Source organism: Fundulus heteroclitus, chromosome 17 (genome assembly GCF_011125445.2).
Source record: "Fundulus heteroclitus isolate FHET01 chromosome 17, MU-UCD_Fhet_4.1, whole genome shotgun sequence".
NCBI classification, from domain to species: domain Eukaryota; kingdom Metazoa; phylum Chordata; class Actinopteri; order Cyprinodontiformes; family Fundulidae; genus Fundulus; species Fundulus heteroclitus.
This window is the reverse complement of record NC_046377.1, coordinates 25,793,773-25,863,647: the sequence shown is the minus strand read 5'-3', so window position 1 is coordinate 25,863,647 and position 69,875 is coordinate 25,793,773. Positions and strand designations below refer to the sequence as shown.

General features: G+C 45.2%; 4 protein-coding genes across 14 annotated transcripts in view; 3 read left to right on the top strand and 1 right to left on the bottom strand.

The window, feature by feature from the left end:
• Positions 1–13,650: 13,650 nt before the first annotated feature.
• Positions 13,651–36,074, top strand: drd4-rs (dopamine receptor D4 related sequence). 3 transcript variants are annotated; one of them, XM_036149336.1, is made up of 7 exons: positions 13,651–14,067; positions 19,536–19,632; positions 27,939–28,038; positions 28,119–28,398; positions 28,481–28,593; positions 31,955–32,637; positions 35,436–36,074. In XM_036149336.1, exons 4-7 carry the CDS (start codon positions 28,159–28,161, stop codon positions 35,636–35,638), a joined length of 1,239 nt encoding a protein of 412 aa, XP_036005229.1. In that variant the 5' UTR covers positions 13,651–14,067; positions 19,536–19,632; positions 27,939–28,038; positions 28,119–28,158; the 3' UTR covers positions 35,639–36,074. The 3 variants fall into 3 exon arrangements, with proteins under 3 accessions (XP_036005229.1, XP_036005228.1, XP_012732207.3); XM_036149335.1 differs by having other exon boundaries at positions 19,528–19,632; XM_012876753.3 differs by lacking the exon at positions 19,536–19,632.
• Positions 36,075–44,737: 8,663 nt separating this feature from the next.
• LOC105936069 (cadherin-related family member 5) lies at positions 44,738–57,795 on the top strand. 5 transcript variants are annotated; one of them, XM_036149238.1, is made up of 15 exons: positions 44,738–45,119; positions 50,017–50,097; positions 52,092–52,171; positions 52,261–52,469; positions 52,537–52,593; positions 52,667–52,759; positions 52,842–52,928; positions 53,020–53,136; positions 53,254–53,418; positions 54,147–54,237; positions 54,315–54,694; positions 54,771–54,893; positions 56,054–56,132; positions 56,213–56,403; positions 57,281–57,795. In XM_036149238.1, the coding sequence occupies exons 3-15, from the start codon at positions 52,105–52,107 to the stop codon at positions 57,668–57,670; spliced, it is 2,049 nt and encodes a 682-aa protein (XP_036005131.1). In that variant the 5' UTR covers positions 44,738–45,119; positions 50,017–50,097; positions 52,092–52,104; the 3' UTR covers positions 57,671–57,795. The 5 variants fall into 5 exon arrangements, with proteins under 5 accessions (XP_036005131.1, XP_036005133.1, XP_036005130.1 ...); XM_036149240.1 differs by lacking the exon at positions 50,017–50,097 and having other exon boundaries at positions 44,739–45,119; positions 54,315–54,415; positions 54,494–54,694; XM_036149239.1 differs by lacking the exon at positions 50,017–50,097 and having other exon boundaries at positions 44,740–45,119; positions 54,315–54,421; positions 54,494–54,694.
• Positions 57,796–59,910: 2,115 nt separating this feature from the next.
• On the top strand, positions 59,911–66,300 carry irf5 (interferon regulatory factor 5). 4 transcript variants are annotated; one of them, XM_036148805.1, is made up of 10 exons: positions 59,912–60,399; positions 60,493–60,495; positions 60,583–60,775; positions 61,460–61,646; positions 61,725–61,750; positions 61,824–61,851; positions 61,923–62,216; positions 64,300–64,689; positions 64,759–64,877; positions 64,950–65,201. In XM_036148805.1, exons 3-10 carry the CDS (start codon positions 60,602–60,604, stop codon positions 65,199–65,201), a joined length of 1,470 nt encoding a protein of 489 aa, XP_036004698.1. In that variant the 5' UTR covers positions 59,912–60,399; positions 60,493–60,495; positions 60,583–60,601. The 4 variants fall into 4 exon arrangements, with proteins under 4 accessions (XP_021179353.1, XP_036004698.1, XP_036004697.1 ...); XM_036148804.1 differs by having other exon boundaries at positions 59,914–60,399; positions 60,490–60,495; XM_021323678.2 differs by lacking the exon at positions 60,493–60,495 and having other exon boundaries at positions 59,911–60,399; positions 60,587–60,775.
• Positions 66,301–66,443: 143 nt separating this feature from the next.
• tnpo3 (transportin 3) overlaps positions 66,444–69,875 on the bottom strand; it is a 12,526-nt gene continuing 9,094 nt past the window's right edge. For both annotated transcript variants that reach the window (XM_036148802.1, XM_036148803.1), the window contains exons 15-23: positions 69,775–69,835; positions 69,562–69,702; positions 69,373–69,489; positions 69,192–69,286; positions 68,930–69,086; positions 68,688–68,855; positions 68,503–68,615; positions 68,006–68,089; positions 66,444–66,990 (exon numbers count right to left, since the gene is read on the bottom strand). In XM_036148802.1, the coding sequence (XP_036004695.1) occupies positions 68,029–68,089; positions 68,503–68,615; positions 68,688–68,855; positions 68,930–69,086; positions 69,192–69,286; positions 69,373–69,489; positions 69,562–69,702; positions 69,775–69,835 (913 nt within the window). In that variant the 3' untranslated portion in view covers positions 66,444–66,990; positions 68,006–68,028. The remainder of the gene's footprint in view (positions 66,991–68,005; positions 68,090–68,502; positions 68,616–68,687; positions 68,856–68,929; positions 69,087–69,191; positions 69,287–69,372; positions 69,490–69,561; positions 69,703–69,774; positions 69,836–69,875) is intronic.

Below are 69,875 nucleotides of genomic sequence, written 5' to 3'. Positions count from 1 at the left end.
CAGTCCAGGCTCACACAGGGAATCAGAAGCAGGAAGAGGCAACCGAGGAAGAATCCAAAAGTCTTTATCCAGAATCTGTTCCAAGGTCTTGATCCAGAATGAACACAGAAAGGCAGAGGTACCAGAGAGGCTGAGTCAGTAACTGGTACAGGTCTATGTCCAGAATCTAAAGAAGAATCACAGCAAGGCTATGAACGTTACAGAAACAATTACATGTGGTCTATTAAATATAAGGTCTAACCCTCCAAAGACTTTGTTAGTTAATGAATTGATTTCTGATAATCAGATTGATTTATTTTGTCTCACAGAAACCTGGCTACAAGAGGACTACGTTAGTATAAATGAGTCAACTCCCTCCAATTATTTAAATTTCCACATTCCCAGATCTGTGGGAAGAGGAGGAGGAGTGGCAAATATCTTTCAGTCTGATTTATTAATTAGTCCCAGGCCAATTAATAACTACAGTTCTTTTGAACATTTAACCCTCAGTTTCCCTCATCCAAACTGCAAAGCAATAAAACCTCTTCTGTTTGTTGTTTTGTATCGTCCACCAGGCCCTTACTCTCAGTTTTTGGATCAGTTGTCAGACTTCTTATCTGATTTGGTGTTAAATACTGACAAGGTTATTATAGTGGGTGATTTTAATATCCATGTTGACACTGAATGTGATAACCTTAGTGTAGCCTTTAAAACTATCCTAGATTCAATTGGTTTTGCTCAAAATGTGCATAAACCGACGCACTCTCGGCTCCATACTTTAGACCTTGTTCTGACATATGGCATTGATTGTGAAGAATTAACAGTATTTCCTCACAACCCTGTCCTGTCTGATCATTTTTTAATAACATTTAAATTTAATCTAACTGAGTTCTCCACCCCCAAAAGAGTGTTTCATTATAGTAGATCTTTATCGGGTAATGCTGTATCAAACTTTAAAGAGTCCTCAGTAACACAGAAATGCCCAGCAGATGGCAGCAAAGCTGTTTCTTCCTTGTTTGTTACAGGGAAGAAACAGCTTTAACTTTTCACTTGAGCACTTTAACTTGCATATTTAGCACTTTAGATAGCACGCAGCGCTTTAAAGAAAAATATTTGAACATTTCAGAAATAGTTGCACATAACTGATTTTATTAATATATTGATTATAATCTTTCCTTTTTCCTGGTTTTGGAACTAGTGGCTCTGCAGCCCTTTAATAGTGGTTGGGCCCTAGAGAAGAAGGGTGACAGAAATGACCAACAAAGTCAATATTTGTGCAATATTGCCATTTAGTCCTTAGTGTTTTATTGCATCTTAAAGTGTTTTAGTGAATTATGTTTTGTGTTTGTACTTACCTTGTCCTTGTGTCCAGATCTGTCCCCTAAAAGAGGCCCGGGCAGAAACGAGTCCCTAAAGAAGGTTCCGGGCTGGACCAAGACAGGGAAATGCATAGGGGAGCCAAGTTGAGCTGTTAGTGTTTTATGGCGTTTCTATTTATCTTTGGTGTTTGGTTTAGGATTGTATGTATATAGCTTGGGTTTTTATATGGTTTATGGTTGTGGTTATGGTTTATGGAGGGTTTTAGATAGTTCTATGTACTTATCTTTTACCCAACCTTCATTGTATGTGCACTTTTTGTGCGTGCAGTTTGTAAATAAGCATTATAAAAATAATAATAATAATAAAAAATTGTGGAGCACATCATTTCCTGCCTCTGCATCTCTCTTTTCACACCTGAGGTATTCAAAGCTGCGTTCCTTGAAGCACAATGTTAGGAAATTGGAGAGAAAATGGCGCTCTACACACCAAGAGGAATCCTACCTAATCTGGAGGGACAGTCTATTGTTGTATAACAAGACCCTTCGCAGAGTTAGAGCAGCATATTTTTCATCATTAATTGAGGAGAACAAAAATAATTCCTAGATTTCTCTTCAGTACAGTTGCCAAACTTACTCAGAGCCACAGCTCTGTTGATCCATCCATTCCCTTAGCTCTTAGCAGTAATGATTTTACGGTATTCTTCATAAATAAAATTGATTCCATTAAAAATAAAATAATTGTCATCCTCCCAAACATGATTACCTCGTCCTCAGTAAGTGAGGCAGCGTTGGAGGAATCTTTAGAACCTGTGCAGTGTCTGAACTGTTTAGAAGCAGTAGAGCTTTCTGAGCTATCTAAAATTTTAGCTTCATCTAAACCTTCTACCTGCATGTTAGACCCAATCCCAACCAAGTTGTTTAAGGAGGTATTCCCTTTGATCAGTGGTCCTATTTTAGACATGATTAATCTATCCTTAGTAAATGGATATGTACCACAGGTTTCTAAAGTAGCTGTTATTAAACCTTTACTTAAGAAACCATCTCTTGATCAAGATGAGTTAGTAAACTACAGACCTCTATCTAATCTTCTTTTCTTATCTAAAATTCTTGAGAAAGTAGTTGCTAATTCCCCTATGTTGTTGCACTTCCTTCGACAGTTTCAAGGGCAGCGCCTCGTGAACTCCGTGTAGGCGGGGTTCGGAGCTGTTTGGAGGAATGTGGCCTTGACGGTTGCGCTATTTAGCAGCGGCTGACTGGCTGCGTTCCTTGGCTACGCAAGGCCTCAGTCAATTGTTCCCCCCAAAATGTTTGTTTGTTTAAGTGTATGTGATGGACGGTTGTACTGGAACTGATTTTTCGATTGCAATGCAAATTGTAATTGACAATAAAATTTGATTGATTGATTGATAATCAACTCTGTGAACATTTACAAAGTAATGACCAACTTGAGGAGTTTCAGTCAGGCTTCAGAGCTCATCATAGCACTGAAACAGCTCTGGTGAAGGTCACTAATGATATTCTCATGGCCTCAGATAATGGACTTGTGTCTATACTTGTCCTGTTAGATATCAGTGCTGCATTTGACACAGTTGATCACAATATTCTCCTACAAAGACTTGAGCATACTGTAGGGATTAAGGGGAAAGCATTAGGCTGGTTTAAATCTTATCTGTCGGACAGATTCCAGTTTGTTCATGTTAATAATAAATCTTCCTCAAACTCTAGGGTCACTTGTGGAGTACCACAGGGTTCAGTCCTTGGACCAATTCTATATACTATATATATGCTTCCGATTGGCAAAATTATCAGACAGCATGGGATTAATTTCCACTGTTATGCTGATGACACTCAGCTATATTTATCCATAAATCCTGATGAATCCAATCAGTTACTTCCACTGCAGTCATGTCTTGATGACATCAAAAGCTGGATGACTTTAAATTTCCTGCATTTAAATTCTGACAAGACAGAAGTTGTAATCTTTAGACCAGAGTCCTCAAAAAATAAGCTTCTTAATCAATCACTTAATCTGGATGGCATTAACTTGGCCTCTGGTAATAAAGTTAAAAATCTTGGTGTTATTTTTGACCAAGACATGTCATTTAAATCCCATATTAAACAGGTTTCCAGAGTTTCCTTTTTTCACCTCAGGAATATCGCCAAAATTAGAAACATTCTGTCCAGGAGTGATGCTGAAAAACTGGTCCATGCATTTGTTACTTCAAGGCTGGACTATTGTAATTCTTTACTATCAGGAAGTCCACAAAATGCAGTTCAAAGCCTTCAGCTGATTCAAAATGCTGCAGCAAGAGTTCTGATGAAAATCAACCAGAGGGATCATATTTCTCCAATTTTAGCTTCCCTTCATTGGCTTCCTGTTAAATCAAGAATAGAATTTAAAATTCTTCTTCTAACGTATAAAGCCCTTAATAATCAAGCTCCATCATATATCAGAGCTCTGATTACCCCGTATGTTCCTAACAGAGCACTTCGCTCTCAGACTGCAGGTCTGCTGGTGGTTCCTAGAGTCTCTAAAAGTAGAATGGGAGGCAGATCCTTTAGCTATCAGGCTCTTCTCCTGTGGAACCAACTCCCAGTTTTGGTCCGTGAGGCAGACACCCCGTCTACTTTTAAGACTAATCTTAAAACTTTCCTTTGTGACAAAGCTTCTAGTCAGAGTGGCTCATGTTACCCTGAGCTACCTCTATAGTTATGCTGCTATAGGCTTAGACTGCTGGAGGACATCAGGGTCTATTTCTCTCTCTCTGCTGAGTTCTCCTACTGCTCTCTAATCTGCATTACTTGTTGTTATTTCAGCTTTTAACTTTTGTTCTCTGTCATTTTTCTCTTCATAGAAGGTACACTATATAGCTATATAGCTATATGAATCAAATTACATTGAAGTAAAGGAATACATGAATTGCTCTATAACTTTCATATGGGCCTTAGCCCCACTGGAATCTGCCCAGGGCTCCCTGAGGGATGGGTTCAATGCAGTAGACAGGTCAGTAGAGGAGACAGGTCGAGATCAGGACGGATGGAAATCCGTCCTGATCTCGACCTGTCTCGTTCCTGTTATTTCTCCTGCCTTTCTCTTCTCTGTCAGATTCTCTGTCTGACTTCTGTGTTCTGAACATCGACCTCCTGTCTGCCTCTGCCCTTGCCTGGATTCTCCTGCTTCTTGTCAATGGTCCAACTCTGGACCTCAGGCCTGTCTCCTGGTTCTGCTCCTTTTTAGAAACCTCTGCTTGGAGTGTGCCTCTCTCTACTGATTCTCTCACCTGAATCCCCCCCCCCCCCTTGCTTCACCCTTCTGGAAACCTCTGCCTAGGACAGATCAGTCAGTCAGTGATCCGAATCACTCAGACGGAGCCGTGGGGATCAATCATCAGAGTCAGTGCCACCTCCAAGCATCTGAAAAGGCTGGTGGCTTTTATTCAGTGAACAATTACTTCCACTGAGTTGTTCCTGGTCAGTAACCCCGCTCTTCACCTCACGGTGGGTCCAGCACGCGTTCCAGTCAGTTTGTGTTCCAGCAACACCAGTTTTTTGTTAATATACCTTTTAAAATGTTCATTCAGTGTTGGCTGAATTATCAGGTTCCCAGATTCTGTTGGTGCATTACAGTCCACCCTGCCAGGCTGTGAACCCGGAGGAAACACTGACTGGAAGCTTTAAACAAGCTCACAGTCCCAGCTTCTAACCCTTCAGCTGGACTTAAACTGTTTGGTTCCATCCTCTTGGCTTTAACTGTGTAAACCTGCACAATGAACCCTTTCAGAAAGGTATCAGTTCTGCGGATGAGATGAATAAATCTGCCCTACATTAGAAAACAAATTAAATGTGTGAGCAGGTCCTGGTGTATCTCATTAGTCCTTCGCTTACATCCTCAGCATCATTCTACAAAGTGTTATTTAAATGAACCCCACAGGTTTCTACAAAATTAATAGTTTAATAAAACTGTTACAGCATCCTTAACAGATTTTAAATACAGTTAGATTGAGATGTTTTTCTTCTCCAGATGCAGTTTTATCATGAATAATGTATGAAACATACATCTAGCAGGAGGAGCAAGAGCATGAATGAGGATAAAAGAGCATTTCTACTGCTTCCTCTCACAAATGCTAATAACACACGACTCATTAACATGAGCAGCGTCCTCATCGTCTCTCAGGCCCATTATGAGACCCTTAACAATAACGTCTTCTTTCACAGCAGCCTGAGCGGCGGTCACTTCACCCTTCAGCCGCAGCTCATTTCAGATGGAAAGGTTACGCCAGCATCTTCCTCAAAACATCTACAGGCTCGTAGGGGAACATAAGACATCACGAGCAGAACCTTTGCATCTTTCAGAGCTGCAAAGGTTCTGCTTAGTTCCAGCCCAGGAGAACAACCTGGACAGAGTCCGTTGTGTCTTATAGATGCTTTGATGCTTCAGCCTCAGTGAATGCTCCATTTGAAAAAATGTGGACTAAACATACCTGAAGAACTTTGTCAAACATTTAAAGGAATCAGAATGACTGTGTATGTCTTTCAGGAGGAGGTGTTCCCAGTCCAGAGCGACCCCCCCCCCCAATAGGGGGTTTTCAGCTGACGTCACGCTCACGTGACTACTCAGCGCGTCCGCCATATTGGGTGGCAGTCGTTTCGCACCGTTGACCAGCGTTGTATGACGCCTTAGGCAGTATTGGAAGTGAACAATGGGGAAAACGTGTTTAATGGTTGGTTGCACGGCCCGTGGAGGTGGAGATCAACACTCTTTCTATCGCCTACCAGCCGTAATAGTGAATCAGTGTGAAAAAACAAAACAGCTGTCTGAACAACGCCGTCACCTATGGCTGACACGGATATCCAGGTCCGATTTGGACGGTGTTAAGCTGGAATACGCCAGAGTCTGCGGTGCTCACTTTGTCACAGGTAAGTAACTGTTAAGTATTTAAAACATATAAGAAGAATATATTAATAATAGGGCTTGGGCGTTATGACTTATTACTTTCCGCGGCTGTCATGTTGACTGCCTCCGCCGCCTCTACTGCCTATGACTACCGCGTACTGTACTCCCTCTCTCAGCCGTGTTTTAATTTGATTTATTTCACCTTAACTTGATTTCAACCATGGTAAACCGTTGCTGTATTGTGGGCTGTAACAGCGCAACACATGATCGCCATGGGAAAAACATAGAAACAGATTAATTTTCCACCGCTTTCCTGCCTGGAGGCGCAACCACGGAGAACAACTGTTAGCGATAACAAAGAGTCGTCGGCTCGCTTGGATCGCGGCTGTAAGTCGACCGAACATAACTTTCCACAGTATCCCGATGTCAATGAGAGTGTGTTCTAAACGTTTGAAACACATAGCAGCAAGTTAAAAGTACATTACATGCGCGAGTGGTTGTTAGCACTGACGGTTAGCAGCTACTAAACTAGCATGTGCCAGAGCCCGTCTGAGCACAGCTTACCTTTGAACGAGTTACTGTGTTCCCACTGTTTGCTGGCTTTATGATCTGCAGCTCCTACCGGCGCCAATACGGTAAATACAACTTAATTTTGCGCTGGTCATTGTTCTGCCTAAATAATTAAAGCCGCGAGCGGCGTCGATCGGCCCTGCAGCCAAGCGCCTTCGCGCACCGCCCGCCGCCGGCCGCCAGCCACCGCAGAAGCATGCGACACATTTGCGTCGGATTGTTTACATTTTTACCATCTTATTAAAACTCACCCGTCCACGTATGATGGCGATTTCCTTGATGTACATAACCAGATGTGAACTGGTTGTGAGCCTCTAGACCCTTGTAAGCTCTCATTTCCTCAAGAGTGTGCAGAGGGTTTTCACTGAACACCAGGTAATGCACTATGTCGCCGTTCTCTACATTTGGCCAATCATCTGGATTACGGCTAAACAAGGCACCGTGGAGGGCATACGGGTCCATATGGTCGATCACGGAACATTTCCTCAGATATACGTCCTTATCTGGTCGCTCTAGCGTGCTGGCGTACTTATCCATTCGCGATACGATAATACGTGTACGACAACTAGAGATAAGGAAGTGTGCCACCCAATATGGCGGACCGGAAGTTGGCCAGTGACGTCAGTGAAAACCCCCTATTCCCCCAATGGGAGATTTCCTGGACGACCTCAGCTGACTCTTTTCAAAGAAGAGCAGGTCTACTCCAAAGTTCCTCCTAAACAATGACAGTTCTCTCAATATCAACATTATTTAAGTTTATGTTTTTATAACTAAAGGCTTTCCTCAGATGGACATTTTCTGTTTTTGATGTCGAAAGCCTGAGTTAAAGAGAAGTGACCTTGATGCTTAATACTTTTAAACCAAGTTTTCATGTAGGTTTTGTCAAGCTTGTTCTCGATCAACTCTTTTTTAAACTCTAGCAGCGTGGACGGAAAATGTGGGCGGTAGGCATTAATCACAACATCACCAGTCAATAAATGCTTGACTCTGTCAGAAGCAACATGGGAATGGCCATGTGGCACAGACTACATGGTATTACTAGACCTTGGTGCAGAATGGACATTCTCAGAATACAAGTTTATCATAATGTTTTGATCTAGATCGGTGGTCTCAAATTAAAATCCTACATTTAGATGTGCCCTTGCACTACACTCCAAAATCAAATGTCTAAACTGCCTCACTAGCATACAGTCAAGCTCTGCAGAGTGTATGACGAGAGTCATGGTCATTAGGGCGCTGCCTTTGGCTGCGATGAGGAGTAAAAATGAGTCGCTCTACAGGAGCACTTGATGATAATGTAGTGTTGTTCTTTATGAAGACAGCTTTCACTTTTCATCTTCAGTGAAACCAAGATCGGAATCTTGAAGGTAGCTACAAACACAAAAAGAATAATTATTAATGAGCAGAATTCTGTTACTAAGTTTATGACATTCTGTTGGATGCTATTATTTGATGCAATCATAAAACACAAAATAGTCATAACACTAATTGCAATTGTAATGACAGAGTTCATTGTAAAATAATGTGAGCTTAAAAGATGAACCTATGCACCTCTTCTGCTACAGGTGAACTAGTTGTCACTGCTGTCTCAAAGGTGAAGAAGTTGTCCTCATCTTCTAGAAGATCTGCTCCATTTCAGGCATATGCAATTGTGCTGTGACCAGCAGTTGGACTTCCTGAGATGATTAGACCAGCTTCTTGGATCAACTTTCTTTTCATTTCTTCTCTCTCCATATCCACAAACCACCAGAGACAGACCTTTGGAATAGTGGATGCTACCATTGTTGCTTCATGACAGACCAGCACCTCCCCAAATCAGGTGTCAATAGCTTTGATTACAGTGGCGGGTATGTGAGAAGTAAACTGAGGCTGTGTCAGATAGTTTGGCTTTCAGGCTTATGATGGGTGGCACAGTGTAACCAAACAAGCAGTTATTTTCTCCTTGGAGAAGATTTATGGAGTAGGCAAGTGTTTGTAGAACAGCTGTGTACTCTTTAGGAAATAGAATGTCATATGGGTGGAGTTTAGACACACTAAGGCGATCGCAGATGTCGCCCAGCTGATCATCAGTGAGGCTCATCAGTTTCTCAATGGCACTCTGAGCTTCACCTTGTCACTGATGGCACTAGACATTTCATCTGAGCAATTTCTTCAACTGCATCAGCAGCACCTGATCAGCAGTGGGCTTGTTCCATATGGCTGCATAGGGCTGGACGATAATTCAATAACAATATATATCGATCGATAGATGTATATCAATGATAGAAAAAAAGGTCAATGAAAAGTTCAACAGAATAACAGTTTTCCTTCCTTTTGCATTCTGGTCATGTAGGATAATATTACATCATTACATCCTCCCGACCAATCACAACGCAGACCCATGAACCAAGCTCCGCCCCCTTGAAAGAGTTCAGAGAGCATGTGTTCTTTTTTCTTTTTTTAAAAACTTGCAGTTTTGGTAAAAAGTTGGTTAAATACAGGATTGAGTTTGATTCAATGTTTGTTTCTTTATCTAAAAATAGGTTGCTAAGCAGCAGCATAAAATGGTTAGGGCTGCATTTAAAATATATGTGTTAAATTTGTTGCGTCAGAGTCTGGTCCGCATTGCCGGCAGTAAGTCAGACTCGTTTCCGGTGAGAGTTGGACTCCGCCAAGGTTGCCCTTTGTCACCGATTCTGTTCATAACTTTTATGGACAGAATTTCTAGGCGCAGCCAAGGTGCTGAGGGGATCCGCTTTGGTGGCCTTAGGATTGCGTCTCTGCTATTCGCGGATGACGTGGTCCTATTGGCTTCATCAGGGCGTGATCTAAGGCTCTCACTGGAGCGGTTCACAGCCGAGTGCGAAGCGGCCGGGATGAGAAACAGTGCCTCCAAATCTAAGACCATGGTCTTGAACCGGAAAAGGGTAGAGTGCCTTCTCCGGGTTGGGGAGGATGTGCTGCCCCTAGTGGAGGAGTTCAAGTATCTTGGGGTCTTGTTCATGAATGAGGGGAGGATGGAGCGGGAGATCGACAGGCGGATTGGTGCAGCATCTGCTGTGAAGCGGGCGCTGTACCGATCCGTTGTGGTGAAGAGAGAGCTGAGCCAAAAGGTGAAGCTCTCGATTTACCGGTCGATCTACGTTCCTACCCTCATCTATGGTCACGAGCTTTGGGTCGTGACCGAAAGAACGAGATCCCGGATACAAGCGGCTGAAATGAGTTTTCTCCGTAGTGTGTCTGGGCTCTCCCTTAGAGATAGGGTGAGGAGCTCAGTCATCCGGGGAGGACTCAGAGTAGAGCCGCTGCTCCTCCACGTCCAAATGAGCCAGTTGAGGTGGCTCGGGCATCTGGTCAGGATGCCTCCTGGACGCCTCCCTGGTGAGGTGTTCCGGGCACGTCCCACCGGGAGGAGACCCAGAGGAAGACCCAGGACACGCTGGAGGGACTATGTCTCCCTGCTGCTGGGAACGCCTTGGGATTCCTCCTGAGGAGCTGGCCCAAGTGGCCGGAGAGAGGGACGTCTGGGCCTCCCTACTGAAGCTGCTGCCCCCGCCACCCGACCCCGGATAAGCGGAAGAAGACGGACAGACGGACGGACGGACGGAATTTGTTGATAATCATCGATATCCAGTGTGCGATTTGAAAAAAAAAAAAAAAAACAGAGGGGGGGATCATTTCAAAAGTTTTATTAATGAATAAAAAGTTTGAATAATAATGGTTAGCTAGCAGGTGCTCTTTCAGGTAAATAGCTAGGTCCAGTAGGTTAGACTATTGTTTTTATACTTGCGCCATCTACTGTCTGGACTCGGGAGTGGGTATTAGTTTACTTTAACCGCTTCGAGCAGAAAACGTATTAATACTCTTTAAAAACAGACAACAAAAAATTAAATTAACAAATGTGAAGGACACAAGACATGTATTTATATTAGGGCTGTCAAACGATTAAAAATTTGAATCGATCACATAATGTCGATAGTTAACTCGAGATTAATTGCAAATTAATCGCATGTTTTATCCTTTTATTTCTGCAAGTGTAATAGCCTTTTAATATGCAATTTCGCAATAAATGACACTAATAAAATACATGCTTGTACAAAAAATATTTTTATTTTTTTATTTTTCAAGCACTTTTGAGAATTGGAATGAAAACATGCATCCTAGTGCCAAATGTTAAACTCTGAACTATAATGGCTAAATGACTAATCATGACGCCCTGATGTTTACACAGTGTGTAAATAAATTTGTAAATAAATACTTATTTTCATGGCAATATATATTTTTTTGCCTCCTAAACAAAGATAGACATGATATTAGGCATATACATATAAATGAATAAAAATTTTACATTTCAATAAAGTCACAAGTTTTATTGTTCGTTTTTTCACTCTCTCTCACACACACATCTAATTCTGAGCTTTCACACCAACAACAATAACATCTTTGAATATTTTTGCTTGCTGTTTATATCCATATTCATAGAGTTTAAGCCTGGAAAAAGGTTTTAAATCTCCAGGTCATTCCAGTCTTACACTTTGCTTGCAACTGGGCAGGAGCTTAATACCCTGAATGAGACTGTTTAGCAACTGTTTAGTAACTCCAGGTCCTTCGTTTGGCAACGTGATTCAGCCTTAGTTTGTCAAATACAGAAAAAACAAATTAATAAGCATTAAAGTACGGTTTATGGGTTTGGTTTCTGCAATTTTATCAACGTGTAAAAGCTCATCTTCAGAACCAATGTCTGATAAAATGGTGATCTGCACCAAATAATCTACTTTCAGCAGTTATCACCGGTTATTGCACCGTAAACTGCAGAAAATACGTGCAGAGTTGCTCTGTCTGCCTTTACTACCGTCGGCTCTTATGGCGGAGGGATATTTCAGCTGGATACAAAGTGTCTAGTGCAGGCAGGTCTCATAATAACCGCAGTATCGTCGCTTATTTTAGAGCCCAAATAAGCGATTTCACTTTCAGAAACGTGCCCAAAAAAACCGCAACCCGTGACTCATGAAATTTAGAAGCGCTTTTAGAAAAAAGAAGCCCAAAGTCGCATGAAATAAAGAGTCTGTGCAACGGTTAGCGCAGGTCTGTTTCGCTACAGTTCTCTAGCGCGTTTGAAACTACGGAAAGCGCCGAGGGTAAAAGAAACACAGTGCGGAGAGCGTGGCGGGGAAAAATATCAGGGAACGGTGTGTGTGTTTGACGCGCGGCGACAAAAAAAAAATGTCGGCACTGTGGTCTAACACGTTAATAATGCGTTAAAACTGACAGCCCTAATTTCTATACATGTTTAAAAATCCATAATATTACTTATTCAGACCAGAGGGGGAGAGGAATGTATCCCCCCCAGGGATAAAACATGAATGACCAGAGGGGGGGACATCACAAGCAGAGGGTGGGGGGGGGGGGGGGATCCCCCCCAGCAAATCGCACCCAGCTCCTGCTCTGTCAACAGCAGGAGTTCTCCATCATCTCAGAACCTGGTGTCGGTCCGTTCTGTGCGCGGTACGACATTTAGATATTAAAATCATACACCAAATAATATTCTAATGACATATTAAAATTATAGCCTAATGATATAAAAAAAAGTCGAGTCTTTTTCTCAATTTCCGAGTCAGAATGATCTGAATGTAGGAGTCCGAGTCCAAGTTCGAGTCATCAGTGCTCAAGTCCAAGTCAAGTCACGAGTCTCTAAATTTAGCTAATGACTCGGACTCGAGTTCTACAACACTGCCTGCTGCTGACCTCCTGTCGCCTCATCAGTGACTCCATGTTCTTTCACCTTCTGCATCACTGAGGATCAGATCTGGCACGTTGCTTATTTTTGGTTTTGTGAAGCGCGACATGTTCTGTATCTTCTGAGGACTTGGTTTGAGATGTTCTCTCTGTGTTGGCATTAATAGAATCTACTACAGAAAAGCAGCATTTGAAAATACTGCCTCCACTTGGTTTACATCACTCTGTTAGCCGCCTGCAGGTGAGGTAAGCGGCTCTGCAACACGGTGAGTGACGCATTAATCGCGCGACAAATTAATGACGAAATTCGTTGCCAACGCTTTTATTTGTTGATTTTTATCCATTTTATTGATTTGTTGTTGCAGCCCTAGATTGAATCAGCAGAGTAAACACATTTGCCTGCAAACGTTTGCAGGTGAAGTTTGCCGCTGAAACTTTTTCTTGTTGCACGTTTTTGAGGATGATTAATCTTGCAGATCTTGAAGTGTGAAAATCATGCATTTTGTATTATTGGCTTTTAGAACAGTAGTTCTCAAATGTTTTCTGTAGCGCCCTGTTTGAAGAATGAAGACATTTCAGGCCCCTCAGTCTGAACAAAATGAGCCAAAAATGTAACGTTTATTGTTTTCTCTTTTAATGCATTGAAGCTGTCTCTCTGAGGAGTTTTCTTCTCTTTTAGGAGTTTATTAATATTTTTCAGCCACAGACATTCATAGCTACACTACATCAATGCAGTGAAGCTGTTGTGCTGAGGATCACAGAGAATCCCTTCCTACTCCTGCTAATGACTGCAGATGCTGATCAAACAGCAGGTGGTGCTGTTGTTACATTAAGGTCTCCAGGGACATTTAACTGTAAGCACACATTTGCTATATTAAAACAAGTATATCTCTGACTTTGTAAAGTCAGGAATTTGGATAATCGTTTGGATCATCTTGCGGACCCCCCCCCCCCCTGTTCTAGAAGACAACCTGCTTATTTAGTTCCTCTAAGTTCAGCTGAAACAAGCTTTTTCTATAGAAGTGCTGCCTTGTTCTCCAAACAACCCTGACTGCTGAGAACTTCTCCACATAACCCCACAAACATCTGCTTTTAGTCTCTGAGCGTTCAAAGAAACATCTGTCTGTGTTCAAGAACTGAAACATTTGTTCAGATGATGTTTCTAAAGCCACACATGAACTATCAGAAGGTCATGAAATCTTCACACCTGACGTGAGGGAGACAATCTCCTGCAGCAGAGGAAGACCTACATCAAATGATGAAGAGAGGAGGATGTCTCCATCGCCACTGACTGCCAGCCAATCACAGCGCTGCAGTCATGAGAGAGGAGGAGGAAGCATTTAGATGTTTCATCTTTTTATAGATAGAAGAAGAAAGTTTGTCAGATGAAATGGAAAGAAGAGGCATGGAGGAGGAGCCACAGGTGGAGGCAAACTAAAGGAGGAGCAGCCTGAAAGCAGGGGGAGGACAGAGTGCAGGAGAGGAGACGGTAGGATGAGGACCGAGGAAAACGTGCAGCAGAAATGAAAGCAGTGCGATGAAAGTGTCACAGCTGATGAAGAAGCAGACTAGAGAGGAAGGTGTGAGTCGGTGAGTTTGAGTCTTCCTTCTGTCTGTCCTGTTGTTTCAGAGACATTTCAGAGAGCATTTAGTGACAGAGGCAATGGGACTGTTGCTCTTTCTGAAAACCTTTCGACGCGTATCCAGGAGTCTTTGTCAGTTCTGGTCTCGCACTGAGCCATTTAAATCGATTTAAGCCTGTTTGCTGTTGTGATGACCCGGATAACTGAGAATTTACACGGGCATGTTTCATTTAGTGATTCATCAGCAGACAAACCTGCAGATAAATCATTACAATAAGCAGATGAACCCATCACTGCTAAGAGGTTGACTTTCACTTACTCATTATTCAATAAACCAATGTAGAAGTCTGGTGCCAGAGCTAGCTGACACTGCAGCAGAACTTTATAGACTTAGACAACTTTAGTCATTTTGTATGCACAGAGTGCGTACAGAACGACATTTCGTTTGCATAAAGCTTGTAAATTGCAGTAAAATTAAATTACAGTATAAGGTGCTGCAGTGATTTAAAGTAAAACAATTCAAATGTAAACAATGCAGGAGAAAGTCACAGTGTACAGGTGAGTATTTTTAAAAACCATTTGTTTGTACAGAATTTCATTGTGCAGAGGGCATTTGTGCAAGAATGCATTTAAAAACTAAGAGTTCGGTAGCATTTGTAATGCTAGATGGAGATGCAATGATGCAAAATGTGCAAATATGCGAATGTTGTGCAGAGTTTATGGGTTTATAGTTCAGCAGTTCAACAGTCTGATGGCAGCAGGGAAAAAGCTTTTGCAGAACCTGGTGGACCTGCAGAACCTGGTGGACCTGCAGCGGATGCTGCGGAACCTCTTCCCAGAGGGCAGCAGGTAGAACAGTCCATGGTGGGGGGGTGAGGGGTCCCTGATGATGTTACGGGACACACATTGCTGAGATGAAATGTCTTTAATGGAGGGAAGAGGAGCTCCGATGATCCCTTCTGCTGTCCTCACCACTCTCCTCACGTTCTTCCAGTAGGAGGCTCTGCAGCCTCCACACCACACAGAGAGACAGCTGGTCAGAATACTCTCTATGGTGCTTCTGTAGAAGGTCGTGAGGATGGGCGGGGGCAGGTGGGCTCTCCTCATCCTCCTCAGGAAGTACAGTCGTTTCTGTGCCCTCTTCATCAGTGACGTGGTGTTCACAGTCCAGCTGAGGTTGTCCGTGATGTGCACCCCCAGGAACTTGGTGCTGCTGACCACCTCCACAGCTGAGCTGTTGATGAGCAGTGGAGCGTGGTGAGGCCGGTTCTTCCTGAAGTTGACGATGATCTCCTTCGTCTTCTCCACGTTCAGGATCAGGCTGTTGTCTCTGCACCAGCCCACCAGCTGCTCCACCTCCTCTCTGTAGTCCTGGTCGTTGCCGTCTCTGATCAGGCCCACCATCGTTGTGTCGTCTGCAAACTTCATGATGTGATTGGTGGTGAACCTGGGGACGCAGTCATGAGTCATCAGGATGAACAGCAGGGGGCTCAGGACGCAGCCCTGAGGGTGATGACATCAGAGGTGTTCTGACCGACCCGGACTGACTGAGGTCTGTTGGTGAGGAAGTCTAGCAGGCAGTTGAAGGCGTGTGCTGAAGCCCAGATGTTCCAGTTTTCCAGTTATATTTCTTCATGTAAGGTTCTGCTGAGAACCAGCCAAACATATCAGAACCAGAACGTCCAGAGATCCCAGTTTGACTGAGAGAAACCAAACGACTACAGAGACAGACGGAGAGAGGACAACCTCTGTCTTGAGATCAGAGTTGTTGGTAAGGTCCAAACCAGGTCCTTCACAGGACAATGATACCGAAAAGGACTCAGCAGCAAATATACAACAGTAGGCCTAAATAACTAAATGTCAAGGTGCTAAAAAGGCCTAGTCAAAGTCCAGACATCAACCTGATGGAGATGCTGTGGTGGGACCTTCAGGGAGCTGTGCAGCAGCTACTGTGAACTGAAGCCCCGTTGGGAAGAAGACTAGAGCCCAGTTCCTCCACAGTGAGGTTGTTGTTTCTGCCCGAAACAAGTTCTACCTGTAAAATGGGCACCAGTAAAATGTTTCTGCCCGAAACAAGACCCGAGAAGCTCCAACAGTTTTCGTCTGAGGTTTCTATCCATCATCATAGACGTCAATATGTGCAGTCTGGGATTTTAAAGATGAAGATTTCTGAACCTTCTGCATGGCTAAACCGGAAGAGTTCATTTAAAATGCTTGGTTTCCTGGACCAGGAAATCTTTATTTGTTTATCTGCTGAGAGTGTCCAGTCCTCCTGGACCTCCTATAGTCCACTATGACCTCCTTGGTGTCGTTGGTGTTCAGGATCAGGTTGTTCTTGAAGCACCTGTGTCAGATTGTGGACCTCCTCTCTGTGGTGGGTCTCCTCGTTGTTGGAGAGGAGACCCACCACAGCGGTGTGGTCTACAGGAGCAGTCATGTGTGACGCAGGGGCGGATGTTCCCTCTCCTCACCACCTGGGCCAATAATCACAGTCCATACGTTTCCAACCAGCCACAGCTTTCAGAAGGTTCCAGAGGCTTAGGGTTCGTACCAGGACCGAATAGCAGACTTGAACTTGGAAATAGTCCGATGAATATAAGCTACATAAATTAACAAATAAACTTTGGCAAGCAACACAAGACGTGGAGTAAATGAGCAGGAGCAGGACACTAATGGATCGATAGGAAGCTTTAGTATATGGAGGAGCAGCAGAAGTGAGGCAGGGCACAGGTGAAAGTACTCAGATGAGAAACGAACCACAGCTAAGAGCAATGAGAGTAATTTACAGGAAGGAACACAGGTCTAACAGAATATAATAGAAAATGATCTTAGAATGAACTAAGAACAGAATCCATATATAATGGAATAAAAGGACAGCACTGCTTCTCCTTCAGGAGTGAATGCTGCTCGTCAGGATTTTGATGCAATCAATTGGTTCCCTTATATAGGACATTTTTGACCAATCTGTATAACATGATTGATTCTGACTTTGTAAAGTGCCTTGAGATGACATGTTTCATGAATTGGCGCTATATAAATAAAATTTAATTGAAAAAAAAAAACAACACTTAAGGATATCTAATCAAAGCACAATTCACTGAGGAACCAGTCAAAAATACATACACAATAGAAAATCAGAAAAAACAGCTATACCCTTTAAAACTAGTCTGAAAATAAATAAATAAAAATAAAACTAGTCTGAATGAGTTTGGGGTTGTTGTTCTGTTAGAACGCCCAGCTGGTTCCAAGTTTAGACTGACTATGTGTACTTCTGAGGTTTAAGAGTATGAAGGCAGTAATCTTTCTTTGTTATCCACTTTGTGCAATAGGCAGTGCCATTAGCAGAGAAACAGACCAATGGCCTGATACTATTCAATTCAATTTTATTTATATAGCTCCAATTCATGAAACACGTCATCTCAAGGTACTTGAATTCAATCAGATCCTCCAGGTTGGTGAGAAAGTTTCCTCTCTAAGGAAACCCAGCAGGTTGCATCAAGTCTCTCCAAGCAGCATTCACTCCTCCTGAAAGAGCGTAGAGCCACAGTGGACAGTCGTCTGCATTGTTGATGGCTTTGCAGCAATCCCTCATACTGAGCATGCATGAAGCGACAGTGGAGAGGAAAACTCCCCTTTAACAGGGAGGAGAACCTCCAGCAGAACCAGAACCAGGCTCAGTGTGAACGCTCATCTGCCTCCACCCACTGGGGCTTAGAGAAGACAGAGCACAGACACAGAAAGCACAGAAGCTCACATTGACCCAGGAGTACTTTCTATGGTAGAGAAGACAGAGCAGAGACACAGAAAGCACAGAAGCTCACATTGACCCAGGAGTACTTTCTATGTTAGAGAAGACAGAGCAGAGACACAGAAAGCACAGAGGCTCACATTGACCCAGGAGTACTTTCTATGGTAGAGAAGACAGAGCAGAGACACAGAAAGCTCAGAAGCTCACATTGACCCAGGAGTACTTTCTATGTTAGAGAAGACAGAGCAGAGACACAGAAAGCACAGAAGCTCACATTGACCCAGGAGTACTTTCTATGGTAGATGGTGATAGAGATGATCTGCCTCCCCTGATGATGTCACAGCTAACAGAACACCAGACCAGGTGTACCTTCTATGAAGAGAAAAATGACAGAGAACAAAAAGTTAAAAGCTGGAATAACAACAAACAATGCAGACTGGAGAGTAGTAGGAGAACTCAGCAGAGAGAGAGAAATAGACCCTGATGTCCTCCAGCAGCCTAAGCCTATAGCAGCATAACTATAGAGGTAGCTCAGGGTAACATGAGCCACTCTGACTAGAAGCTTTGTCACAAAGGAAAGTTTTAAGATTAGTCTTAAAAGTAGACGGGGTGTCTGCCTCACGGACCAAAACTGGGAGTTGGTTCCACAGGAGAGGAGCCTGATAGCTAAAGGTTAGGTTAGGTTCCTGGGCCGCTCCATGAACTTCCTAACTCTCCTCTCATCTGACGAGGACTGCTTGGGTCCTTCTCAAAGCTCTGAAACTGCTGGAGGTCTGAAACTTTTCACTGGTGACACATCTGAGGAAAGAAATGACAACAAATGAGTCTGTAGTTCTTCGACGAACCACCTGGACTTCCTGTGGTTCTGATTGTCGGACCGTCCATCGAGTTCTAGTGAATCAATCCTTCATGCTGCACAGAATCTAGCGGCTGCACACGATCCCTAACCAGATGATCGGCACAATCACGCTTTAAACTTCAGCACCACGTAATAAAACATTTAGCTGGATGTAGAGAAACAAAGTGACAATATGTTGCGGCCGCGTCCTGAGCAACCACTCCAGAACATTTCAGGGTGAACAACATTAAAGCTCCTTCCATGCTGACGTCCTCTGCCTTCCTGCAGCAGTCACAGGTGAAGAGGTGGACCTGAGAGGAGAAACCAGTGCAGATTCTCCAAACTGATCTTCAGACTGAAACAAGTTCTCTGTCTCTAGTTGATTTCTTTATCTGGGATCTGCTGCTGGTTCTGCTACAGATTTCTGGTGTCTGCCTGTTTGAATTAAAATGCCCACATTCATTTCCATCAGCAACACATTTATAAAGCTGTGGTCAAGGTTTGAAAGCGCTAACTTTCATTGGCTCCATGAGTTCTGGTCAGCAGAGCGGCTGTTTTTAACGAGCTCTCTGCGGATGAGTCAAAAAGCTCTCAGGGTGATATTTAATTCAAATTAATGTCATCCTGCAGGGCAGAGGAGGCTTTTATTGTGAAAGTATGACCTCCACCCAGCTGTGGAGCTCATCTACTTTTCATCAGATTATAGAACACCAGATGTGACAGATGTTCTCACTAATTTGTATTAATGAAAAGATTATGGATTTAAAAACTCACCTCTGAGTCATGTGACCTCAGAACGTTACAATTTAATGACCTCATGCTCCTCTATGTCACTTCCTGTTGCTCCACATCCATGATGCATGTCTGCGTGTGCGTGAAAGCGACTCAGGTCCTGCTGAAGACTAAAGAAACGTACCTGCTGAGGCTCCACCCACCCAACCATCCTCCTCCGTGGTGACATGCTCTGATGAACACTTCATACCAAGGTAACCATCTTCACGTTTTGGTGCCATGTTTCTGAGCCAACATGGCTGCCTGCTCTGCTGTCAGACGTCTGAGAATAAGAGCTCCCCTGTTTCAGGCCTGGTTAGTGTTAGCTCAGCTGAACATCAGCACCAGGTGGACTGAAGTGGCCCCTAATAACGAGTTCATTAAGGGTTCTTTCATCAATCATGATAAAGAGACCGTCAAGAGGTTAAGCAGAAGAACCTCCTCATTGGTGCCTGTTTTCATGGAGAATCAGGACTCTGAGATAGGTACTGAAGTTGAGTTCCTCTTATCATTTCTCTTTAACTGCATTTCATCTGCATCACATCCCAAAACGTTGCTTCAGTGCACCCGTTCTGATGAGGACACCATGTCTTCAAGAAGTTCAGATCTTAGTCCCATCCTTCCTCCAAACAAGGTATCCAACAGTACAGGGCTGTCGTCTCCTTTCTGCTTCCTAAGTTCTCCAACCGTGTGTAGCATATTTGTAAAGATAATATGGTATATTTTAAATCAATGTAAGTGGATAGTGACCAATCGGGTCAGTGGGATAGTTGGATCAGAAAATAGATACGACTCATGAAGGAGCAGACAGACTAGAAGGTTGCAGTTGGGAGTGCCTTGTATTTATAGTGAAGAAAATGATATACATATTTACAACATCAGTGAAACATTCAAATGGCCATATAAAATGTGCAAAAGAGAACAAAATAAACAGAAAAAAACCAAAATTAATCAATTCCACAATTAATGAACCCCAAGCTGGGGTTGGTTAAAGGTCCCAAGCAAGTTCCTTTAAAAGTGCTTGGTGCAGTGCAGGTCCTGACTGACTCAAGTCAGATCAGAGTAGAACAGAATTGTTCGTTGGCTGCAAGGAGCCTCCTACCAGCCTGGCAGGAGATCAAAAGTCTCCATGCACCCAAAAGTGCAACCGTTCTAGGGCTCTGGGCCTGGATCTTCAGCTTGCCATTGAAACCTGGCCTGAATAATAAAACAGGACCATTTTCTCAATGTATAATCCAACATTTTAGTGGGCACACAAATTCAATAAATGGCACTCTTTGCACTATAAATAATTCCAAAAACATTTTCAGTCAATATGCATATTCAATAAATATAAAGTTCAATATAAATTACATCCATGAAAATTCAGTAAATATGAACTATATAAATGAGTTGACATGAAATGTAAACAAGTGCTCAACAAATATTTAAGGCACCCTATTGTTCACATGTGGGTTGTTCATAGTGATGGGTCGGCGCATGTGTCGAGCTCATAGAGCAAAACCTGTGTCGATACGCGCATCGACACGGGAAAGTCACGTGACCGATACAGGAACTGTTTCGAACTGACTGACGCGCCAAACTGTTTCTGTTCCCTCTAAGCTGCACGCATGTGCAGCAAAGCTATGCTGCGCAGGAAATAAAATCCAAGCTGAACTGTAAACAAAATAACGGTTAATAATGGTTAATTCTTAACCATTCTGCAACTCTGGTGTGATTGTGTACCACAGTCTCGCTCAGTGAGCGCCAGGTTCTGATCGGAGCGCACCACTGATGGATGGTTGGGCAGACGCCTTTATGGCTGCGCTGTGCGTCTTTGTTCTGAGCGTCATTTCAGAAAAAACGGCTGATCTACCCTTAGTAGAAAGCTGCTGCTCTGAGTTCTTCCTCCCTTTGTCATACTCAGCATGTCCGATTTCAGAACAGATGATATCAGTCGGGGGGGGGGGGGGCATTGAAAGGACATGGCAGCAAAAAATTTGTAAAAGAAAATAAATAAAAAAGCCAGTCCACAAGCATTCTCGTTCACATTATGTATTGATCTAAAAAATAAATACAATATATGTTTAATTCAAATGAAAATATAAAATACTACAATGCAACATACAATGATTTAAATTGTATTGTGCATACTTGGTCATCAAATCAGTGTCAGTTAACTCTGTCAACCAGGTAGCCTGTAGGGACTTTTAACGTCCAGCAGGTGGCAGTATTGAGTGACACAGTATCGATACAGTTTGGCAACGTGTTGAAACGCTTCATGACACCTCATCGACCATCACTAGTTGTTCAAATACACCTATAACAAATAGATTTGCTTGTTTGAGTATACAACAAAGACATCAATGCGCTAACACAAAGTCTCAACACAGAAACACTCACCAATTCTGCAGTTTATGTCTCACAAAGAGGTTTTTTTCCTCATCTCGGCTAAGTAGTTAGCTCCTGCAGCTCTGCTTCTCCCAACATGTCCTAATCTTTCCTACTTCCTTGCTCCAGCTAATATACCTAGCTGATAGGCTGTGGAGGTACATGTGACCTTGATCCTTGACAGCGATTGGCTATGAAGTAGTGAGTGGATGGAAGTTGAATTTTACGCAGGTTTGATCACCCGGGTTACAAGTGTCTGTTGGGAACAGATCAGGATTGCAGGCCTCCTCTTCCTCAGCCAGGCGTTTAGAATTTAGTTTTCCTTTGTCTTGTTCCTGGAGAAGATGTGGTCCTGAAGGCAGCAGATGTTGCTCTAATATCTCTGAGGGACTTTTCAGCGCTGCCATGGCAGAAGAGGGAATGTCACAGCCCTGTCTGGATGCTGATGATGGGCCTGTTTGATGACAACTGGCTGGATTAGTTCAGTCCTTCCAACAAACCATGACCCATCTGACCACAGTCTTCATCCTGGCTATCATCCATCCAGATGCCTCTGATACCAGAGCAGGGATGTAATGTTTCTGATGATCTCTGATAACGGTGATAGTGTTTGGGTGCTTTTCTGCATCCTGGTGACATTTATCAACACTATCATGTGAACTGTGGGAGTGTTCCTTTAAGTTTCCTCCTGCTGTGATGGAAGTGGAGGCTGGAGATGAACAACCACACAGCCGAGGGGCACTTACACCTCCATCCATCTGTTCCATCAGTGTGGGCTCCAGCCTTTCTGACTCTGCAGCTAATGTCTCCCAGCATGCTGTCTGCTCACTCAGGCTCCATGGAGACAAACTGAGTGGCTGCAGGGAAACTAAACACTGCTGGTGATTACAGGGTAGTGGTGAGTGACCGTGGGTAGATGATGAGCATCAGTGTGATAAAAGTCTCTTCTTGTTTCTGTTTGATTTTCATCTTGTTCACTGATGATGATGTTGATAACGTCCTGGAACTGATGGAACAGTTATAGAAGCAGGATGTAGCAGAAAAACAGCTGATAGTGTCAAATTCTGCTATTGATCTTCCTGCTCAGCTCTCTGAAGGACCCACCACAGCATTCCAGTTAGGCTGTGGTCTGAACTTTGACTAGGCCATTGGATTCCTGGATTCTTTCACTTTCAGTCAGATTTTCCAGCTCATTCATTTTGTTCAGCGCTGTGGTCCATGTTTGCTGTTTTTAAAGTGCTTTAAAAATAAAGTTGTTTTGGATCATGTTTCTGTTGATGACCCTGTTTGGACCTCCTGCTGTTGGACACATGGACTCCCATTGAATCCATTAAACCACTCCAAGCTGCCAGACTAGTTAAGGGTCATGATCTTCAACCTTAATGTAATGATCCTGCTTTGTGTCTCTGAGAGTTTCTGCCTGCCTGGGCTCCGTTCTTCGTACGTCGCTAACTCAGTTAGCTGGATTTCATTGTTGACGATTTGGCATGATCTTGGATCGTTTGGTTCTTCGAAACTCATCCCGGACTTGTTGTCATAGCAACATGTGCGCCAGCTTAAACCTGCTCGCTAACAGGCTTATTTCATGGAAACAGGATTAGATCACAGCTTTATAAGCGGAGGAGATAGGGACGTCTGTCGTAGCCATGTCCATTTTTACGACTGCAACCTGTTGCAGAAGATGCAAGAATAATTTCAGAGCTTTTCGAATTAATCGCGTATTGCGCAATAGACAGGATCCTTTAGAGCAGCGTGACAGTGTAATTGTAGAGAGATTTTCTTGGTGGCTGTTATAAACAGACAAACATCATTTAACAGTGGCTTTTAAAGAGGAAAAAGTGGTGTTAGAGCCATAAATAGAAAATATTTAAGTTATTTGTATGATGGTTTGCTTTTCATTTTTATCATATTCAGTAAGAAGATTTGTTCAGGCCATTTTATTGTGAAGTTTAGTTTTACTTTGAAAGGCGTGCTTCCTGTCGAGCCGTATATTGTAATAAAAAAAACTATGGATGGATTATCTAGACACGGAGCAATACAGTTTTACCGTGTAAACTGTGGAGGACTTGGAAAAGGAAGAACTTCATTTTTTTTATAGATAAAGTTTTTTTTTTTGTTAAAATTCCCAGTTTGCACGTGTTCTTTACTTCCAGTGTCTAAGGAATGACACTGAAATTTGGATCTATTGACATAACAAGTGCCTTTTTAAAATAAAGTATAATAATTAAAGGCTACCATTTTGTAGAATATTCCTGTATTTCACTTTTACTTGTCCCGATGTTCTAGTGGGTCCCGTGGAGGCTCTGATATAAAAGAACAAAGTAAATATGAAATTATTAAAATGCTAAAATAGGATCAGTTGTAATTTATGAAGTGTTTTATGTGGAAGACCAAAAAGAAGAGGATTTAATAATCTAGACGGGAAGTGAGCAGACTGTGAACAAGAACAGCAGTGGAGTGAGAGAAGGACAGAGACGACTTACAGGGGTTGGACAATGAAACTGAAACACCTCTCATTTTAGTGTGGGAGGTTTCATGGCTAAATTGGACCAGCCTGGTGGCCAATCTTCATTAATTGCACATTGAACCAATAAGAGCAGAGTGTGAAGGTCCAATTAGCAGGGTAAGAGACACACAACATCATGGGTGACATACCAGAGTTCAAAAGAGGACAAATTGTTGGTGCACGTCTTGCTGGTGCATCTGTGACCAAGACAGCAAGTGTTTGTGATGTATCAAGAGCCACGGTATCCAGGGTAATGTCAGCATATCACCAAGAAGGACGAACCACATCCAACAGGATTAACTGTGGACACAAGAGGAAGCTGTCTGAAAGGGATGTTCGGGTGCTAACCCGGATTGTATCCAGAAAACATAAAACCACAGCTCCCCAAATCACGGCAGAATTAAATGTGCACCTCAACTCTCCTGTTTCCACCAAAACTGTCCGTCTGGAGCTCCACAGGGTCAATATCCACGGCCGGGCTGCTATAGCCAAACCTTTGGTCACTCGTGCCAATGCCAAACGTCGGTTTCAATGGTGCAAGGAGCGCAAATCTTGGGCTGTGGACAATTTGAAACATGTATCGTTCTCTGATGAGTCCACCTTTACTGTTTTCCCTACATCCGGGAGAGTTACGGTGTGGAGAAGCCCCAAAGAAGCGTAACCAGCCCAGACTGTTGCATGCCCAGAGTGAAGCATGGGGGTGGATCAGTGATGGTTTGGGCTGCCATATCATGGCATTCCCTTGGCCCCATACTTGTGTTAGATGTGCGCGTCACTGCCAAGGACTACCGAACCATTCTGGAGGACCATGTGCATCCAATGGTTCAAACATTGTATCCTGAAGGAGATGCCGTGTATCAGGATGACAATGCACCAATACACACAGCAAGACTGGTGAAAGATTGGTTTGATGAACATGAAAGTGAAGTTGAACATCTCCCATGGCCTGCACAGTCACCAGATCTAAATATTATAGAGCCACTTTGGGGTGTTTTGGAGGAGCGAGTCAGGAAACATTTTCCTCCACCAGCATCACGTCGTGACCTGGCCACTATCCTGCTAGAAGAATGGCTTAAAATCCCTCTGACCACTGTGCAGGACTTGTAGATGTCATTCGCAAGATGTATTGACGCTGTATTGACCGCAAAAGGAGGCCCTACACCATACTAATAAATTACTGTGGTCTAAAACCAGGTGTTTCAGTTTCATTGTCCAATCCCTGTATGTTACGAAGACAGAAATCAGCAGACAGAGAGATATTATTGACATGGGAGGTGAAGGAAAGGTTGCTGTCAAGGATGAAACCCAGACTTTTTGACCTGTGGGGAGGGAAAGATAAAGGAGTTATCGATAGGAATACAAAAGTAGTGGAGTCTGTTTAATGTCGATTTTGTACCTAATAAAAGAAGTTCTGTTTTGTTGGAATCTAATTTAAGGACGTTTGAGAAGAACCAGGACTTTATTCTAAGGAGGCAGTCAGTAAGGGCTGAGGGTAGGAGTTGGGTTTGGTTGAGACGTAGAGCTGGGTGTCATCAGCATAGCAGTAAAAGTGAATATATTTTTATATAAATAAAGAACGTAGAGAACATGGACCCGGTTCTGAAGTCCTCACTAAGACTAAGAACGTAGAGAACATGGACCCGGTTCTGAAGTCCTCACTAAGACTAAGAACGCAGAGAACATGGACCTGGTTCTGAAGTCCTCACTAAGACTAAGAACGTAGAGAATATGGACCCGGTTCTGAAGTCCTCACTAAGACTAAGAACGTAGAGAACATGGACCCGGTTCTGAAGTCCTTCCACTAAGACTAAGAACGTAGAGAACATGGACCCGGTTCTGAAGTCCTCACTAAGACTAAGAACGTAGAGAACATGGACCCGGTTCTGAAGTCCTCACTAAGACTAAGAACGTAGAGAACATGGACCCGGTTCTAAAGTCCTTCCACTAAGACTAAGAACGTAGAGAACATGGACCCGGTTCTGAAGTGGGTTTCTGCGTCTCTGCTGAGGAGTAAGGGTAATGAGAGTGGACTCCAGATCTCTGCAGTGATTGGCCGCAGGGCGAGGAGAACGAGGTTTTCTCTGAGGAAGTCCAGAAAAACTGAAGAGCGACAAGATTAATTTTAAGGACCACTGTGGACAGAGTGGATAAAACTGAAATGTATTTCTATTATATTTAAACCATGAACCTCACCTGAAGGTTAAAAATAGAAAAAGGACACTTGTATCAGAACCGTAGATCCACCGAGGCTTTCTCTCATTTCACCCTGAAAGTGTCCATCTGTCTGTAACGTTTACCTAGAACTCCCCAGACTGACAAGTTCTCCTGGAGAAGAGACAAAACGCGTCAACAAAGAAGAATCCATCCAGGGGACCTACACAACTTTTCTTTTGTAATTTTCCACCTGGATCATTGAGATGCATCCAGACATTTTGAACCACTCCGGCCAGAATTGCTTAAATTAGTTTGAGCGTTTGAGCAGCCAGCCAGGAAGAGAGCGCGCTGCAGGAACCGACCCAGATACAACCTCCAATGCAGAGAGGCAACTTTGCCAAGAGTCAGCAACTTGACTCTTCTGTCAGTGGAAAGAAGCAAACACGATCCTCCAGAAGGCTCAGACCGAGCGAGACACATGCATATAAGATCATCGTTTTAAAAAAGGAATAAACGTTAACACACACAGACTGATGGACGGCTCTGGTTGCTTCTCCAAGATCTTCTTGTTCTCGTTAATCCATTTCAAGCAGTAATCACTCATCCTTTCTGAATTTTTGTGTTATAAACATGAAGAGTGTTTAATATCCCAAATACTGTCGTTTGACCTGAACCACTTTCACTCTTATTGTGAGAGTCGCATGAGGAAGAAGAGCAGCTAGTTGTTTGCTGAGGAGTCTCCTCTCATAACCAATTAGGCGACAGCGCTGCTCTCAGACAGGATCTGTAAAGGTAGCCGTGCATGGAGAGGCCGGAGGGATGCTCAGGAACTGATGCTTTCATCCGTCTACTGGGAAAATTAACACAGCCAGCAGGTTATAAGTGGGATTAAAATAAGGAAACAACTAAAGAACGATGCATGAAACGCAACAATGGAGAGCTTATAATGTCACATAAATACCTAGATTTGTGTTTGTTTGATGTAAATCCCTAAAAACATCAAAAATGTCTGACTTTACAGAAGAAACTGACCCAGATGAACAAAAGTTTTGTTTTCTTGAGGACGATTTATTGGGAGCTCATCAAAATAAAAATCCAGAAAGTCTGCAGAACTTCTCTGTATTATTTTTGATTAATTGCCTTAAAGACGCTTTCTGTGTCCTAGACGCATGAGTGGAGCGCTGGAAAGATGCACACTGGGAAGATTGGTGGTTTTCTTGTGGATTTATTTCACGTTTACACTTCAGTATCCCAGATTCAAACGTGAGTCCATGTGTCTGGAAGCTGAAGCTTGGTCCAAACTACAAATCACAAAAACAGTCAGAATGTCAGGAAGGTGGTTGATCGACAGAAAAAACAGGAAGGTCACGTTTATACTGGCATCAAGTCCCCTTATGTGGCTCCAGAGTCAAGTTTAAAAGACCAGAAATAATAATAATAATAATAATAATAATAATAATGATTCTGAATAAAGCACTTTCCTGTTCTCAGCTGAGACACGGCGGACGGCTGAAGGCAACGGAGGAGCGGCAGAAGCAAACTGGAGGAGAATGAAGCCCACCTGAGCCATTACCTGTCACACGTCAGGGAGGTGAGCTTCCTTTCTCTGGGTAGTCTTTGTACATATTGATGAATAGATGAACATCTCCACCCTAACTCTGTTTAATCCAGATGTTAAGCGCAGGCCAACACCTGCGGTCACCTCTTCATTATGGAAAATGCGACGCCCAGCAGCTCCTCAGACCAGACTCACCTGATGGACTACAACTACCTGGCCTTGGTTCTCGGCGTCGTGTTGATCCTCGCCATCATCCTGGGAAACACGCTGGTGTGTCTGAGCGTGCTCACTGAGCACTCGCTGAAGACGGCCACCAATTACTTCATCATCAGCCTGGCGGTGGCCGACCTGCTGCTGGCCGTTCTGGTGCTGCCGCTCTACGTCTACTCTGAGGTCAGTCACATGATGTGCTGCAGCACCAGGACAGATGTCCATGTTAATGAGCAACGCTGACGCTGATCCCATGTGTGCGTAGTTCCTGGGAGGAATCTGGACTCTGAGCACGTCCGTTTGTGACGCTCTGATGACCATGGATGTGATGCTCTGCACCGCCTCCATCCTGAACCTCTGTGCCATCAGTGTGGACCGGTGAGTCCGACACAGACACACATGAATCAGCTCCATGAAGGAATCCCCTCACATCAAATGATCCTAAGACTTTCTCCCTTTGCAGACTGCTGCGTAAAAGATACAGAGAGAAAAAGATGCATTGATCTGCGGCGATACGCAAGGAAAGTGTATTTATGAAGAACTTTTCAGTAACAAGACGATTAAAAAAACATTACAGAGGCAAATATTACACAGGAAAGGAAAAACATCACATTAGCAGGAATAAATTAAGTAAATCCTGACTAGACTGCTTTCATACATTAACATACAGAAAGCATAAAATCACAACACTGGGGAATAAATCTAACTTTCTGTTAAATTTATTCCCAACAAGCAGGGAACGTCTAAAACATGCAGGTCGGTGTGCCTTTAGGATCAGAGCAGGAAACACATGAAAAAAGGTGAAAAAACAGGGAAACCCCTAAAGAACACGAGTCTGTATTAAAACTCATCATCACTCTCTGAAACAAGAACTGTAATTAAATTAAACGTTTCAGTCCGGCCATAATTAAACGCGTTACTCCAGAGGTCACTTTGTTGTTGACGGGCAGAAAAATGTCCATTCTTCTTAAATTATTCCTCAGGATAAATCAAACTGCAGTGAAGAAGCTTGTTCTAGAGATACTGTCCTGGCTTCCCAGTGTGACGGGCGATGAAGAGCCCAATTAACAACTTCCAAAGTGTTAAGAAAATGTAATGAAACACTTCAGTGAATCAAACATGACTTCAGATAAATATTTTTAGTACTGAGGGTGATGAGCTATATTTAAAGAGAACCAACTGAGCAGCGGCTGTCACATGGCGCGCGTACATCTTTCTACATTTCTTAAAGGCAGAAAGCATGTGTGAACCACTTAGAGTTAAAAAACATTTGTGTGTATATATATATATATATTAGGGCTGGGCAACGATTAAAATATTTAATCGCGATTAATCGCCCTGATTAATCGCGATTAATCGCGATTAATCGCATTGTATTTACAAACTCCAAGAATGAATTCAAAAGTAGTGTAAAGAGCACTTTTATTTTAATGTTCTGCTGCCATATGAACAAAAGTGTTGTAACATTTGTAGCACTTATCAGTAACACATATTTAGTGTAAAGCTCAACTTAAACATGTAAAACAAAAAATAGCAATAATAATAAATTAAAGCTTATTGCCACTGACAGGGAATTCTCTTTATGGGGAAAAAATCTACCAAAAACAGGCAATTTCTGAGGTAACAGCAGGGAGCAGCATTACCATTTTATGTTCAATACCAAAGTTTAACTTGGCAGTGGTTACAACTGACTTGTTTCTGTCATATTCCATGCTGGAAGAACTTTAAACTGAAATGCTTGCTAACTCGATATGCTTGCGTTTATTTGACGTTGACACGCGGTTTTTTGTTGTTGCTTTCTCGCGCGCATATAGTGAATGGCAGGGGGAAAACAGGCAAAAATACATGGATACTTTGAAACGAGAAGCGACTTCACCGACGGCGTCGATGCAGACCCCCCCCCCGCTCCGCTCCGCACAAAACTTGTTCCGGCCGCCAACTCACCGCCTCACCTCGCCTAAGCTCGCTCGCGGTACCTGCGGGAAACACCGCCTTCCGCATGTCAGCTGTGTTTTTTTCCGGCCAGCACCTTTCTTCCTCTTTGAATCTGAGGCTGGGCTGACAGCGAGGTTATTGGCGCATTATCGCCACTTACTGTTCTGATTCAAACCCCTACACCGCAGCAACAGACCTTCACAAAATAAAAGCATGTGACCAACATGCGTTAACGCGCGTTAAAGAAAATATCGCCGTTAATAGTCTAATGAGTTAACGCGAAATTAACGCGTTAACTTGCCCAGCCCTAATATATATATATATATATATATATATATATATATATATATATATATATATATATATATATATATATATATAGTTAAAAACATTTTCTGTCAGGATCCCCAGGGATGTGATTACTTGTTATCAGCCGTTTAGTTTTCTGGTCTGCTTTTATGTTAATTATATATTCTGGGTGACTACTTCCTGTCTGTTAGCTATGTTCTTCATTATTTCTGTAGTCTCATCTATCCCTTCCTAGCATTACTTTAGTGAGAGATCTTCATTTGTGTCCCCTGTTTAAGATATTTTATTAGTTCTGTTAGCTCCTTATTTTGTGCTTTCCTTTAGTTCATTTCCTGTTCAGTATTATATTTCAGATATTCTTCTGATCAGGTTCAGCTCCTGTTCTAGTTTACCTCTGTAACTTTTATCTGTTCATCTTCTCCTTATTAGTTTAGTTTTCCACCATGTCAGGCCGTCTCCATTCCCTGTTAGGTTCTGTTAGTCCCTGCGCCTGCCAGTTCATCGCCCTCCTTTCCTTCCTCCTGATTGGATCCCTCAGTCCACCTGATTAACGCCCTGTTGTCTTTTCCCCTTTAAGTTCAGACACGTTGTCATGTGATGACAGCAGCACTGATCTACAGATGAGCAAAACTATATACAGACTAGTGAGAGCAGATGTGCCAATAGCAGCATTAAAAAAAAATGATATAATACAAACCGAAATGTGGAAGAAAAAAAAAAAATCAACAAAAAAGTAAATAATGCATCTTAGAATCAAAGAGATTACAAAATCATAGCAAAAAGAGAAATACTCTTATTTTTTCCCCCATAAATCATGTCTGGCCAATAATTTAGGACCATGTTTTGTGTATATATATATATATATATATATATATATATATATATATATATATATATATATATATATATATATATATATATGTATATATATATATATATATATGTATATATATATACATACATACATACATACATACATACATACATACATACATACACACACTCATAAAATCTTACTTATGAAAGGTAATTCCAAAGGATGTGGTTTGTAGTGTCCCATGTAGCCCCTAAAAGGGTGACGTTTTCAGTCAGTTGATTTATCTGGAAATCGGTTGAGAATCCACCGGATTCAGAGTGTCTGAAAACATAAAGTAGATTTTCCTGAATTGACGTGGATTGTGTCTGACTGCAACTTGGTCTGACCTGAGATGGCCGCTCTGTCGGCACGCCTCTCACCCGACGACGCGCCGTCTACGTATACGATGTCTATGAGTACGACATAATTTCCTGTGAAATGCAAACTAAACAGAATGGCGGCAGATTTCAGCACCGCGTTAGACAAGTTCAGTTCAAGAGTGTATGAGGTTAGGGTCTTAGGGTTAGGGGGTTAGGGTTAGGGGGTTAGGGGGGGATGAGGCAGAGGACCACGCAGAGGGTTAGATACACCCAATCAATTGATGACATCAATAAAACTAGATGCTTTGCTGTATTGCAGGTACATTGCTGTGGTGGTGCCCCTGAAATACAACCGGAACCAGTTCAGTGTTCGCCAACTTGTGCTCATCACTGCAACCTGGGTCCTGTCTCTGGGTGTGGCGAGTCCGGTCATCTTTGGTCTGAACCAGGTTCCGAATCGGGATCCAGCGCTGTGCAAACTGGAGGATGATCGCTTTGTGGTGTACTCGTCCATCTGCTCCTTCTTCGTGCCTTGTCCCGTCATGCTCTTCCTGTATTACTGGATGTTCCGTGGCCTGCGGCGTTGGAGCAGTCGGAGCCGGTCTCGGGCTCATCGGCTCGGTCGGAGACGTCTGTCTTTGCATCTCAGCTCAGCTCTGCACAGAGCTAAAGACACGACCGCCGGCAGCCCAGAGAAGGTTGTTTTTACAGTGCCACCAGTAAGCCCCGCCTCTCCAGCCACGTTCTCCATGGCAGCACCGCGTGGAGCGCCGCCGACGGAGCAGAACCAGGACGGGACGGTAATGACCGCTGACAGCGACCCAGTGACCAATCAGATGGACAGCGTTTCAGACGCAGAGCCCACCGGGGGCAGGGAGGGAAGCAGCCGGCGAGAGAATGGCCTGAAACGCAACGCCACGAGGAGAGGACGGAGGAGCAGCAAGACGAGCAGAGTCAGCGGGAGGGAGCGTAAGGCCATGAAGGTCCTACCGGTCGTTGTTGGTAAGTACCAGAACCAGAACCAGAACCGGCTGGCTATGACGCTGGCTATGACATGTCCTACCAGACAATCACCTTCAAACTACGTCATAACGTCTAAGATCGCAACTTGCTCTGGTTTCTAAATGAGATTTTATTGCCTATTTAATTGAGTCACATGTTTTAATTACTTGTTACGGAGTTGTAAAATTCTAGTGTTTTTTTTATTAATGTTTTGTTAAACAGGGCTCTGTTGAAAATGAGATAGATAGATAGATAGATAGATAGATAGATAGATAGATAGATAGATAGATAGATAGATAGATAGATAGATAGATAGATAGATAGATAGATAGATAGATAGATAGATAGATAGATAGATAGATAGATAGATAGATAGATAGAGTCCTGCTCGCCATTACTGGCTTATTATGGAATATTTTACTGCAGATAGTTTGGGTTGGATACAAAACAGCAAATGATAAAGAACATTTGAAAGGATAAACCTCATGAGGAAAACAGGAAAACAGAATTTTTACTGTGTGAAAAGTATTGGCACCCTTTGTATGGAAACCCAATTTTGCTCACCTGTTGCGAATCACAAGGATCACCGTGAAGAATTGCCTCCGCCCACGTGACACGACACTCATTTATACTAACGTAGTCCTCTTGTAGCCAGGTTTCTGTGAGACAAAACAAATCAATCTGATTATCAGAAATCAATTCATTAACTAACAAAGTCTTTGGAGGGAGAGACCTTATATTTAATAGACCACATTTAATTGTTTTATTTTTTGGTTCAAAGTGAGCTGTATTGATTTGTATTAGATTTTTATGATTTGTTCCTTTTAGATCAGTTTTTGATCTGTTAAGTTTTGGCCGTGGGAAAGACACCGTCTCAATAGGATAATGGATGGGTAACAGTACAGAAGCTGCAGAGAGGTGTGAAACCTGGACCTCCCCAGGCCGGGGTCAGAGGTCAGGCCCAGGGCAAAGCATGAAGGTCCTGCTCTGAGTGGGTTCCCCCCCCACAGTAAACATGGCTGTCAGGTTAGTTGATGTGAGGCGAGCGGTGCCGCGGTAATGGCAGCCTGTCCAGGGTGGAGCCTCCTCTGAGCCGTTAGCTGCTGGAGACAGGCACCGCCATGCAAGCATAGCTGGGTAAAGATAATAAACTCACATTATAAAGAAGTTATTCAAGGCCAGTTTAAATAAATAAATAGCATTTAACCTGCAGACGGGTTTGTATAAAATTGTTTTTCATATTTAGTGGCTGTCAGTGTTAATATATGGGAGCAGAGAAGGAGGGAGAGTTAAGGCTTTATCAGCTCCCTGCAGTTTCTCTCTTTTCCTGCAACACAGTCAAGCTGTATAAATAGAAGCTGCTTAAATTCTTCTGCACCAGTTTCACACCAAAGAAGTTAAAAATCACACCTAATTCTCCTGAACCCGCCTGCAGCCTGTGGTTTCCACAGAAACACAGAGAAGCTGCTTCATACATGATCTTGGACAGATTTCAGCCGGTGGTTAAATGTCTACTTTCTTCACTTTAACTCTAGGAAAACTAATCTTTGATAGTCGCCCCAGACAAGGGAACCCCAGAAAGGCTCCTCTGATGGAACAAATGTAAGAAAGCTGGGAGTCCGCTTTGATAGTTGGATGTAATCTGATCTGAAAACAGTCGGTAATCCTAGTTCAGCCTGGAGGGGTTTCAAAATACACAACTAAAAGAAATCCAGCACAGCTCCACAATGATCAGGTCTACATGCAACAATCTGCTACCTGTGTAAACATAACGCATAAATTAATATTTTTCCAGGGGAACAGAGATTAAACAAAGACAGAATTGAATTTTTTGAGCCGGTTTTTCTGAATAAACAGAAAAATATAATTCTATGGACGTCCTTCTGGAAACCTGGGAGACTCAGATTATATTTATCTACATCTTTATTATAACTGCAGTAAATCTGGACTGAATCAGCTGAATCATATTTGATCCATAATGGTTTTAGTCGGCCGCTGCTCCAATTGTGGCCAATTTTTCCAAAACTGTGCCAAATGTGTTTTTCACCTCATACAAGTGAATCTGGCCAAACGACGTGATTTCTGCTGTAGAACTCCTCCTGCATGTGACAGAACCTCTGGTTACGACGTTTATGCTGAATATCATCAACTGTGTCCAGAGCGATGTGAGTAAAGCAGTTAGAACCTCTTTTACTCACGGACAAAAAAACATCGTCAGTGACTTGTTTTAGAAACAAAGCCTTCGAGGGATTGGGGTAAATACGGCCGTATTTATTATGTTCTCCTCAGGCTTATTAACAACTGCTTATCACCTTAGGAACATGTCAAAACTCAGACTGCTGGTGATTATGCTCACGTTTTAACTCTTCTCCAGCTTATTGGGTCGTTTAACCAGTTTATATAAATCCGCTTTGGAGCGTCTTCCATTGACGGTCACCAACAGCAGATCCAACATCACTCCTGTCTTGGCGTCTCTTCATCGGTCGCTAGCTGCTGATCTGCAGAAACTCCATTCTTCTCTCCGTGCGCCAACAGTTCATCATTTCTCGGTAGCCCCAGGCGTCGTTTTGGACCGGGCCTTTCAGGCAGTGGCACCAGGACCGCAGCGTTCTGTCCCGCTGCTCTTCTGCTGTCCGACTCCTTTTACTCCTTCAAAAACAGCCGAGAGGCTTTTAACTAAACTTGGTGTTGAAGTCTTTTATCACATTTGATCTGTTTCACTGTGTTTTATCTGTGAAAAGAAGTTTACTGACTTTCTGTCAGTGAGACTGATGTCAGTCTGTGTTTTTGTGTGTCAGGAGTGTTTCTGGCCTGTTGGACGCCGTTCTTCACCGTCCATGTCGCCAAGGTTTTATGCCGCTCCTGTGACATCGGTCCCACCCTCATTTCCGTGGTCACATGGCTCGGCTACGTCAACAGCGCCGTCAACCCCGTCATCTACACCGTCTTTAACACAGAGTTCAGGAATGTCTTTCACAAGCTCCTCTGCAGCCGGACGTGATCTTTGGAGCAAATGTTCTGCAGAACGTCTCCGTGGGCTCCAGAAGTCTGACTTCTCAAGTCTTCATTGAGTCTGGATCCTCAGAAGTCAAGCGGTCTCTTATTTTAGCATATTAATCCGTTTCTTAGAGCAGGCCAGAGGCATCAAACGTCCCAGGTGTTCTTATCTGAGTAGATGCAGATTTTATAGCCGTTACAGGTACGTGTGGATGTATTTGTTACTTTTGACTTTGATACACGCTTTTTGGAGACACAAATGATGCAAATGGAGCAAAAGACCAACAGATCTGAATGTTTTGAAGAAGGTTTAGTGATTTGTAGCTTTTGAATCTGTGAAATGAACGTCCTGAGATGTAGCTACGACACATGTTCTCCTTCTGGACAATCAACACAATAAAAAGAGAAATTGTGCCAATAGACCAGTTTACTGTTATTGTTTTGATTCGGGTTTTTCGCGCATGCCCGCCGGACTGGTAGGCAGAAGGCGAACACAATGGCGGACGCAAACAAAGAAACTGACGAGTTCTCCACATATTTTTTTCTTCTTTAGATAACGTATCACAAGATGGTTTTAAGAGTAAGTTGATGGTTGATGGTATCAGATTGCCAGATCCACACAGCGAAAGCCTGAAGGGACGGAGTGAGTCTGTGAAATGCTGGCCAAGGGTTCTGTACGGCGACACATACAGCTGCTTTATAAACACGGCAGGCCAGTACAGACGAGAGAGCACAAAAGCATGAAACCACTGGACGGCTACAATTATTTTATATCAGGAAAAAGGCTCCAGCAACGCCCGCGACGCCATGAGGGATTAAGCGGTCAGAAAATGGATGGATGGATGGATGGATGGATGGATGGATGTTCAGACATAATTGTGTAACATCAGGAGTCAGACACAGACGGCGTCTCAGCAGAGAGGAAGAATCGCCCAGTAGGTTAAAAAAAAAACATTGTTCACTGCGGATTATTTTGGTGTTTTTGTCTTATTAATCCTTATTAATCATTATAAATTCATTATATATTATTAATCTTTTCACAGACTCATGCCAGAGGGTTTGCATACATTGTACATGTACGTATATTATTACGAAACAAACATTTACGTCTTGACTTAAATATATATCCTAATTTTTTATTTATATAATGATTTAAGTAGAACAATGACCAGTGCAAAATTAAGTTGTATTTACCGGAGATGAAGTGTAGACTGTAAATTCTGTCGTAGTATGATGGCTCCCACAGTCCATTGGAATTATCTGCCTGCATCCTTTTCATTAAAATTATCCATTTCTTTCTTCTTTCTTCATCCTTCAGTAAACGACAGAAACGTACATCCGACGATTTGGAACGCCTCTGTGTGCAACCGGTAGCGCAACAAGTCGTAGGCATTGTTTAGATCCCAAAAATAAACTAAAAGTACGTTCTAAATCACCCGTTTTGTCATGTAGTAGACGGGAACGGTTCTGCTTTTGCCAACCACCGTGACCCGGATGTAGCGCTGACGTCACGCATGAACTGGTCTATGTGTTTCTGATGTGTATGGCATGACTTGGGTGCAAGAGAGCCTCTTAAAAAGCTACTGAAGAGCCGAACACAATGATTACTGATTGTGGCAGCATCATGGTTCAGGAGGTCTGCAGACCTTCTGCATTTCTGGAGTATAAAGTCATTTTAGCTGGAGTCCCTGAAGAACACCCAGTGGATTCAGACAAACCCTAAGCCTTTTCCAGAGGTGACCACACACTCCAGATCATGCTGCATAGGTTCAGACCTTTGACATTTATTGGTCAATAGCCCAACAGGAAAAACTAAAAGCTGCTTGTAGCATTTATGATGCTGAAATCATGTTTCAATGAGGCAATAAATATTTACAGTGAAGGCTATTTACCAGAAGACCTAAAGATTCGACTCAGGGAGGATCAGGGTTGTATTTAACACATCAAAGACAGTAAAGAAAGAGATTTATACTATAGCAGGGAAAAACATTTTACAATATATACAGAGAAACTTTGTCAAACAGAGATCCTGCACATGCAGTAATAGTCCAACTTGTAGAACCGATAACCAGTCCAAGAGTCCAAAGAACTGAGCCAGTCTTTGGCAAATTTAAATGTTGACTAGAGTCCTTTAGATGTTGTGGTAACAGGCAACAATGCCTCCTACCACATAGATGGAGGTCTGCCAGTTTAACATCCAGGTTCCTTGGCCCAAAGGCCCAGTGGGTTGCTCACCATCAAATAGGGACCTGGCCTGTATAGAAAGGTCCAACAATAAGTTCATTTCCTCTTAATAGTCAATGTTTAGTCATTATTAATATCATAACTACTTCCTTTTATAAGTAAATGGAATTAATAGGAAAAAGGATACATGTACATGATTCAAATAGAGAACTCTTCTGCATTAATATCCAATTCATACCATCAGACAATCTACAAACATCTTTCATCAAATAATTTCAAACAATATCTCCTCAATGGCAGCAGGTCAACAACCAAAGCTAGTATTAGCCTAAGTATAGCATGCTAATGTTAGCATTAGCATGCTCCAAACAATAAGACAAACACTCACCAGTTCATTTCTTCCTATTTCTAAGCCCAAGAAAACCAATTTATTGTAGATTTGAGGCATCTAGAAACTGTAAGGCATATTAGTAAGCATAGCATAATCAAAAGATGACAAATAACTTATTTAAACAGATTTAAAGCCCACCTGTCCGCCACCAAACAATGGGCACCGCCCACTTTTGAAAACTAAAATCCCACAAAATCTCATGAGGTTTCACACTTAGTCCAAAAATGGTGGACAGGATGGAATATTGAAAGGGGGACATAACCTTAAAAATTAAAGATATCTGGATTACCCCAAAAATCTGGTTTACATGTTCCAACTTAATGAGTGCTTTGCTTCAATGCCACCAAGGACCCGAGAGATAAGAATCTATCTTAGTGGACGTGTGTAGAGCTCAGCTAAGACTGAACTGAGCCGTCAGCTGGTCGTTCTGCCTCCACAGCGCCACCAGGAACTCAGCTGACCTGAAGTCAGCTCTGAGCATCGTCAGCTAACTGAACATCCCAATGAATCTGCCATCTTTGGAAAGACAAGCAGCAGGGCAGGTTCCCTGGAGATCGAGGAGAGCGCCAGATCATCTCATTAGAAGCAGAATGCAGAACTATCTGGAGAGGGTGACCATGTTTCAAATTAAATGTTGACAAGACAAGTTTGCTTCCTTATTTGTTGCAAAAACAGTGGTTGGCATCCCATATTTAAATAAAAGGTAAATGTACTGTGAATACATTAAAAGATATCTTTCATTTGTGATTAATAATCTCTATTTACATTATTTGACTCTGACAAACCCGAGGTTGGTGACGTTCTTTTTCCTGTTTGCTATGATTAGAGTTCTAGAGCTTGACGAGCCGCAAAAGGACAGAAAATTGTTGTATGATTTGACGCTGAACGTTGGGAGAACGGTTCTGTCGAAGGTGACGTCCAGCGTAGTCATGGAGGATGTGGAACCGTTCTCAATAATGAATTAATCCCACGACACATTTGCTCCCTCAGTCGGATGTAAACTGAACAGAGGATAAGAAATAAAAGATATACGACAGGCCAAAGTTAATTTTTTCTTGACTAAACTGGAGAATGACAAGAAATTATAAATAATTTGCAGAAAGTTGCAAATGCTTTTAATGACTTTTTAGTGAATCTGTATCCTCGATTGCCCAGAGTTTTCCTCTTAATAAATTAAATGTAGGCCCCATAAATATTCTGGAGCCAACTTTTATTATAGCTCCTGCTACAGATTCAAAAAGATCCCTAAAACCTCCCAAAACAACAGACATAGATGGTGTGGTTGCCTTCATGTTAAACATTAACCAAAGTAAACCAATCCTCCTCAGAGACAGTATTTCCCAGGCATCAGCTGTCGTTCCTCTATGAAAACAGAGATCCTTCATTCACCGGTAACTACAGAGTTAGTTTTATACCTGCAGTGTCTAAAATAGCTCAGAAACTCAACCAACGATAAAATGCCTTTTTTTTCCCTCCCATGCAGTTTGGCTTCAGAGCTCAGCACTCAGCGGAGATCACATTATTTATTTATTCTTTTGTAGAAAATGTAAATCATTTATTGGATAAGGGTGGTGTTGTTGGTGTAATATTTCTTCATTTGAGAAAAAGCTTTGACACTAAATCGTAAAATACTATTGACCAAACTAAGTAAATTTTATTTCTCCTTAGATAGATTAAAATGGATAGAATCATCACATCGATCACAGAATGTTTCTTGTCGCCACGTTTCTCCCTCTAGTTTGTCAGCAGGTGTTCCCCAAGGCTCCACTTTGGAGCCCTTGTTATTTTCTCTATACATAAAACGATCTCCCCTCAGTTTGTCCCAACGTCTCTATTCAGATGTACGCAGATGATACTGTATTTATACGCATGCTACAAACATAATTCAGTGAGTTTACACAGTCCGTGGCTAATATATCAGATTGGTTAACACTAAATGTAATTAAAACTGTAGAAACCTCTAAACTGTGAGGCAAATATTTATGTGGCTGGGAAAAGCTTTAACTTGTGAATGAATGTAAATATCATCATACTGGACTCAAAACTTTCTTTCAGATTAAAAACGTTTAATCGTTAAGTTTAGTACATCAAATTTTAAAAAAACCACAGTTATGACTACAGGTTTCTAAATTGTTTACGCATGCGTGTGTTTTATCACACATAACCTGTTGTCTCACAACTTGGTCACAAACAGCATCAAAATCCACCAAATCATTATACCAAAATATTAAAACATTAATATTGAACAAACAACATTAAGTCTTCATCATTGTAAATATGAGGAACAACTCATCTCGTTAAACAGGAGCGGTGATCCGGGGAAATCGTAGCGTTCCTTTCTGGAAAAGAGCTTTAGGTCAGACTGCATTTTGGGTTCCAGCTGCACTGCAGAGGAACTCTATCCCTCAGACAATCATCTGCCACTTCTAATCAATTAAAGAACAATTAAAGAAACGGTTCATAACGCGTCTGACAACGTTCTGAATAACAAGTTTAATTAGAAAGCACTTTTCCTTAACGAGACGACAACATACTGTAAAAACGTTCTGCTGAGCTCATCATGGGACCACCTGTGTTTCTGCCATCAGTGTGAACAATTCATTTAGTTGTGATTACTGCTTATATCTTTTATGATATTGTTTGTATTGATTGTATTTGACAAATGCGTGTAGTTTAGTCATTTTAACCTTGTTTGTCTAACCTTTGGGTTTTTTAGCGAGACATCACACTTTTCCAGGGACAACAGATGAAGAATGGCCTTTTCTGCTGCGTTTACAGAATGTTAAAGTGCTTTGTCCCTACAAATAACTAAATAAACTAGGAGGGAGTTGGAGGGAAGCTGCTGGACTCTGTGTCTGTGGAAGGAGGGACCGCAGGGATTCAGGGCAGGATGAAGGTCTGACCTGACCCTAACCCATAAATGGACCAGGAGGACTGATGGATAAAAACTCAGGACACGAAGGGAAAAGCTTAGAAAACAGTGACTAGCTGACCCAGAGCTGGAGGAGAGGGAACAGCAGGAGTCCTGCAGACAAACCAAGAATTCACGGTTAAACTCTGTGCTGCTGGTCCTGGCTCAGCCTCTCCTGCTCTGCAGCACCAAGACTCCTGAAAACTGCTGGATCATCACTTTCTCAGACCTGGGATCAGTTCAGAAGGCAGAACATGCCTATGTGACTGGGGGCAATAGTTCCGGGGGTTTCATACAATGCAAGACCCGCCAGCACCAGCATTAGAACCTGCAGGTGTGTTCTGTGCTCTTATACGGTTCCTGAAGGTTCCTGCTCCTCCATGCAGCACTGCTGCTACTCGCTGAACTGACACCGCTTTATTATTCAAACCCACATAATATTTCAATTCCCTAGTAATGCATTGACTATATTCCCATAATAGATCTATACTCTGTTGAAAAGGGGACATGAATGTCACCATTGGTCTGCACCAGATTCTAGCACAAGCTAATTTGCATCTGCAGTCCCTCAACAGAGAAACCCCAACCTATACCATACAATTATAAATAAAACACTTTTGTCCTAATCACACTACATAAGCACAACACAAATACACACAGTCATACAATCAATGCTTAAATATCTGAGCAGTTTTTACCGTTTTATTAAGTCAGAGACCAGCAGCCTTGACAGAAAAACGACCCGCTGCAGTCTCTCTCAGACCGTATTCTGCTAATTGTCTCTAAGTGGCGAGTACACACCAAAGTCAGACAAAGGCCAAACCATTTATGATTTTATGGATAATCTAAAGTGGTCAAAGTGCAGAAAGTGTATTTCTCTAGAATCCTAGAGAAGTGGTGGTGCAGCGGCTTTTCATCCGAGGTTTTTAGAGTCTGATTGTAGAAAGACTCAGCAGGTATTTTCCTAAACTTGGTAGGATTTTACCAGTTTAAAGGAAAATAACATAAGAATGCTTTCAATATTTTTAAATTTAGAACGTGAGTTTATGCAGGCTACACTACATCTTCATTCAAGGACATTTAAGCATTACATTTCTTTTCCACTGGCTCTTTGTTAACCATATTTGAATTTCTTTGCCTAATTGAGACTAACCTCCTCATTAATATTGTGCAGGACGGGCTCTGGTGTTTATATCTAGCCAGCGCGTCTCCCTCTCTGCTCCCCTTTCTCTTTTTAACTTTCTTGCTCCGTTTTACATGTTCTATAAGGGCATGAAGCTCCATGCAGGGGGGGGGGGCGTTTGCAGCGAGGAAGAAACTGACCAGAGAAGTGGAAATCACAGCTTCCTCATAACTGGAGAATGAATGGTGCTTTGAGGTGAAGAGGCCATAAAACGCCACGAGGAAGACGCTTTTCTGAAAAAGACTAATACTGTGGAGCAGAGGTCTGAAAAGTCGCTGAGCGGCACATTTAACCCTAACCATGAGCAGCGCCTGGAATAAAACCCAGAACCTGAGGCCTGATCTTAAGAGGCAGATTAAAGGTCAGAGAAGCAGAAGTTAGACTCAGAGGAGACACTAAGATGTCAACTGGACATTTTAACTATGGGAGGAGGTGGAGGTGGAGGAGACGGGCTCTGCTGGACATTAACACAGGAAGCTGCTTTTATCACAGGATTCACACCTGAGAGGGTCCAGCAGGTAGTTTGACTCACAGCCAGCTCTGCTCTGCCGAGGAAAAAAAGAACCTGGAGTTCTCAGCACAGACAAATCAGAACCAAACCCGTCTCAGACTGAGGTACCATCAGAACTTCTGCCTGCTCCACTTCCTCACAGGAAGAAGCTCAGTCAAACTATTTTATTCCAACAAGACCAAGTCTCAGTCCAGCCTCTGTTTTATTTTTTATCTTTTAACAGATCCATGTTTTCTCAGTGAGTCCGTCTCTTGATCTGGGTCTAAGCTGCACTGGAGGTCTTACTCCTGGTTACAGGAACAAGAGAGGCCTCCACAGCGTCCTACTGGATCTGGTGCTGAACGCTGAGCTTCATCAGGGTCCATCAGGGTCGCTCCATCAGCTGGAACATCTGGACTTCCCCAAACCGTGCAGGCCAACAATCCTGACCAGCAGCAGGATGGAGGATCTTCAGCCATGGTGGCCGTTCTTAATCCCACCTTCATCTTAATTCTGCTCATGAACATAAAGTTTCCTGTAAATACTGAGAGCATTTTCTCCAGACTACACATAAACAGCAGGACGGAGGGCCGTGATGTTCTGCCAGCGTAAACTCAGGGCCATGAGGTCCAATCAGTGGCTGGGTGAACAGAGAGGACCCTCGTCGGTTCTGGGACTTCCTCCTTCATGTACATAGAACCAGCCAGCAGCCGGTTCTCCTACAACATGCAGGAGCAGAACAGCTCGCCAAGTCGCCGAGCCATCAGTGGTTCTGAAAGACGCCTGCTGTGCTGCTTTCAATGCAGCAACGACAAAATATCCACAGACACAAAGCTATGGCACAGTTTATTTGCTACTATCAGGATCTGCTGCAGAGCTGCTAAACAAGGTCACGACTTAACTACTCTGCAAATCCTACAACTTATTTTATTTCTTTGCTGCCATTTTGTAGAACATAGCTGAAGGATGTGAAAATGTTCAGTTGTTGGGTGTTTTCAGCCACACAATTCATCACACCTTCCCCCAGCAGACTACACAAATGTCTGAACAGGGTGGGAGGGGCCGAGTTTAAAGAGACGGCACCAAAACAAGTTAGCCAGAGATGCACCTCAGAACGGGAGCAAAGGAGGGGCTGTGGGGCAACAATAAGGAGGAATTCAGACTAAAGCATTGAGGTTCCACTTTATATAGACCAGTGGTCCTTTTCAGTCTGGGCCCCTGGATAAAGGAGAGGCCGTCATGTTAGATCTGCTGACAGAATCAGAAGGCAGTCAGAATATCCAGAGAAAGTCTGGAGATGATAACCAGGATGGAGCGGCAGGTTTGAAGGCAAACATGATAGAGAAGGTGCTGAAAGAAAACATAAAATTGACATTTTGGAACTAAGAAATAATCCAGGAAGAATCCTCCATCATGAGTCAGGGTTTGGGTCAGAACACAATATTCCTCCTGCAGGAGATGTTGCTGCTTCCTGTACATGAGGACTGCAGGTCAGGACATCTTTACCACATATTAATTCAGACAAAAGCATCTGAAAAAAGAAAGTGATGAGCAAACGATGTAAAACTGGACTAAATATACATTTAATCATTGAAATAACTGCAGTACCACGGTCACCCCCTAGGGGTAGAACACAGCGTGTCCCTTTAAGTGGCCCTCAGCAGTGTGGATCACGGGGGGTGCATTAAGGTCTGGACTTTGACTAGGTCATTCCAACACTTTGCTTCAGCACTTTGGGTCCTGACTCTGGTTCTGAAGCCCAGTTCTATGGAGCATACGGAAAACGAGATTGTCGGAAACGCCACCCAGACTGCTCTTTGAGGCCCGTTGCTGTCCATTAATCAAAGTTTCTGGGAATGTGTTTAATTACGGCGTGAAGGAGTCAGCGCTGAGCTGATAATCAGCTGATAACGAGCAGCAGCAGGTCGAGCTAACGGTCCTGCTGGCCTACTTATCCTGCTCATTAATGCTGCCTAAGCTCTCTAATGCTGCCTCACACTCTGTGGCCACAGCTAGCTCCTTCCAGCTCCACCGCCGAGACACGAAGAAAGCAACCTGTGACAACATGAGGCAGAAAACGGGTCTGAAGCCATCAGGGCCGAGAGACACCGGCCATCTGTAGGCCAGCAGGAGAGAGAGGAGGGTGAGACGTTTGCCTTGGTGTTCATCTGAGGCTTTAAGCGCCAGTAGGAAGCCGTTAATCCCGCGTCAAACACTGCAGCTGCTTGGTTGCTGTTGCACCGCGTCCAGCTGGACCCACACATCTGCATCTGCTGGTCAAAACCACACTTAACTTTTATTTCCTCACCATCTGAAACCAAGTCAGGTCAGTGACGATTAACCTCATTGTTCCTAATTTGCCAGAATAATGAAAAATAAAATGTAATCGCTTTCCTCAAAGTCACGTTTACTAAAACCTTCAAATCACAGTATTGATAATTATGTAGCTGTTTTGTTGTTATTTGGTTTTAACTTGATTTATATGGCTTAGCTTAACCTGACCAAGGGATAAAAGATAGAAATTAGCCGCATTAATTTGGTCAGAGTGTTTAGAAAGGTAATTGCATGACTTCCTGTTTTGCTTGGAAATAATCAGGCTCTTGATTTGACCCATCAACCCTAACTTTAGGCTTGATGTAAGTTTATCTTCCACCTTGCATAGAGAGGAGAAGGAAAAGGTAAACGCATCTAAAAAGCTCTCTGTTTGAGAAATGCAGCAAAGAATGGCCGCACTGGGTGGCCATGATAAGCGCCTCTCCATGGCTGGTTCTTTTCTTACCACCACAGATGGAAACAGGTGGAGCTTTTCTGCTGAGATTCCGAAAAAAATAAAAAACAAAGCAGCTGGACCTGTTTTCCGTAGTTGAAGACGTTTCGCTTCCTCTCCAGGAAGGTTTCTCAGTTCAAAAAGTCTGGAGTAATGTGCAGTACCAAGCTTTATTATAAAGCTTGGTACTGCACATTACTGCAGACTTTTTGTTGCTTTGTTGTTTACTTTTTTTTGGAATGACCATGACCTGGATGACTGAGAATCTTCACCAGCATTTTCTGCTGAGAAACCAAAGATCCATGGGTAGAAAAGCACCTGACTGTACGGTGGAGGAAGGATGATGCTGTGGGCCTGCTTCTCTTCCAACAGCCCTGGGAAATGAACCCCATCAGAGTGCATGGCACCATGAACTATTTCAGAAACCTGCACATTTGGGAATAAATATCTGGTTTCTCTGCCAGAAAAGTGAAACTGGCCAATTCTTAACTGAGCAAATAAGCAAACAATGAATCAACGTTTCCCATCTCAGTCCTCACAGCTAAACTCTGCAGGAAAGCTGTGGCTGAGCTGACCAGGACATGGGACCACCAGGAGAGGCGGTTTGAAGAGGAAGGATCCGGGGGGCGCTGTGACATGTGGACTGAATAGACGTGTTTTTTTAGCTCCTCGCGGCACACGAATTAACTTGATTCTAAACGCATTTTTGCACAGCAGACTCTCCATTTTTGTCTTAAAGGATTCGCCTTGTGTTCTTCTTGAGTTTGCCAAAAGGTGCAACACGAGCATGACGATCAAAACTACACAAAGTGGAAAGGGAGCTAATCGCTCGCTAACCGAAGCTGCTGCTGGTTGTGATCAAGCTAGCATGAAACCTTCGGGACTGTCGTCAGTCGGCCAGGAAGACGAGCTTCCACTCATCTGGCAGAAAATGTCAAACAAGCTGCCGCAGTGCTTTGATGAGAGAAGTTTGCGATTGGTTTGCAGAATCTTTTTGTCCACCCAGAAAGCACTGGTGGAGAGGCTGTGTGGACCATGAGCAGCACAAGCATGCTGTGGAAACTTGGCAGAGCTACAAAAAGCTCCAGGCCAAGCTGTCAGACCTTGAAGGGAGATCCAGGCGTAACAACATAAAAACTGTCGGTGTCCCCGAAGGCACAGAGAAAGGAAGTTCTCTGAGTTCGTCTCCAAGCCGCTGAGAGATGACATCTTTACCAAGCCGGCACCATCGACCAGGCACACCGTACAAAACAGCCCAAACCAACGGGGGGGGGGGGGCTCCAGACCCCACGCCATGACCGCTCGGGTACAGATCGTTCAGCATATTGAGAAGATCCCGTCAGGAGACGGCGGTGGATGGTTTGTGGAGGCCAGCGTATTTTGATCTTTCCTGACTACACTGCAGAGGCGATGGAGCAGCGGCGGAGCTTCTGCCAGCTCCTCCTTCATTAAACAGGATCAGGTGAAGCTGTTCAGCAACCTGGTTGACCAAAAACTCTGAAAGGCTATATTTTGAGTGTAAAAGTGTTCTGTAATAACTTTTATGGTGGCAATTTTCTTCCTGCTATGCTTCACCGGTTCTGTGATGCGTGGGCCGTAGAGGGGCTGTGACTTCTCTGGTATTTTTCTTTTCTCTTTGCCCGCTGGTCCCTGATGTGGATGAGGGTAACTTTGCTTCGTTTGGGGAAGCACTGGTTATGGGTTTTGTTCATGTATCTGTTAACAGTTTACTTGACTTTGTTTGTTTGTTGCTGGCTGCCAAACTTATTGATGACTTTATGTTTTATTGCAACATCATTACCTTTTTGTTTAATCTGTTCACTCCTTCAGGGTACCTCAAATGAACAGCACCCTTGACTCTATATCCTTGTTTTCTTGAAACCTAGGCCACCAGATAAGGCGAGGTAAAGTTCTTGCACATACAAGATACATAAAGAAAACTTTATTGTCCAGTGGTTTAAAACGCAGTGGTAATTTGCCTTTAGCATCTTGACAGTCAGTCAGCACATAAAACAGACACTAAATACAATCAATAAATTATCACAATACAAAGAATAGATACAATATGAAGTCACTGAAATCTGACATAATATTTTTACAAGAAACACACATCCATGTTTATTTGGCTGACCCAGCAGTTTTTTCCCCATCCTCCTGGATTATATACATTTCTTTGGGAAGATTTCTGGTTGTACCATAAATTGAGGACAGGGCAAAGGAGAGCCCAGCTGGATACACTCTGGACTCCTGGGAGACATGGAGGATTGTGGGTCTGTCTATTTTGTCCGTCAAGGACGAGGAAGATGGTAACATAATTAGACTTATCACAGGATTTCTGCTTTTTGGAGCTGGCGGTTATGTGGTATATCGACAAATTTGGAAATTCTCAGCAGCTGTTCTGGACATGGTGAGGCTGCCAGGAATGTGTAAAGGGTTAAACCGAACTGTGAAGACCCGGACTCAGATGCTTTGTGAGCAAAAGCGCAAGTTGGGTGCAATCCTGGCATCGTATGCGTGCTGTGGTATGAACTCAATAGTGAATGGAATAGATCTTTGGGAAAATCTAAGGTGAATTTATGGCGGAACAAACACAAATATGGCTGTTTAGGACTTGCCACTGAGACATACCCAAAAGACTTTAAGGCGAATGAAAAAGTTTTAGTCAGCCTGAGACAAAACAATTTGTTGCTCTCTGAATTGGCTCGCCTGATGCCGGCCTTTGAGGCTGGTAATCTCAAACTGCTCACGGCTCTGCATTCGTGCTAGACCTGCTCCTTCCACGTGCAACACCAGCTGTGCGCTCGGCTGTCTCTCCGCTCGCGACTTCAAAAACCGTCACTCCACCAGCCAATCACAGACAGGGTTTTTTTTTCATCCAGAGTATTGCTTGCAAATACTGCATTCAGATGGATTTGAAGGCCTCCTTGTCATCACCTTTAGCTCTTTCACCAGATTCTTTATCTCATTCAATTCAGGACTCTGCATGTGCCTTTTCATCTAGCTCTATATTGAGAAATCTACAGTAAAGTAATGAAATATTTAAAAAATGTTAAAATGAGACAACGGCATTTTTCACACCTCGCCTGAGGGGGTTCAAGGAAAGTCTAATATTTTGAGGCTAAAATATTAGACTGTTTATTTCTCTTTTTTCTTCAATCCCACCATTGTGTTTAGTATTTTTTAACGGCACTAGTGGCTCGTTTTTCGTACAGTGGGCTGACAGGAACGGGGGTACGAGAGAGAAGGAGGACCACAGGTCAGAGTCGAACCTGCGTCGGCCCGTCGAGGACTAAGGCCTCTGTACATGGGTCGTGCACACTAACCACTGCGCCACCGAAGCCCACCTGTGTTTAGTAATTTCTGCCAACAGCTGCAGCATTTGGATTTAAACCATCTGCATATGTGCATACACGAAGCCGAGCACATGCAGAGATGGAATCCAGAGCGAGGACAGAGGGTTGAGAAGAGTTCTTCAGAGTTGAGTGCGTTCTAGACAGGTATTGAGGATATTTATACGCTGAATACCTGTCTCACTGCGCGCTCGGATTGGTGCATGCGTGGTCAAGTCGATGGCACAATGGTCACGCCATACTAAGACAAGAACCCTGGGTTGAATGCACGCAGATGCATTGCTGTACTGGAAGGGCTGTACTGGAACGTGCGGCCCCCGCTCGAGAACCACCACCCACACGTGTTTCTTTTTTGTGCTGAGATGTTTTTCTTGCATCGTCATACTGTCCCTGTTGACAGAAATGCATTTTCCCCTCTATCATCCCAACGTATTATTTTCTCTACTCTGCAAAAAGGCTTGTGGCAGCAGCCTCAGTCACCTGTCTACCCATGTTTGTCTTTCTTGATGAGCTGTACTGAAATGCAATTTCTCCCACTGAGGACAAATAAAGCAACTCCATCCAATGTTCTTTCTCCTGCAGGAGACTGATTAGTAACTTTGTTCCACATTCTGTATAGTTAAAGCAAGGGAAGTGATTCTAAAGGGGCGTTTGGTCCTGGAATGTGAAGCAGCTCCTGAAGGAAGGATTTACTGGAGAAAAATCCCCTCTAAAGAATCGGGTCAGCTGACAGCCTGAGTGGCCTTCTGAGAGCAAACTCACTTCAGTAACGTGAGCACCTTGCTGCTCAGCTGCAGCAGATGGAACTGAGCAGGACCAGGCTGAAGGTCGCAGTTTGACGACTCCAACAGAATCACATCACCTGCAAAAAGGAAAGACGAGACCCTGAGCTTCCTGGAGCAGACACCCACTGCCAGCCCATGTTTTACGCAATCAAGCTCCTAGAAACACGGCTGTAGGTCAGATTCACTAGATGCAGGCAGACTGTACCGTCCTAATTATGTTTTGACTAAACCTGAGGGTTTAGTTTAAACACAGATGAGGGAAACCGGCCCTGACCAGCACACCCTAACTCATTTCCAGTTTTCTCACGTTCTTATCAACAGTCATGACTCAGATAGCTTTGACCTTCGACTGCTCCCACCTCAGGACCAGAAGCTCCTCTCACTTGGAAAACCTGTGAGCCAGTATGTTTTAGTACTTTTCTGCTTCAAACAAAGAACAGCTCTGTTCCTGCACAGAATGTAAAACTGTAGAGGAAAAATGCAGCTTCTCAGTCAGGCTGAGGCTTTGACTAGGCCAGTGAAGATTTTATTTTTCTGTCAGACTAGCTGCTGCCAAGGTGTCATTGACCAAGCTTCAGCTGTTGGGCAGATGGACTCACATCTCATTCTAGAGGTCATATGTGGGTCCCTGTGTGTGTGCGCCTCATCTTCTCTGATTGTAGGGGAGGCTGGCATCTGGAGCTCCTTCAAGTCAGTGGGAGATGAAGAGGAGTTGATACCCTGAGGCAGATGGTTCTCTCGTACAGTGTGGCAATCAGGCCACTTGTTATTTCTGCTCCGCTCTGTCCTCAAGCTCCTTTTCTTACCACTTGGGTCCTCCTTTCAGGAAGTAGCCTGTACCTCAGTTCTTAGCCTTCCCTCCGCTCTTCAGTTCTCTGCCTCTTCATGTCCTGGAGTTCCCTAATAAACTCTGGCTTCTCTCTGAAGAATCTCCTCACTGCTCCATGGGGCAATCCTCTACGTCCCCATTCTGACTCACACACCTGTCCACCCTCCACCATTACCTCTGTCTTCTCTCCAGAATCATCAGCAGAAGCCCAAACATCTTCAGAAGTCCATTCCACAACTTGCAGACATCATTCTCTGTGGGTATCCTCGCTTTTTCCCCAGACGAGACTCACTAGCATCATTACAAAGTATTAATAAACCTCACTTCGTACAACTAGCCTGTTCCTTTTAGTGTCATGGTGGGACCCACTCCTGAACCTGGAAGAAACCTTCATTTTCCAACTTTTGCCCATAAAGCGTTTAAATCATCATTGTTGTGTGTAGTTGTTGCTGCACTAAGGTCTCACAGACAAACACCTTGACACTAGAACGCTTTGGTAGAACGAGGAGAACACAGTCAATCATCTCTCAATCACTGTGCTGGATACTTGGCCTGAGGTCTGGGTTCCTCCACCATGGTTCTGTCCACCATGGTTCCTCCACCATGGTTCTGTCCACCATGGTTCCTCTACCATGGTTCTGTCCACCATAGTTCCTCCACCATGGTTCTGTCCATCATGGTTCCTCCACCATGGTTCTGTCCACCATGGTTCCTCCACCATGGTTCTGTCCATCATGGTTCTGTCCACCATGGTTCTGTCCATCATGGTTCTGTCCACCATGGTTCCTCCACCATGGTTCTGTCCATCACGGTTCTGTCCACCATGGTTCTGTCCATCACGGTTCTGTCCACCATGGTTCTGTCCATCATCGTTCTGTCCATCATGGTTCTGTCCATCACGGTTCTGTCCACTATGGTTCTGTCCATCATGGTTCTGTCCATCATGGTTCTGTCCACCATGGTTCTGTCCATCATGGTTCTGTCCATCACAGTTCTGTCCATCATGGTCCAACACCTCTGGTCCTTCCTCCAGGTGCAGCTCTGCTGACCTCAGTCCTGCTGCCATCTTGGTTCTGGAGAGAAGAGATTTTCTCCTCCAACCTTCCAGCAGCCAGACTGATTCAGGGTCTTGACCTGTAGAGTCTGAGGTGGACCTCCTGGTTTTTGGTCATTTCTCTGAGCTTCCTCTCTGACCTTGGGCTGAAGCTGCTGGACGTCCAACCTGGAAGCTGCTGAGATGTTCTCCTCCTGGATGATGATGGAGGATGAAGGACTTCTGATGGTCTGATGACCTCATGACCCCTCCCAGGCTGATGTTGTGGCAGTGGTAAAACTTGGATATCTAGTATCATAATTTCTAGCACAGACAGTATAAAACAAGAGTAAGATGCAGGTAAACCCAGAACAGGACGTCTCTGCTACACTGTGCCATCTCTGCATGGCATTAACACACACATCCTGCTTTTCTAGAGCTGCTGGCACTAATGATGATCTGTTAATCTCTGCTTCATACAAAGTCAATCAAGATGTTCTTTGAATCTGGTTGAACTGATTGTTTATTGATCAGGTGGAGGAGGAAGATGTCAAGGTGCTTCTGTCTGCTGTTGTGGCAGCTGGTGCTCAGACTGTCCTGCCGTGTTGTCACAGGTGAGAACATTTTCCTGCATCATCCAATATGATCATCATATCAAGCAGCAGATTCAGTCCATCAGCTGCCCTTTCTGTGTGGCCTTCAGCCAGCCTGTGTTTGGGCGGCTCCAACATCTTTGCGTCGGTCAGAGAGAACAGTCCCATGGGTCTGTTCATCTCAAACATCAGCATCAGATCCGACCCAGGAGCCAACGCTGTCCGTCTGTGCCTGACCGGACCAAATGCCAACTGGTTCTACTTAGAGCGTCGGACCATCAGACTCAACTCCTCTGCATCCAGAGTCCTGGACCGAGAGGTACGGCGTAGACTCACCTAAAACCCGTCCAACCTGTCTGATTAACCAAAAAGGGCTCATTTTTCAGGTTCTGGGGCCGTTTCTGATTGCTGAGCTCACCTGTTATGAGGATGATATCAAACAAGTAGGTCTACAAAATGATCATCAGCAGAGAATAGATGCACCAGTCAGTCCCATAAAAATGGACCTTGTTTCAGAGCCACTACAGGATTCTGGTGGAGATTCTGAATGAAAACGACAACAAACCAAAGTTCCTGGAGGAGACCATCCAGCCGTTCAGCATCAGTGAGGTGAAACGTACCAACAAACTGAATAACCTGACACATGGTTCTGTTCGAAGAAGCCCTTCCATCCTGTTTTTTCCTTCTGCAGGTGGCAGCAGTGAACTCTGTGGTTTTCACTGTGAAGGCTACCGACACAGATGGAGATATGATCAGCTACAGCATTGACCAGTCCTCGGTAGGATCTCCATTAGCTTCGGTTTCAACATTCATTCTCCAATCAAACCCCAGTCTTTAAATCTGCACCACCTGCTTTGTGGCACCTGCAGGAAGATGCATGGTTCTTTAGGATCGACCTGCCCAACAGTGGGAAAGTGGTGCTGAACAAAGCTCTGGACTACGAGAGCAGAACCCGGCTCCAGATTATTATGTGGGCCCAGGTAAAGGTCAGCTATAAATGGGTTTGACAAGAGTCCAAAGCTTTTAGATGCATTCAGATAGCTGGACAGCATTACAGTGGAAAAGATGTGACGAAGAATGGCCACGGGTAATTCTGTTTGCAGGAATCAAACACAGAGGAGATGTTCAACATATCTACTGTCCTTACCATCAACATCGAGGACGTTGATGACCAGTATCCTCACTTCCTGCCCTGCACACCTGTGTCCCCAGGTGTTCCGGTCTGCATGAACCCAACCTACAGCGCCAACATCACACGGAAGCACCAGGTAAACAGCGGCAGCATGGGTAAAGTAAACAGTGGCTTCTGTTAGAGGAATGGCTGTAATGTGTCAGTCTACAAAGAAAGGAACATTGTTTGATTGATTGGGCTGCAACGTTTAAAACCTGAGAATCAACAGAGGAGGGAATGACTCTGGGATGTCTGACTGGGAGGAGACCCAGAACTCCCAGAGTCCTGAACCCCAGCAAGGTGCTGCAGAGGACAGGAATAGCTAGCAATATGATTAGCAAACAAAAGACGTGGACAGGTAGACGGATGGTTAGGTACATTTTAGGCAGAAGGCATGTCACACCTTCTTTAATTTCCCTTTGGCATTGATAAAGTATTTTTGAATTGAACTGAGCACACCTAAGAGAACCTGGGACCTGGTGTTGCCTCAGCCTCAGCCTCCAGGTGCACTGCAAAAATATACCTAAAAATAAGATTTTTTTTCTTTAAATTTAAGTATTTTTCCTTGATTTGAGTAGATAAATAGGACTATTTGCCAATGGAATAAGATTTTTGCACTCAAAACAGGAACAATTCATCTGCATCACCTTATTTCAAGAGCATTATTTCTAATAATCTTATTTTAGGGGTAAAAGTAAAAATACTCATTCCATTGGCAAATAATTTTATTTACCTGCTCAAATCAAGGGCAAATACACTCATTTCAAGAAAATTGTACTTATTTTTAGTTCTCTTTTTGCAGTGTGCGCTCATTTTCCCTTTCAGGACTTGGTTCTGGAGTTTTCTCCTGGTCCAATCCGAGCCAAGGACGGAGATCGGGGGATCAATGCTCCTCTCCTGTACACCATTCTGTCAGGTTAGACGCAGTCTAAGGAGGTCTACGCAACGCGACAGCATTATGCAGGCGTGACCGTGTCTGTGTTTCACCCACAGGTGATGATCATGGCAGGTTTGTGATTGATAACAAGACAGGTGAGATCAGGTTAACCAGAGCTGTGGACGCCCGACGCCCAGCAGCAAACTTCACGCTCACGGTCATGGTAGGAACATCCGTCCTTTTTCCCCAGAGTCACACATGTGTTTCTGAAGAGCCTGCTCTCGTTGCTGTCCAGGTGTGTCAGGTGGAGGACCGGTTAAAGTACAGCTTGGCCACGGTTCTTGTCAGAGTACTGAGTGAAAACTCCTTCCCGCCTGTTTTTAACACAACCACCTTCAAAGGCTTCATAATCCAGAGCTCAAGCCCTGCCTCCATCGTCTCCACCTATGGGAACCAGGTGTTACAGGTCCAGGTGTCGGACCGGGACTTCCCTGATGTAAGACGGCGTGCTGCCCCTCCTTAACGATCACTTAAATCCCACCTGTCCACACAACACTGCTGTCCAATTGCAGGGAGTGAATCCAAGCATTCGGTTCTTCCTGCATCCACCATCTCGACTGTATCAAGTCACCCAGGAGGGGGTTCTGATTGCCAGGACAGACCAGCTGCAGGCCTTTGACAGACACATTCTGCAGGTGAGTTTATTAAAACAGACTACTAAAGTTAAAGGGGTGCTGGTTAGAAAAAAGGGATGTTTGGACACCTCAGGTCTGTTAGCAAGCGGTTTCCTGGACCTCATCTTTAAGCACAATGTCAGAGGACTAAAAGCTTTGCAGTGAATCCACTGTATATTTATCCACCAGGAAAACAACGAAGCTTTTCTCTCTATAGAAGACTGAAAGATGCCAAACATGCCAGCTGCAACTTAGAATGCCTCACAGAGTGCTGCTTAAGGATAACGCTCCTGTCCCAGTCTACTCACCATCACCCCGTCTACCCCCGCTTCAGTCTGATTATTGTGACGCAGGATGAAATTAACCCGATAAAGACCAAAGTTCTCTCTGGAGAGAAAGAGTCACCATGGAGGACCAGCTGGAGAAAAACACAGCTTCCAGCTCACTTTGACATTTCTAGAGATAGTATAAAGAAACCATGATCAGGAGTTAAAAGGAGCCGTTTTATTCATCTGATATTATCAATCCAAACACTAATAACTTTATTAAGCTATTGTTGACAGCCTGACAAACCCGTCTCCACTTGCCCCTCCTGAACTCTAGTCCAACAGGATGAACAGGGTGTGCCAGCAGAACCATTACAGCATCTAAACAAGTTTAACAAACTGAATTATGGGTATTTTTCAGAACCGCTTCAGAACCTAAAATCCACAACTTGCTGTCTTGATTTGTTGCCCGGCAGGTTTGTAGAACAAGTTTTTATTTTACAGAGAGGAAATCATTTTCCACAGAATCTGAAAAGTGCGGAGACAAATAAAGATAAATTGTGGAGTTCCTCAGGGTCCATTTCTCGGGCCACTTTTATTTAACATCTATATGTTCCTCCTGGCTCAGATTATAGAGGACTACAGCATCTTCTACTACATGTAGATGGATGGCATTAACTTGGCCTCTGGTAATAAAGTAAAAAATCTTGGTGTTATTTTTGACCAAGACATGTAATTTAAATCACATATTAAACAGATTTCCAGAGTTTCCTTTTTTCACCTCAGGAATATCGCCAAAATTAGAAACATTCTGTCCAGGAGTGACAGATGACATGCAGCTTTGTATCTCCTCATCACTGTGAGCGTTTACAGCTTCTGTGTTTTAGCTGACACGCCTGAATGTTGCCTCCGCAGGTTGTTGCCAGGGATGAAGAATCAGGAGAGGAAGCTTCTGCCTCAGTGGACATTGAAGTCCTGCAGCGAGGACAGGCAGGTGAGGACAAAGTCCTACCGTGGTGCATTCACTGACCTCTTACCGGTGCTCCATTGTGTTTTGCTCTCTTCCTGTTTCAGTGCCTCACGGTGCGTTCACAGAGCAGCAGCTCTTTGGAGATGTGGACAGCAGGCTGGCGGGAGGAATCGCAGCACTGATCTCGCTGATGTTTCTCTCAGCCTTCCTGTTTCTGCTGCTTGGATTCATGCGCAGGAGACGACCGCAGGAAGCTGATATCCTCCCAGCCGTCACGGCCGGACTACACCCTAAGGTGATGGTAGAATAACCTGGTTTTATTTTATGTGCTGTGAGTATAGCTGGTTGATGGGCTGCAGAAACAGACACGTTTCCTGAAGAGGAACTGAAAGTTGACTGACTGAAGCAGAGAGACTTCACACTGAATGCATGAATGCTCTGAGATGAAGAGTTTTTCCTCTGTGGGGCCTTCATCTTCTCCAAAATTCTTTATCAATAGAGGCACATTTGCTTCTGAACCTCCAGTTTCCTTTTACAACTTCTAAAAAAACAGTTCAGCTCTTAGAATGAATCCCCTGATCCTGATGGAAATGATCTAGAACGGCCACCAGGGGGCAGAAGTGATGCATCAGGAGGGGATGACAGGTGTTCTCCATGAGATGAGGGCTTACCTGTTGTCTCAGGTAGCCAAGGACAGACTGCACCAGTGGCGCTTGGCTTGTTGCCTCGTCTTCTCACAGTCCGACCCATCACATCCACTCAGTTCCTCATCTTTGTGCTGGCTAAGCAGTGGAGGGTGAGACGGCACACCGTCTCCAGCCCTGAGCTTGTCTGCAGGACCTCAGGGTGGAACTCCATCAGCTGAAGGTCTAATCCACGATAAACATCTGAGATTACCGGCCTGCAGCAGCAAATCTGGACCAGGTAGGAATCCAGAACCTCCTGGAAGAAGCTGATCCGGCACCGAATGAAAAACACACAATATCGGCTCGTCCACTCCAAGAAAGCGACGTCAGAGAAGCGCAGGCCAAGGAGAAAGTGAGCGAGCAGTCCTGATACCAGACTGCTGGTTGAGGGTCTGTGGTGTCTGAGCGTTGGCTTTAGGCTCCTCCTCAGTTCATCCTCACAGTTAAAGCTGCTGATTGTCTGTTTGGTTCCTCTGTGGCCTTTAGGTGAGCTCCAGCTCTCCAGAAGCTCTCGCCCACCAGGCTTCCTCGCCGTCCGGCAGCTTCCACGGCAGACACGGCCTTTACACTCGCAAGAAGTCTCTTCCTCCTCATCCTCCTCCGACCTCCTCCTCCTCCTCAGCAGCAGACAGCAGGTCCAGACCTCACCTTCCTACCCAACCCTCAGAGGTGTCCCTCAGCGACCCGGCCGGACGCTGCCGCTTTCAGACGGACCTGGTGGTGGTGGTGGAGGAAGCTCAGAGCGCCGTTCACAGCTGGGAGCGCTCACCTGATGTGACGGCAGGGCTTCCTTCTGCAGCTCAGTCCATGCAGGGCCATGCTGGGACGCCTCAGAGAGACGAGGAAGTCCGCACCGACCAATCACGGGACACTTAAGCTTGGTTCAGCCAATCACCAGTCAAGACTCTACAGCCGCGGCCAGCGCGTGATTGGTTAACGGATTGAAACTCTGGTTGTTTTTGGTGGTTTTAATAAAAATGCCTTTCAGAAATGAATAATCTATTATATGGTTTGATTTCTGATTTCAAAACCTTATGTGAACCAGAAATGGGGGGGGGGGGGGGGGGTTAGGACCTGAACAGGGAACTCATGCGCACACAAAGCAGAGCAGAAAGCAGTGAAACTATGAAGCAGAGAACAGTTTGAATAAAATCCTATAAATAGCCTGAAAGTTTCAGGCTGAATTTCTGAGAATCTACCGGGTTTCTGCAGGGAAGCCAGCAAATGCATGTTCTGGTGCTTTCTACCTGCAGCTGCTCTAACAGAACCTCATTATCAGCTGTGGGGAACTCTGGACTTGTCCTGGTTCTGATCCAGCTGTCACAAACATACATTATGAGGAACCTGACGATGGAGCGGGTTCACCTGTGACCTGGATGTCAGCTCTTCCACTTCCAGCTCAGTCTTCATGGAGGAGAAGGAACCCTGAGGGCTTCTGGTTCCGGGACCATCCGGGTCTGGATCAGCACCACATCATCTGTAGGTTCTCTGACACTGGAAGCAAAGCTCGCCGTCTCGTTTCAGGAAGCTTCAAGAAATCAGCTGCAGACCCAATTTTCCATCATCTGGTGAGAAAAACGGGAAAATTCTGCGTTTGTTTTTCTCCTATAAATAAAAGTAAAGTTCAATAAAACGTCAGAACCAGAACCCCACAAACTCAGTGACCTGCAGTAGCATTTAAAGGTCAAGGTAAATTCTAAAGTTACAGGCACACAGACCATAAAAGAATAAACCAAAATAAAGAAATTTAAAACCAGCAGCAGTCAAGTGGACTTCCAGGAAGTTCTGTTCCTCCACTTTTTCCAGTCCAGCTTCTCTGATCCGGACTCTGACGGTGTTCTGCAGCCACACACCGCCACCTAGTGGCGTCATGTAGAACTACAGCAGGCCACCGTCTGCTGATGGGCACATCGGTACTGCAGCTGTCTCAGAAGCTTCAAACTACAGAATCAGACCCATTTAACTGTGACAGCCACCAGAACTTGTTCTGAAACCGAGCCTTGCTAGACTGGGACCAATGCTCGGGATTATTGTCCTCTTTGAAGGTCCACTGAGCTCCCTCACAGAGAGCAGAACATCACAGAACCTTCTGATGGAACCCATGTTGTTCCCCTCAGCATCACTGAGCTACCACCATGCTTTTCTCTGTGTGCTTCCTTCTTCCTCCTCCAGACATGCTGCTGACCCACCAGAACAGAATCCAGAACCTTTTGGACTACTGGAATACCACCTGGAAGCACCGGATACTGACTCTCTATGATCTCCATTTGGACACCAAGACAATGTCTCGTTGGTCCTGGGCTGTATGAGGACAAGCTGGAGGAGGACCAGATGCTGCATCATCTACATGTTCCTCCTGTGAGAAAACAGCGGAGAGCTCAGACTCTGCAGAACATGCAGCCGTGCATGAAGCAGAGAAAGTCCAAAATATGGAAGGCCATGAAGAAATGTCTCTGGGACATCATGTGGACGTCCAGGTTGGACCTCAGACTGTTAGGAAGATCAGGTCAGGATCTAGGAGGACAGCCCAGGACAGACATCTCAGCTCCAACTGCAGCTTCAGCTTCTCTGACTTGGCTCAGCTCTGAGGGTCCATCGTCTTCACCGGACGATGAGACATGGTGTGGTTCTGTAGCAGAACATGGTGTGGTTCTGCTACAGAACCCCACCAGGTTCTGCTACTAGAACCTGGTGTGGTTCTGCTGCAGAACCTGGTGTGGTTCTGGTACCTGAACCTAGTGTGGTTCTGCTACCTGAACCTGGTGTGGTTCTGGTTGCAGAACCCCATCAGGATGGAGAACCAGCAGGTTTGTTTATCCTGTTGAGATCTGATGTCTCCTCAGTGTTCCTCAGCGGTGGACAATGATGTCATGAGATGTTAGTAGCTAAAACAAACATGACAACTTTCTCTGTGTGAAACTGGACCATTTATGTTTTAACCTTAATAAATGAGTTACTTTTATTTTATGAAGCTCTACAGGTGTGTGGAGCAGCTTAGAGATGCTGCATGGATCCATCATGGCGGAGCACCTGATCCATCCCGGTTCTGAACCCCTCCCTCCACCTTCATGGATCCATAGAACCTTATTTTTTCTAATGATTGTATTATTTGACACTAATATTGTTTCTGGAAACAAACTCTAATTAACGTGAAACTTCGTTTCTTCTTTTATGTTGGTGACGTCACGGACCTGCTCCCCACGGGGCCTGATGAGGAGGAACCTGAAAGTTTACTTAAAAACACCCACACAGTTAATTCACATGCAGGCTCACACCGGAAACTACAGCCAGACTTCAGAATAAAAGCCCGAGGGTGCGCGGGCTGCTCCCAGCTCAGCTGAAACGCGCTTTCTTCCTGTAAAACCATTGATGCGGATTTCTGCTCTGCTTCATGACACAACAGCAGCAGATTAATTCATCACTAAGCCCTAAAACTGCTGACCGTGAAGCAGGGCTGCAGGGGGAGCTTTTATTCTGAAAGGACGCGCTCTGGGACCGGAAGCAGCTCTCGTTGATCTGGCTTTCCTGCAGCTGAGCGCCGCCGCTCCCTGCGCGCAGCTCTCCTTCTTCGGTCCACGAAGAATCGGAACCAGAACCGAGATCAGGTGAGTGGTCTGATGTGAGGGCCGACAGAGACAGTCTGACCCGGAACCGGGTCCTCAGCTGGACCCGGTTCCGGGTCAGGCCATCAGCAGCAGAACTTTAAGCAGACTCCAGTTCCAACCTGGAGCCAGTTTGGACCTCATGGGGCTGTTGGTTCTGGTCCACCTTTACCCCCTGTTCTTTGTGCAGCAGAACCCGGCGGTCATGAGCATCCACCCCCGCAGGATCCGCCTGAAGCCCTGGCTGCTGGCCCAGGTGCACAGCGGCAGGTACCCGGGGCTGCAGTGGCTCAGCGCGGACCACCGGCTCTTCCAGATCCCCTGGAGGCACGCCACCCGCCACACGCCCGCGTCCGACGAGGAGAACACCATCTTCAAGGTTCGGTTGCTGCAGGTGGTGGGCTCCACATGGTACCGGTCCCTTCCTGAGCCTGCCAGGACGGGACCGGGCCCGGTACCGACCCGGTGTGGTGCTCCACCCTGACACGGAGAGGCCCTGCTGCTGGACTTCCTCCTGCTGTCAAGTTTCATTTCGTGCTTTTTGTGCAGAACTGCAGCGTGAGCCGCGCATGGTTTCCTCTTTCGCTGCCCCTGCTTCCTCTTTCTGTCAGGGAGAGGAAACCAGCTCAGAGCAGAAGCTCCCAGAAGCCCTCCTAGAAGATCTTAGCAGATCTCAGGACCTCCCAGAACCTCAGAGAACATCCTATGAGCTCCCAGAAGCCCTCCTAGAAGATCTTAGCAGATCTTAGAACCTCCCAGAACCTCAGAGAACATCCTATGAGCTCCTAGAAGCCGTTAGGACCTCCCAGAACCTCAGAGAAGCTCGCAGGAGCTCACAGGAGCTAGAGAAGATCCTAGAAGCCCTCCCAGGAGCTCATAAAGCCCTCATGGGAGCTCCCAGAAGCTCCATCTGCTCACCAGGGCTGGAGGCAGAGGAGCCCAGGCAGCACCGGCTCCAGCCAGGCTGGAACGGTTAAAGCCCAGTCTGGGCTCAGCGGTTCTGAGTAGAGGCAGAGAGAGCAGCAGCCGTCCTGAGGCCTTTTCCCTGCTCCGTGTCTTGCAGGCGTGGGCCGTGGAGACGGGGAAGTACCAGGAAGGCGTGGACGAACCGGACCCGGCCAAGTGGAAGGCCAACCTGCGCTGCGCCCTGAACAAAAGCCGGGAGTTCCAGCTGAAATTCGACGGCACCAAGGAGACGCCGCTCAAGCCGTACAAGATCTACGAAGTGTGCGACGTACCCGGCAACGCAGGTGAGACGCACCTGGACCAGCTGTGGTTCTGGTGTCACAGTGCAGGACGGTGCTGACGGCGCTTGTTCTTTGTTTCAGACGGAGCGGAGGACGAGGAGGAGGAGGTGAGCGAGACAAGGTGTGATGTGAATGTGGGCGTTGTTCTTCCTCAGAGACTAAAACTGTGAATCCTTTCAGATGCCCAACCTGATGGACCTGACGATCAGTAAGTGAAAGAGCTAGATCAGCGTTTTCATGCTAACCCAGAGGCTGCAGTCTCACCTCGTGTCTCCTAAGACCCACGGATCGACGAGCCCTCCTCCTTCCCCACCTTCGGCTCCTTTGGATCGCCCCAGGTGATCCCGATGCCCCTCCTACCAATGACCTCAGACCTTCAGCCTCAGATGGTGGATCCAGGGAGCTTCGGCCCACCTGGGGGTCTTCCCAATGGACTCCAGGAGCTGAACTCGCTGCCTCCTGCGGTTCCTGCTGCTCAGCCCGAATCAATGGAGGCCAGCAGCATGGGCTCCATTCAGACGGAGGCTCAGAACCACCAACCCTGCAAGTATGACCTGCTGAGCAGCGTCCCACGTGAGTCTCACGTCCAAAGTAGTTCCTCTCATAATATAATAATAATAATAATAATAATAATAATAATAATAATATAATAATAATAATCTTGTCATTGCAACATACATTCCAACGAAATTTGCTCTCTACATTTAACACTTCCCCTTGGGGAGCAGTGGGCTGCCACTGTGCGGCGCCCTGGGAGCAGCCATCATTCACAGCAAGATGTTCTGACTGCTTATCAGATGCACATCGTTTAAATTACCGCTAATTCAATTCAGTTTTATTTCTTTACAGTATGCTCAAGTCATTGTAGGAGAATATTGTGATCAACTGTATCAAATGCAGCACTGAGATCTAACAGGACAAGTATAGACACAAGTCCATTATCTGAGGCCATGAGAATATCATTAGTGACCTTCACCAGAGCTGTTTCAGTGCTATGATGAGCTCTGAAGCCTGACTGAAACTCCTCAAGTAGGTCATTACTTTGTAAATGTTCACAGAGTTGATTAGCAACTACTTTCTCAAGAATTTTAGATAAGAAAAGAAGATTAGATATAGGTCTGTAATTTACTAACTCACCTTGATCAAGAGATGGTTTCTTAAGTAAAGGTTTAATAACAGCTACTTTAAAAGCCTGTGGTACATATCCATTTACTAAGGATAGATTAATCATGTCTAAAATAGGACCACTGATCAGAGGGAATACCTCCTTAAATAACTTGGTTGGGATCTGGTCTAACATACAGGTAGAAGGTTTAGATGAAGCTAAAATTTTAGATAGCTCAGAAAGCTCTACTGCTTCTAAACAGTTCAGACACTGCGCAGGTTCTAAAGATTCCTCCAACGCTGCCTCACTTACTGAGGACGAGGTAATCATGTTTGGGAGGATGCCAATTATTTTATTTTTAATGGAATCAATTTTATTTATGAAGAATCCCATAAAGTCATTACTGCTAAGAGCTAAGGGAATGGATGGATCAACAGAGCTGTGGCTCTGTGTAAGTTTGGCAACTGTACTAAAGAGAAATCTAGGATTATTTTTGTTCTCAATTAATGATGAAAAATATGCTGCTCTAACTCTGCGAAGGGTCTTGTTATACAACAATAGACTGTACCTCCAGATTAAGTAGGATTCCTCTTGGTGTGTAGAGCGCCATTTTCTCTCCAATTTCCTAACATTGTGCTTCAAGGAACGCAGCTCTGAATTAAACCAAGGAGCCAGCTTCCTGTGAATAATCACCTTCTTTTTCAAGGGAACTAAAATGTCTAATGCAGAACGCAATGACGAAGTCATACCGTTTACAAAGGTATCTATTTGTGAATGGGAAGAAACAACATTGCTGCCATCTACAGGGCATTTCTGCAATACTGAGGATATTAAAAGGGGGACAGACTCTAAAGTTTGATGCAGCATTGTCTGATAAAGATCTACTATAATGGAACCTTCTTTTGGGGGTTGAGAACTCTGTTAGATTAAACTCAAATGTTATTAAAAAATGGTCAGACAGGACAGGGTTGTGAGAGAATACTGTTAATTCTTCATAATCAATGCCATATGTCAGAACAAGGTCTAAAGTATGGAGCCAAGAGTGTGTCGGTTTATGCACATTTTGAGCAAAACCAATTGAATCTAGGATAGTTTTAAAGGCTACACTAAGGTTATCACATTCAGTGTCAACATGAATGTTAAAATCACCCACTATAATAACCTTGTCAGTGTTTAACACCAAATCAGATAAGTCTGACAGCTGATCCAAAAACCGAGTAATTTTTATCAATCACTGCTGAGTTGGTTAAAATATTCCTTTAACGAGTGTAAGCGATACTCCCAGTACTGAGACGACTAGTGGTTGGGAAAAGTTCAGCCTAAAGCATCAAATAGTGATGGACCCTGTAGAACCCATCAGTAATGCAGACCAACATCTGAGATCTGCAGGGCTAAGAACGTTACCGGACCTAGCCATCTGGACCAGGTGTAGTCCAAAGGTTTTGTCTTTAACTGTAATTCAGTGTGATCAGTTTAGGGCTTTGGGTTTGTGGGTTCTGCTGGAACTCTGAAACAGACGATCTAACCAAAGGTTCTTCACTCCTGGTGCAGTAACGGATCTAGACCTGAAGTTCCTGTACCGGGGCCGAGCGATGGGCTCTCTAACCGTCAGCAACCCCCAAGGCTGCCGGCTCTACTACGGTCACCTGGAACCCACCCCGGAGCAGGTGGACCTGTTTGGGCCGGTAACTCTGCAGCAGGTCCTGTTCCCGGGAACGTCTGAAATCCAGAACCAGAAGCAGCAGTTCTACACCAACGCTCTGCTGGACGTGATGGACCGAGGTCTGATCCTGGAGATCGAGCAGCAGGACATCTACGCCATCCGCCTCTGCCAGTGCAAGGTGTTCTGGTCGGGCCCGGGAATGCCAGAACAGGGACCGCCGAACCCCATGGAGAGGGAGAGGAGGATCAAAGTGTTTAGCCTCAACGAATTCCTGCAAGGTTTGTGTTGCGCGGACCCGTTTGGGTTTGTGTGCGGTGCTGTTGCCTGAGCGCTCTGCTCTTCCTCAGGGCTCATTCTGTTCCAGAGAGGCGAAGCTCCGAGCCCGCCGCCCTTTGAGCTGTACTTCTGCTTCGGGGAGGACTGGCCCGACAAGAAGCCCAAGGAGAAGAAACTCATCATCGTGCAGGTGAGCTGGCTGAGGTCCCTTGGCTGCGGGTTCTTGCGGTCCAGGTTGTAAGGGTTCTGTTGTTGGCTGCAGGTGGTTCCTGTGGTGGCCCGCATCCTGACGGAGATGTTCTCAGGGGAACTGAACTGGTCCACCGACAGCATCCGGCTGCAGATCTCCAACCCGGACGTGAAGGACCAGACGGTGGAGCAGTTCAAGGAGCTGCAGAGGCTGCTGCAGAACCAGCTGGGGGTCCAGGCGCCCTGGGCCCCCGCCGCCCCCCCGGGGTCCCTGGAGGCCTCCATGAACAATGCATCAAGTGGATTCTCCATGGGGACCAGCTGAAAGCTCCCCCGCAAGGACCGTGGCGGGTTTGGGCCGAACCGGATCTCAGATTCCATGGAATCTCAATATTTGGTGGGTTTGCAGGTCATTGGTGGACCAGAACCAAGCAGAACAAGTAAAAGACCTGAAGCGGTCCGATGTGAAGACCTCAGTGTTCTGCTGTGTAGCTCAGGGCTTTCGGTGTGGTACCGCCTACCTCGGTCCACTGTGAACGGGTCCACGTTCGGCTTCTCCGTCCTTCACATTTCCGTGTATAAAGTACTGCCCCAAACCTCCTGATCCAGTCCAGAACTTTGGATCTGGAGGTTTTATTCTGACTCTGATTTAGTATCTGGTCCAGAACATTTTCACGAGCTGTTCTGGTTGACCGGACCGGCTCCAGACCTCAGAAGGAGGAACTACACAGCACCGCTCATCAATTTTAGGTTGTTTGGTACCAGCAGCCAGACTCAAACACACATAAGGTGATCCGAAGAGACAGGTTCTGGTTCTGGAGACGTTCCTGTTTCTTAAACACAGGACTTTCAGATCCTGTTCAGCTGCTGGACAGAACGAACTGGGCCAGAACCTTCGTCTCTGCAACATCCAGAAGGGTAACGGGCTGGCCTCCGTAGGCCCATCTTAATCCCGCTGTGTCTGGACCGGTGCTGATCCAGGTTCTGCAGATTCATAACTCACTGGAAAGGTTCTGGCTGTAAACTGGCACCATAGTGTCCTGATAACCCTGAACGGGTCAGTACACCAAAGCTTCGTTCACCCAGAACCCTTTTAGAAGAGAGAAAAGCAGCCCAAGGCTGGAGAATAAGACCAGGAACAGGTCCGGTTCTGAGGTCCAGTCAGGGGTATTCGGTACCGTCCTTCAGTTCTGCCTTTAGCCGGGTTCTGGGCATCAGCCGGCACCGCTGCACATGTTGGACCGTGTTTGTGGGGCTGTTGGTGTGACTGTTCTTCAGCGGTAGAACCAGAACCCGTTCCTGCTCAGGTCCATCAGAACAGACTACAGGCTCTGAATAAACATTTGATGAACATTTTGTACTTTTAACAGCAAAGTCTTATTTTTCTGCTTTGATGAATAAAGTTTAATTCCCCAGAGGATCAACCGGACTCGGTTTTCATTTGCAGCCCCGACCCAGTAGAACTTTTGTTCTGAACCCGTGTTAAACATCTCCTCCAGGTTTTGCTGAGCACCACCAGAAACCCGTTTAACCAGAACCAGGTTAAGTCAAGAAGACGAGTCAGCACTTTTCTTTCAGCTGTTTTATTGTTTACAGCAAGGCTACATCACCACTGATGTCACGGTGTCAGTCCGCCTCATTACCCAGAGTCCTCTGTTTCCATTTATGGAAAAACAACTAAAATAAACCAAAGATAAAAGGTCAAAGGTGACGCCAAATCCTCCAGCGATACGCCACTCAGCCCACGGCATCATGGGAAACTTTTTGGCTCTGATTTTTGGCACGGACAAAAACATCTTGACCAAAGTCCCAAAAATAAATCTCTTAAAAACAGTTTTAGCAGGCACGTCCTGATTAATCGCCACTGAGGATCCAGCAGGAACCGATCCACACCCTTCCTCCCGTCCTGACCCCGCCCACTCAGAACCACCTGCTGCAGGTGAGGCCGGCTCAGGTGAGCCGGGGGTGGGCTCCGCCTGTCATCAGTCTTCCTCCGTCAGGTTCCAGAGTCCTGTTTCACATTCAAAGTCCCTCCGTCTTCATCATTGTCTTCATGGTCTGCAGTCGCAGCTTTTTGCCGTCACCTCTGAATGTTGGTCAACTAAAGATTTAACCTGCGGAGCAGAAGAAACCTGAATTAGGACAGGTGAGCAGCAGCCGTGCCCAACGTTACCTGGTTTACCTCAGGGCACCTTGTATAAACCGTGGTACCGCATGACCATGGCCAACAGATACCAGTACCAATGACTACTATTGCTAACATATTGCTGTCACTGTAGGTCAGAAATGCAGGGAAACCAGAAACTGCAGATTAAATATGGACTCTAGATCAACCCAGTATTGGACCGGTCTTGTAACGTCCCTTCAAGCTCCTTTTTTTGGATTCAAATGGATGCAACTGGAATGAATTGAAGTTAAAATTGAAGAAATCTGCAACTATGGGTACCGACCCAGAATGACGTGCAGCTTTATAGATGCACGGCACTTCAAATCAAGGTCCAAATGAACAGCACCCGCCCTCAGATCCTAGTCTCTGCTCTGGGGCATACCGGTTACCCGGGTAAACGGGGTCTTCCGGGGTAAACGGGGTCAAACAGGTAAACGGGGTCAATCGGGTAAACTGAGTGACTCAGGTAAACGGGGTTTCCCGGTTAAACGGGGTGACTCAGGTAAACGGGGTCTCCCGGTTAAACGGGGTCAATCGGGTAAACGGGGTCAATCGGGTAAACGGGGTGACTCGGGTAAACGGAGTCTCCCGGGTAAACGGGGTCTCCCGATAAACGGGGTCAATCGGGTAAACGGAGTGACTCGGGTAAACGGGGTCTCCCGGTTAAACGGGGTGACTCGGGTAAACGGGGTCTCCCGGTTAAACGGGGTCAATCGGGTAAACGGGGTGACTCGGGTAAACGGGGTGACTCGGGTAAACGGGGTGACTCGGGTAAACGGGGTGACTCGGGTAAACGGAGTCTCCCGGGTAAACGGGGTCTCCCGGGTAATTGGGGTCTCCAGGTTAAATGGGTAAAATGGGTCTCCCGGGTAAACGGGGTGACTCGGGTAAACGGGGTCTCCTGGGTAAACGGGGTGACTCGGGACGACGCTGACCTGCTGGAGGCTGCAGCTCGGGCTTACCTGGTGTCATGAGAAGGTCGCAGCTATCGGTACAGTCTGGTGAACTCTCTGATGGCCCAACACACCTGCTTGCACTCCTCCGCGCTGAAAGACAAACCAAACGCACTCATGAACACTTCCTGTCAGATGAGTTTGTGCCGTGTCAGCGATGAGTCAGGTGTTCCCTCTGCCGCTCAGCTACCACCGGCTCCAGGACGAGTCTCGACTCGCCCCCTCTGGGCTCCAGTCTTTCGGCGCCCCACCTTCTAACGGACGGGTCTCGGCACGAAGCTGTGGGGCTCCGGCTGAACGCCTCCTGGATGAGTCACTGCTGAGAGCTTCCTCTACCCCGCCTGCTGAGGTTGGTGGATCGGATCAGGCAGAACTCTGATCCGAAACAAAGACCGAGCCCTATCCTGAAGGCTCAGCAGCTGGCTGGGTTGCCAGGGCGACCACAGGAGCAGGACCCACTGGCGGTGCAGCCCACACAGGTGTTCCTGCTGCGGTTCTGGACTCACCTGGTCACCTGTTTGTGGAAGTCCGTCAGCTGTTTGTGGGTGACGGTCACAGCTCCTCCCGCCGTCTCCTTGGGTAACCCCTTCAGAGCGTTTTCCAGCCAGCGGCAGAACATCTGGAACAGACGGGAGCAGAGGTCACCTGAGGGCTTCAGAACCAGCAGAACCTCCAGCGCAGACGGACTCACCGGCCTGTTGAACAGCATGATCTCCCACAGAACCTCGGCCACGTCCGGCAGCGTGTACGGCGGCAGGCAGAAGCAGCACGAGTGCAGCAGCTGGTTGATGAGCTGCTGGCCGTTCTGCTCCATGGCCTGACCAATCAGACGCTTCCTCAGCTCAAAGTCCTCCTCGTGCTGCACACACACATTCACAGCCCTTGGGTTCTGGCTGGCTAAACGCTGCCGGGTCAGAGGAATCAGGGACTCACATCGTTGCCCACGCCGGTGTGGACCAGGTCTCGGATGAACTTCATGACGCTGCAGTTGGCGTCCCGGTGGTCCAGGGACGCGGCGGCGATGGCGCACTGGATGATGTGGACGATGATGGTGCTGCCGAGCAACGTGACGGGACTCCTCTGGACGAACCTGGACACAGACCGCAAAGGTTCAGGCAGGACCTCCTGTCTCTGACCTGCTGCGTGTCCCGGGTGTCTCAGGGAGACCGTCTCAGGTGCGCAGCAGTGGGCTCACCTGGTGGCGAGTCTGAACAGGTCGTCCACGGTGTCAGGGTGGTTCCTCAGGCTGTTGGGCTGCTCCAGCAGCTGGAAGGTGGGCATGCAGAGAGCCTGCAGGAGAAAGAGACGCTCCGCCTCATCAGCTGCTCGGCCCTGCAGGGCGTGGTCACAGGTAGGATGAGGTGTGCCGAGCTTACCTGCAGCATGTCCAGCAGCCCCTGCCTGCAGCCCTCCTCCATGCCGTACTCATCCACCAGGATGCTGCCCAGGTACAGGAAGCAGGAGTGTGGGTACACCTGGTACACGCTCACCATCTGACGGAGACAAACCGCCCGTCAGTGTTTCTGTGGCCGGCGCCGGCGCCAGCCGCCATCGGCGAGTCTCACCTGAGTGACGAGCGGCTGCAGCAGGCAGGCGGAGCCTTTCCCCACGCAGCGCACGGCGAAGCGGAGGCAGCGGCAGCATCGCTCCACGATGCGGTTGTCGGCCTGGTGAGCGTTGAGCGTCTCGGACAGGACGGGCCAGATCTGCGGGGAGACGGCCGCATGTGATCCAGAGCGCTTTTCTAGCCAAGCACCAGGTGTGTTCAGGTGACTTACCTCCTGGATGACCTTCTGACACGGATGGGTCTGTCCGTTCTCCACGATGGGGTTGGTGTGCCTGCGGAAGGAGAACCAGGCGGTCACTATCTGCAGCTGCC

Excerpts from the sequence above, each read along its gene's own strand:
- drd4-rs (XM_012876753.3), top strand. The coding sequence starts at position 28,159 with ATGGAAAATGCGACGCCCAGCAGCTCCTCAGACCAGACTCACCTGATG. Across the intron at positions 28,399-28,480 it reads CGCTCTACGTCTACTCTGAG|TTCCTGGGAGGAATCTGGAC; the intron begins GTCAGTCACATG and ends ATGTGTGCGTAG. Across the intron at positions 28,594-31,954 it reads TGTGCCATCAGTGTGGACCG|GTACATTGCTGTGGTGGTGC; the intron begins GTGAGTCCGACA and ends GCTGTATTGCAG.
- LOC105936069 (XM_036149238.1), top strand. The coding sequence starts at position 52,105 with ATGTCAAGGTGCTTCTGTCTGCTGTTGTGGCAGCTGGTGCTCAGACTG. Across the intron at positions 54,238-54,314 it reads CCTGTACACCATTCTGTCAG|GTGATGATCATGGCAGGTTT; the intron begins GTTAGACGCAGT and ends TTTCACCCACAG. Across the intron at positions 56,133-56,212 it reads CCTGCAGCGAGGACAGGCAG|TGCCTCACGGTGCGTTCACA; the intron begins GTGAGGACAAAG and ends TTCCTGTTTCAG.
- irf5 (XM_021323680.2), top strand. The coding sequence starts at position 60,602 with ATGAGCATCCACCCCCGCAGGATCCGCCTGAAGCCCTGGCTGCTGGCC. Across the intron at positions 60,776-61,459 it reads AGGAGAACACCATCTTCAAG|GCGTGGGCCGTGGAGACGGG; the intron begins GTTCGGTTGCTG and ends CGTGTCTTGCAG. Across the intron at positions 62,217-64,299 it reads CCTGCTGAGCAGCGTCCCAC|TAACGGATCTAGACCTGAAG; the intron begins GTGAGTCTCACG and ends CTCCTGGTGCAG.